The 72,089-nt window shown below is 34.4% G+C and overlaps 1 protein-coding gene across 1 annotated transcript; it reads left to right on the forward strand.

Annotated features, from left to right (window-relative positions):
- The first annotated feature begins 5,048 nt into the window (after positions 1–5,048).
- LOC110993526 (laccase-1-like) lies at positions 5,049–52,202 on the forward strand. The gene is made up of 11 exons (XM_022259821.2): positions 5,049–5,206; positions 18,706–18,771; positions 23,972–24,540; positions 26,211–26,368; positions 26,595–26,738; positions 30,081–30,276; positions 30,981–31,104; positions 37,578–37,689; positions 37,989–38,091; positions 50,145–50,331; positions 50,651–52,202. Exons 2-11 carry the CDS (start codon positions 18,717–18,719, stop codon positions 51,391–51,393), a joined length of 2,391 nt encoding a protein of 796 aa, XP_022115513.2. The 5' UTR covers positions 5,049–5,206; positions 18,706–18,716; the 3' UTR covers positions 51,394–52,202.
- The last annotated feature ends 19,887 nt before the right edge of the window (positions 52,203–72,089 follow it).

The following is a 72,089-nucleotide window of genomic DNA, read 5'->3' on the forward strand; positions in this document are numbered from 1 at the left end:
TTAAAAAGGCTAGTTTCATAATGTTTCTTTTTAGTTTTTAAGGCATTTTAGTGGAATTAAATATCAAAGGTATTAAAATAATATCGTTTTATATCTTGTGTTTAGAGCGTGATTTTTTTTAATATTCATAAATAACAAGTATTTTAAATGTCATACAAATGAAAAGATAAATAAAATATATTTAAATTAAACTTTTTTCAAAATACATGTACTAATTATGAAAAAACTTAAAAATGTTTAAGTTTTTCACATTCCGTATATATGGCTTAAAATTATCACAATTCCTAACAAGAATAGGTCAAATTACTAAATAACATAAATAGTTTTACTTTTAAGTTGTGGTGGCAGATTTATATATCACTTCAGTGACCATTTCTAATAGCCTTCTGTGCCTGACACACGCCATCGATCTTTTTGAGTCTATGGCATGCCGGTTTCAGCGCGTTTCCCTTCATCGTAAGATAGTCTTAAATGTGCACTTAGACATTAGTCCATTGGTGCACAGCTGGTGTTCGAACTTAAAAAGTAATTGTTTATTTAGTTTACTCTTATAAAATTAAGCATATTTTTATAAATATATGGCAACAAGTTCACTATTCTAAAGGCTTAGTTTCATTAAAAAAAACAATTCAATTAAATGCAATGTTTACATCATAACACTTAAAACTGTAAAAGTTGGCGCCAAAACTTGCGCAATCGGGATTTGACATTGGACACGTTTGCGAGATGAGCGACTGATGATTATCTTAATATATATATTTCTTGTGTGCGTGTGTATGTGACTGAACTCCTCCTAAACGAGTGGACCGATTTAGACGAAATTTTTTGTGTGTGTTCAAGGGGATCTGGGAATGGTTTAGATTCACAATTTTGTCCGCTGGACAATGTTTTTTTAATTAATTTTCAATTTATTAGTTGTTTTGATTTTGGAATGTTTTACATTGGATCCGACAGACGGCGCTACCATCGCAGTGTCAAATTTTAAATAATATTCGAATTTTAATTTTAGTCTGTCCCGAAATTTAAAAAAAAGTTTTGTTATCATTGTGTTATATCGTGTGTGACCATGTGCTGGATCGTTAGATATTGTCATAACATTTGAATAATAATTTTCATCAAAATGGCTTATTAAAAATTGAAATTTTGAAATTAAAGACGTGTAGACAGGACAACGTCTGTCGGATCCGCTAGTAATTATCTAAATAAATAAAAATTAAGAATAAAGTCATATTGATACACTTTTATTCAAGTAATCTGTGTATTTAGTATATAAAGAACAAAGAAAAATTTTAAAAAATGTCAATTTCAATTATTTTGATTAATTTTGTGCACAGTGTAAAAATAAGCTATAATCAACTTAATTGATCCAGTTCGTAAATATAATTTTATTAAAAAATATGACATAGGTATTGCTCAGTTTAATAAAATTATTCATTATTTATTCCTATTCCAAATTTAAAAATTTATATTTTCAATTATTATTATTACTATATAGGTTAAGAATATTGTAAACACTCTATGTTTGTGTGTTAATAAATATATTCTTGATGTTACAAATTAAAAAAAATCGTCTATTATTTTTTTAAATGTGGAACTCATTTATCTATAGAATGCTTAATCGACAGCGCCATATTTACAACCCGTAGAAAATATTCTGTAGTATTGATTCGAAATAAATCGTTAATAATATAATGTAAAAAAAAAATTACTTATCAAACAATAAAATCGCTCTCTCAAGAGTCGTTTGATATGAGCGTAAATCTCAACCAGTATTTTAATTATTCGCCCGTTTACTGTGTCATTTAATCCTTATAAATTGTATTTACAACGCCAACTTTTACTTGTCTCATTAATTATTATGAACGGCTTTTGGTAAATAATTTTTACTCTATTTTTGAATGCTCTAGTTAGAAAGGTCTCCTATTAATCCCTGTATCTCAAGTTACTTAAAGAAGCTAGCAACTATTATTTCTAGAAGGTGGTAGAATGATAGAGTAACTTTTTTTGGGAGTATTAGTAGTTAGTACAATATTTTTAGTTATGTGGATTTTTTTAATTACCTACGTTATATTACTCGACTAGTTAGATATATTATAGAAGTAGTTATTTATATAGTATAATTTTTAAAATAAGGTAATAATCATGCTGTAATGATGACGTTTTGATGATTTTAAATATTAAAAAAAAACATCAAATTGTAAAGCTGATTATCGACTCAAAACACATCAACATCGGTCCAGCCGTAGCACATACACACCCATATATATATGAATTTTGTCATAAACTATTTATCGTGAATAAAGTCCTTTACATTTACTTTAAAAAAATATAAACATCGTGTTGGAGTATGTCTTCTATCTGAATACATATAAATATAGTTTGTAAATATATATTTCTATAAAAAATTGAAGTTATACTTTCAGACAGTGATTTCCTTATGAAATAATGTTTATTAGGATAACCCTGGAAATTTTCAGGCGAGGAAGTGACGGGAAACAAATTGTTTGTGTAAGATTAAAGACACTATGTTGCCATAAAATATGATTTAATTTATTTAAATGGGCAAATAACAATAAAGATTAGAACAATGTCAGGCCATCTCAGGAATATTTTAAAGTATTTAGTTACAGTATTTATATTTATTAATTTGCAAATACGTGCTCCGTATTCATTGACGACAATGTATAGACACTTTATTTATTTTTTAACTAACTCATGCCGGCAATTTAGTATGTGAGGTTTAAGTTTAGAACGCATTCGAAAAAAGTGTATCAATCAATTTTAGACGAGAACTTTTTAGTAGCAAATTACTCTTTATTTCTTCTTTGACGTAGTAAGAGCGGCTTAATTTAACTATTAAGAGGAATTTATATATTATGTTATTAAATCTATAGATAAAATAAAATTGCTTTCATAAACTTTTTTTATAAACATTTTTCGGAATTTAATATTATTGATACGCTATAATAAATAAATAAAAGAGATAAACGCGCTTAATGGTGAATATAAACAAATATATTTTTATTCGCGTTGATTGACATGACATAAATGATAAAAACGCTTTGAAAAATTTAAACCGTTTGAATAAGAACTTGTTCGAATTTCAAAAATCGAACAAATCACATGTCAAATTCACCGTTTAAATATTGGCATAGACTGACGTTAAGCGGCTTTGTTTGAACTCGGATAAACTAAATTAAGATAATAAACATAAAGATATAGAGGATAACGTCTATGTAAATGATATTTCACCGTGATGAGGAGTTTTGGGTTTGTAACGCGATAATATTGTAGGTAAGAAACATTTTGACAAACATATCCGGATTCGTCGAAGAGAGAGACATAATAGTAAAAAAAAATTGTGATTGTACTATAAATAACAATATTAAGTTTAATTCAAGTCAAGAAATAAAAGAAAAAATAATGCGTCCATTTAAAACACTGCTTATGATGCACGTAGAAACGAATAATATCATTTTTATCTAGCCTACATATATTAGAAATATATATAGGATAGATCACCAAAAGCACTGAGCCGTTTTTAATGAATTCAGCAGGGACCTATTTATAAACAAAGCAGATATTCAAATATCATTTATTTCCAATATCAAATACGTTGGACGTTAGCCTAAAGTCGATAGACAGTAAGTAACATTAGATATTATATAATATAAAGGCGTTTTAATCCGTTTAAAGAGTTATGAGTTATAATATATTAATATTAGATAATATAAACTTCAGCGTTGTTAAACGGTATATCGTATGAGAAAACGAGAATTCCTAATGTCTAGACCGGAACAAGTAATTGAGGGACCGTTTTATTTCTATGTGACCTATGCGGGTTATATTTTCTTTATGATTCCATTTAAATAACCCTGGAAAGTATTTGTCATTTGAAATAAGAATATTTTATATGGCTACGATCGTTAATCGTCAGTCATCTTTCGTACAAAACGTCAAAAATTGTCATAGACAAAAATTAATCACGTCAATCTTCTGACAATTCAAGTTTTGACGTTCAACAACTAAATTAGTGTGAATAAATCCTTTAATTTTAATACTTTTAACAAGCGCTAACTGACCCAACGAACTTCGTAATACCAGTCACTGAATGAGTAGATTTATGACATATTGTTAACAAACCAAAGACAAAACTTCGTCTGCTGTCTGTTGAGTTTTAAAAAATGATCATCTTTTAACGGTTTTGTAATGATAAATTTTTGTTAATGATTTTTATATTTTAACACTTATTATTACACAAAGCGTTTACACTGCTAAGTCGTTTCTTGGGTCTTTTCTTTACCTCTAGAAATGCAATAAAGCCTTTGTATTACGATTATGGCGAATTGCTGAAATGTTAAGTGAACATCTGTGTGTAAACTGTATTAAAAGAAAAGCGTATTTTTATTTTTAGTTTACGTCAGAATTTAGTTATGCGTTACGAATCGATTTTGACTACTCATTAATATAAATTATTCTTGTGATTAGCAAAATAAGCATAGAAAATGTAGTGTTTTTGTGTTTTTAGGATTTATTAAGTTACAACCGGAGGAATACGAAGATTTGCTTGTTATAGTTAAATGTAATGTATATTTTTCTCGATATGATTGTTAAAAAAGTAAAAGTTACCCATCGAAATAATAATTCTTTCTCGTTATTATTGCAGGCATCAGTATCACATAAACAATAATTTTCCCTCAAAAAAGACAATTATTTACATACTTACATTAATAAATATAATACTTTATTATATTATTATTATTATTATAGTAGAAAATACATAGTATTCTAAAAGCTCATGTGGACCGATACAATAAGAATATAGCTAACGCCTTTAAGGCATCCTTAAGTATGCCCAAGAAAAACCCCTTGTAAATCCCCAACGTACAAAAACATCCAAGGTCGGGCGACGCGAGATACCTTAATGTTAATAACTTCGTGCTGTTATCGTATCTATGACATTGAAATACTGTCGAAATTACTGTGAGTCATTTTGTGTATTCCTTTCACTTATCGAGATGCGTCGGGCAGGTGATACCGCGAATGTATGTAGCAGTATGGTCATTTATCGTCCACAGATCCTATGTAGCGTTCGCGGGCGAGCGCGAAAAATCGAACGCCGGCGTTCGAAATTTGAAATTGTGCAAACATTTTACTTACGTGATTTTTATTGTTATGTTAGCATTTGGATTTAATTATTAAAAATGTAAGTATTTTATTTCTGTTTTTTTAGTTTTTTTACTTACTTATTTATTTAATATATAATACGCAAATGTTTATTTTCAAAAATAACTTATAATAACTTATAACAATAACTTAGTAATATATATATTTTTTTATTTTTTTATTTTATGGCCTCATTATTTATTTTAAATTGTATATTCATAGGAAAAATATATCTAAACAAATTTAAATATTAGTATACAAGTAGATGCTCCTATATTTCACAATGAATTCGTTTAAATTAAATGGTTCATCTATTTCTTCACAGTAATTAAACTAAATTTATTTAATTATTTTATACATAAAATAAAAATCGATCAAAACTTTTGATTAATGCAACTAATGAAACAGTGCCCCAAATAATTTTACTCTCGTTAGATTAAAGCTCACCGATTACATGATAATATATTCAGACAAGTTTAAGTTATTTATATAAATGCTTCATCAGTATATTTTACGTTTAGTTTAATGAAAAAAATAACTCGAGATATAAATGAAAAGGTGCATTTTGCTAATATATTGTATGTGAATGGAGTTGATGTTTGAGTGTTAAATATTATCTTTATAATATATCTTATTGAGGATTGTTCATATTCAAAGATACGAATCTAAAATAATGTGTGTGCATTATAGACACAAAAATTAAGGCAAAAGCGTCAGCGAACATTATGAATGAACACGATTCTCTCGATATTTGAAGTATTGCTATTTCGACTTAACTTCTTCAAGTAAAGAGCGTACCGATTTCGGCCGGCAACACACACGCAAACACACAGCTCGCCCTTTAGCTGCGTGGTTCCATGGCTGTATAAATCGGCCTGTTGAATAAAAACAATAGACTAGGTGGTTTTAGATGATACAGATAGCCCCAAAAAGAGGTTCTCTATTCACCATTGTCCATTGTGGGTTTGAGTTTTGTAACATTTTTGCTATTTTTTAACTATAAATATAATGTTAAATATTAAAAAACTTCATTTTAAGCATTTCTTAAGTTGGCTTTTTATAGCAAGTTTTTATAACCCGGGTATTGGGTATACAAACAAATCTGTACTATACCTGGAGAAACACCTGTACCCGAGGTTAGCTGGTTTTATCGTAGCTAGTGTTCGATCACACTATATTAACATAAATCACATAATATTAGCTTACAACCGGTTTATTAAGCAATGTAATTGAAGTTTTAAAAATCCTTGACCGCACTACTTCTAAGACAAACACTAAACTTAGTTTGTTTAAGGTGTTCACATAAAGTGTGTGATTTTTTTGTCATCCGTATAAATCTAAGCCTCAAATTAAAATTATACATTTATACAGTATCATTTAAAGCTGATTAATTGATTTCATAACAGTTGCGTAACACAAAAGAATAGGCAATCGAATACGCCGAAATGATAATTCATTCATATTTACTGTTAAAAAAAACAGTGGCGCTCATTTTAGGGCTGGGCCTCAGATTAGGTAATCACCTATTTTTAGGCTAATAAGCATAACACACACCGTCGACTCTTTGGGTCTAAGGCAAGCCGGTTTGCTCACGATGTTTTTCATCACCGTTCCAGCGAATATTATATGCACGTAAAGAACGGAAGTCCATTGGTGCACAGCCGGGGATCGAACCTACCACCTCAGGAATTCACTTGGCCATCACTGCTCACAAACTTTTAAGAAAGAAATTTCTAGTGAGGGCTTCTCTGCTTGATTTGTATTTGGTTACCAAAGAAGGGGTTATTCGGATATTCAACTACTAAAAAGATTCTGGAATAGAACTTAATATTTTATATTTAGTTCTATTTTCATTCAGTACACTTTTTGCACACAAATAGTTGAATTTGTTTAATATTTACAATTTTCTCAACCAATGTAGGTTGTATGTAGCAATAATAATAATAATAAACAATTGATAAATCGAATATTAAAACAAATTTAAAAAATATTTAGTACTAAACTTTATTTTAAACTACTAACTCATTTAGTTAAGAACGATTGTAAATAAATTCAAACCAATTGGTTTTAATTTGTCACACTGAAGTTGTGGACTATCAGATATGCCAAATTTTTAAATGAACATGCATTGTCAGTAATTATAACGATTACATTAATCGCAATCAGTTTGTAAAAATAGTTTTTTAATGCGCAAAAATATGTAATAAAGAATTACGTATATAAATTTACGATTAAGGAATAAAAATATTTTTTCCTATACATTAGTATAGATAACTGAGAACAAAGTTCTAATGGTTCAGCCCTTGAACAATTACACAATAGGTTTACGTCTTACAACATAGCACTTAGATCGTAATGTCAGGTTTTCCATGAGGTCAATGAATTTTGTAACTTGTGTAATTAATATGTTTTTGAATCATCCGTGTTATTAATATCAGTGTCGCTACCTATTAGATTTAAGCCTTTTCTGTGTTCCGTGAATATTTCTAAGCAGGTGATGAACCTTCTGTACCTGACACACAGGAATTTTCGACTAAGGAAGATTCCTCACGGTGTTTTCCTTCACCTTACGAGCGAGTGCTAAGTGCGTACATAGACAAAGCCTATTCGTGCACAGCCGGGGATCGAACCTACAAAATTAGTGCAATTATATTAAAAGAAAATTGCTACCCTCTTTAGGTTTGAATTGGATTTTACTTAGATGGCTTTAGTTGGTCAGCGGTTGTGAAAAAAATGTAGATTTTCTGGTAAATTTACAAGTAACTACATTTTTTACTATTTTGTACATTATATAAGAAAATAAAATAACTTTAAATAGTCTATTTACTACATTACGTTTTTACGATAGAATTTTTAAAAATAGAATCATTTTAAATTTCGAATAGGAATAAAGAAAGGGTATAAGAATAAAGTCTTAGGTTAGGTTATTATTATTTTGAGCTAATTAAAAGAGTATGTGCAGTACTTTCACTGTTCAAACTGTTTCCCATAGAGCCGGTTCGCCTTGCCCTTTACTAATAGGAGACCATCATAGTAACCTTTCCAATTCCGAACAGCAGTTTCTAATATGAGATTAAGCCTTACTAAATATATATATATATTTTTGAGACCATACTTAAGAATACACATATTTAGTAGGCTTAATTTAGGGTGACAAATTTTGATTATAAGTATATGTTTAGATAAAGTCTTACTTAAATAACTGCCATAATATACGAAATTATTGTCACCGGGAATCGTAAACGACAATCACAATAAATTAACCACTGATCTACGAAGGTAATAAATTATAAAATAAAAAATATGTTTATTTTGGAATATAAGATCATCAAGGTATCACTTATACCACCTCATTAAATTCCAACCTGAAGGCAACCTTACTCATGGGCAAAGAAGACAGAGAGGGAGAGAGAAAAGGCCGGCGTAAAAGACTCTCGGTACTCTTTGAAAAAGCAAATCATCAAACAATACTACAATATTTAAAACAAATACAGCAAATTAATTAGAAGTAGCCAGCCCAGCATTAGTCCCAGGCCCTTTTATATAATACTAGAAACGGCAATGAAAAGAAAAAAAAATTGGAAACTTATTAGATGCGAAACTACCAATATTTAAATTAAGCAAAGCGATACTTCATTTTAAGTATTGTTAGGTTCATTTACTGGCTAGTAAATAAAGTGAAGTCTAATTTAATTACTGAAAATCACTTTACATAAGTTTAATTTATATACAAATCCAAAGATAATTTTAACAATTGCCGTTTTTCTATAAAGTATATGCTTAAGCAATTAACGCATACAGTTTTCAAGGTTAGTTAATTTACGCCCGGATGTTTTATAATTGTTTTAAATAATTAAAAAACGAAGTAAAATTTAAATAATAATGAGAAAAATAAATATAATTACGTCTTATCGTCTCGACAATTTTATTTTTGGTTTGGGTACATTATTCATTTCAGGGTACGAATTCTCAATAAGATACACATGAAGCAACTTTTTGTCAAGATCGTCTGTTAGCATCATGTTATGGTTAAATTAAAAATGCGTCTGCAGATAGTGTTACAAAGAACACTTGCAAATTTTTATTCTTTCGTAAATGGCCGGATACTCCGTCTTCTATTTTTAAAATTTTAGTTTAATTGGTTATGGCGGTTCATACCGGCTGTATACAGATATTACGAGTAAAATACAATTGTCGCGTTGGTTATACTCTGTTTTATTTCAATTTGAATAGTTATTATCTGTCATGTCTTTATGACAGTAATATTTTTAGTTTATGATTAACACTTCTCAAAGCTGAACTATTATTCTACATATTACGTAAATATGAGCCAAACTTGTAGATTACTGCGGAGGTTTTTGAACTCCCAGATTTATTTTTTAACAAAAACATTTGAAAATATATGAATTATTTCTAAACTTTGAGCGTAATACAAAAAATATTTTTTGATTACTATTCTTTCTACTGAAATGTGAATCGTCCAACGAGTACAAGAAATAATTTTCATAATCAGTTCCATTAGAAATAATCTGAAGTTTAGTAGCGTAACGTTCATATCTTTATTAATTAAAGAAATATACTTATATGTCTTTGATTAAAAGCACCATTAATAGTTTAAGTACCGCTGTAGGCAATAGACGATGAACAGTTTTTCCATGTTTATATGCACCAGGCCAATGCATGTAACAGTGACTGATGTTGTTAATTAGCAAACTGACTTAATAAGCAGTGGGATCAGGCAACATAGTATATAATAATTTCGTTTTGGGGTATTCCGTATGCTTAAGTTATCCTTCCTTATTTACAAAACTTTTAGTGACTAGAAATGTCCTTATGTAGTTCTGTGAAGATGATATCTGATATTTCCTTTTGAGTGTTAATTCGCGGTCAATAGAATTGTCGTCATATGAAATATGGCTTTTGACCACATTTGTTTGTGGGTGCGAGAATGTAAATTGAATCAAGCATTCGATGCCGTCTTCCAAGTTCACGGCCATGTTATTTACACAAGTGTGTGTCAGAAAAATAAGAGCACTTTTTATTTTATAAACCCATATTTACTTTTACGACAAATTAATTAAACCATTGATATTTTGTAGAAAAAAAACCTATGCAAACCTAATGATCCATAATTGAACATGAACTCTAGGCATCGTAAAATTAATTACACGTTAATTAAATATCTAAAATGACGTAGGATTTGTATTAAACATAATATCTTTCTTATTGGCATTGGATGTTTATCTTTACAGGCTACAATATTTTTATCGTAAATGAAAATGATATGGTTATTAAATTTAATAATATTTGATATAAATATTTTTTTATAATAATTGAAAATAGCTCATAAATATAAACAGTACAAGAAAGGCAAGTAGGTTGACAGTTTCCAAATAGCATTTTAATTGCAATAGATAAAGATGACGAACCAAGGATAACGTATGTATGAAATATTTGTTCCCATTTTCGTGGTAAAGAATTTAATCATGGAAATGTTTTTACATCCATTACATAGGAAACAATTATAAATGTGATGTATAAACTTTTAGTTTGTGACGCGTTAAAGTAGTATTTGATGATATTAAATTACGAAAATCAATTTATACAAATGCTTTTATATATTTATATATTTTTTTTATTTATCATTAAAAATTATAGGCATGAAAATAAACACAAACAATCTTGCAATGCTTAGCTAGCATATTCTTTGAATACTTATTAGTTATTTGATTCAACGTTTCGATTTCGATGATCCGTGTTTGAAGGCTTACCATATGACATCACTGCCTAGGCCACCCTGACCTCCTAAGACAGCCTTGAGGCGGTTCCTCTATTCCACGTGATATGTATCCTGCTATTATAATTATACTATCTACTCGAAGGTTAGCCCGTGACACATTGATTGTTACCATGGTAAAAAGTTTAGATCCTTTGCCGGAAATACCGTGAGCAATAGTTTTGATCATTGAATTGTTTTATTAGGCGTTTTCATTTAAGCGGCAGTTAAACAGGTATCTCCTGGACAGGCATATAATCTAATAAGCCGCATCTCCCTTAACATAAGGTGGGATTGTGACGGTCTGTCTAGTTCTATATAAATAAATGGATAATTGACAACCTGTCAATGTCAACACTGAATCATAGAGAACACAGATTACATTAATCAACGCAGCAAATACAATAATTTTAAACTATTCCTTACATAAAATAGAACGACATAATTACAAAAAAGGTTCTAGTTATGAAAGTAAATTCTATTCCGTATTATTATCGTAATTGACATTGAACACAATGACTAAATTCACAAGCCATGGTTAAGCATTAATGAACACAATAAATGAGGTTTAAGTCAAGGTTACGTCTTTATGCACATTATTTTAATTGCTATTCCTTTCTAATAAGTTTTTCCGTATTACAAAAACATTTCCATAAATAAAATGTTTTTGTTGACTTGATTTTAATAATAGCTCTGTGTACGGTTCATAAATAATAGAAGATTTTTGTTTTACTCCATATTAACCACTCGCGTACAATAATAGAATAGAAGCGAAATAATGAAATATTATTAAAAGGCCGGAACGCACTCGCGAGCCCTCTAGCATTGAGAGTGTCCATGGGCGGCGGCATCACTGAACATCAGGTGAGCCTCCAGCCCGTTTGCCCCCTGTTCTATAAAAAAAAATATGTATTAATTTCTATGTAACGAATAAATGCAATCTAACAGTGCGTACGTCTGGCTATACTCTCGGGGCGTAACTGGGACGATTTTTTTTCGTGGGGAAATGCTTTACGCATACCCTCCCGCGGCACTGTTGCCTGGTGGTGAAGGGTTAGACTAGAAGGGTGGGACTTGCTACTGTGCATACCCACTAAAACCCCACACCACCAGCAATCACCCGAGGCAGGATACGGTAACAGCGTAGCCTGATCTGCATCCAGCTACGCGATCAGCCGTTAAAATTCACAAACTTCTGCGGCCACGTATGATGCGGAATGGACCTTTGGCTCAGCAAGGGCCATTCATATCGGCCAATTCATCCAGTTTTATAAAAATAGATAGAAGGAGCAGCGTTAACTTTAGCGTGAGACTCTCAACCATGACATCGTTTGTTTGATCGCAGACAGTGCAATAATGGATTTTTTGTTCATGTGCGCATTTAACTGTAAACTAAACCACCGATAACGTATTTCCTAAACAATTTGAATTAGGGTTCTTCCAGATAAGAGCGTATCCATTCGTAAAAGGTCGGCCACGCATTCGCGAGCACTCTGGCATTTGGTGTCCTTAGGCGGTATCACATAGCGTCGGGTGCAACCCCTGTTCTATAAAAAACGATGTTTACATTGTAAAGAAGCGTACCGACTCCCGTTCAGATGTTTTTCTAATAGAAAAACATCTGATACAGAATGAACATAAGGATAAGATTTTAAGACATACTGACAGATGGAGCTGTCTCGTTTCTAAGCCTTCACTACATAAGGTTGTAGCGTCACTGTTTCATAACAAAGCTTATCTTACAGAGATTTCCAGGTTTATTACCCAAACATCTGGTTTTATTCAAATCTAAATTAGAATCGGTATGCTATGCGTCGCACTCAAAAAATCCCATAACCTTTTATTTCTAAACCAAAAATGTCAGGCAAAATCAAATTGCGATAAGATACACATTAAATGGTTTCAATAACATGTTCGGTTAAAATATTACTTGATGGATGTGGTCATTTTCATTTAAAAAGTTTTGTTTTAAATATAAATGAATTGTCGTTCGATGTTCTCGCTATAACGCGAGAATGGGTAGACCGATTTGAATTATGATCTTAAAATATTTGTGGAAGTTCTGGAAAGGTTTAAACGGTTGGAAACATAGGTAATATGTTAAGTAGATTACTTAAAACTGTACCTAGCTTTTGTCTTATAAGAAAAAAAAAAGTCAGTTGGTTGTCATATATTTATAGATGCCTTAAAAATGTGTTTCACAGCTGTTGTGTGAGCTCTTTGTAAACAAAAAAAAATGTATTAAGTTTTGACAATAATATATGGAGGTGATACGAAGTTTACCGGGTCGTCTAATAAAAATAATGTGACATCCATGTCTACCTTACACCTACAAATTAAGGAGTACAACCTATAATATTAAATAATAAATCGTTTATTTGTCATAAAACGTGTTAAAGACGGTGGTACATTACAGATATATCAAAATTGGCATGCAAAGTCATAACGTGGTAAGAATTCACATATCAATAATACATAGTTATTTATAATTATGGTCTAAATACTCGCCGAACAACTCAAGTATATACTACCAGTAAAGTAGTAGTAGTTGATGTTTGAATGATTAAATTTTGTCAACTGTTCCTAAAAAAATAAGGGCCCATATACAAGAGCGGCACGATATCGACGGCAGAGCAACTGCACACGTCGACGGCAGCCTAAAGCTCGATAAATTTCGCATCTAGGACTGCTTGACCTAAGACTAACAGATTTTTAGCTCTACTCTAAACATACCACTGACCAATACTGAACTAAAACTGATAACAAAGTGGTTAACCCAAACCGTATAATAAACTGTCATTGACATACATAATCATTTGACGTTACAAGCAAAGACTTATTCTGAACATCGACGCTGATTTGACATTTTCCTGTCAAAAAACAATCTAAAGTATTTAAATTATTGAGTCGTTTTGTATCTGCAGTTGTTGTCAGCGACAGTGATAGGGAAAACATGAAATTTGATAATTAACGGTGTTTTACCCCCTCGATGTCCGGCGTTCCACAGCTGAGCGTTTCTTAAGGCACATTGTGTGTCACTGTGAGGAACTAGCTGCCCACAGAATTATTTCCGACCCAAGTTGACTTACGGTCCTTTAAGGTAGGAGTGTATTAATCCTTGTAATAATCATTGAATAAAAAACTGGCAACGCACCTTCTTGCGTTCTGGCAATATGTATCCATGGGGGCAGTATTCCGAACCATCAGATGTGCGCAATTGGCCAGTTCCCAATAAAATCGTCTCATATTGTTAATCGTAACAAGTCCGCTTTTATATCCGCTAAATAAGTTTAAACTAATGTTAATTAATATTTATTACGAGAATATAATTTATTATATATTCTATTGATTATTCATCACGATAAACTTTAATTAATTATTAATTGAATTCTTAGAATCATGTAATGTCATTTTAATATATACAAATAAGCACATTAATATCATTGTCAACTTGAATTCGAAATTTTAAAAAATATGTGCGAATAAGACGCGAGGTCATTCAACGGAGCATGTTGCATCTTAATCATGTGACTTTTGTCTTTACGACATCGTTGATTCATTTACATGTACGACGGACGATAAGTGACAACCCTATTGTGGTTCTAAATAAAACCTGGAAGAGGCTTACCGCCTAACTTCAATTTGTATTTATTACTGAGTATATTGTAAAAACTATTGATTTAAGTCTATAAGGTTTTGAGGTTTGGGTTTTAGATGACGTCATCAGGGTTATATTCAGAAAATGGGACTAGTGCAGAGTTTGACTCTCGTTTGTTACGTTTTACACAGATTTATCATAAGTCTTTTCTGAATCTGTCCTTTAGAGGGTACCTACCAAACATTGTTTACGTAGTAGTTTAGTATATTAACCCGCAAAGCACTTGTGGGTAGACATATTATTATTAAATGCGACAGTCATATTTTTATAAATATCAAAAAAGAAAAGGAACGAAATGGTAAGAACTCTATTTATTTGAAATTAAAATTTCGCCCACTTGCTGCCACTTATTTTCTAAGCAAGAGAACGCACTTACTTTGTATTGACTACACTTAGTCAATACAAATGACAATATGTAAAATATTAGTCGCAAGTCTAAGATAGCATAGAACAGACTACTCTAATATTATTTAAGTAATCTATAAGCTTATAGAAATATAAAGAAAATAGGGGCCGGGTAGAACACGCGGTTTCAGAATAGAGATATGCACACTTTAGGCTAACTCTGTTCTCCAACGTTAGATGGCGCTTTTCTAAACAGCGTATTAGTCGGTGCTCGAAGTTCACATACAATATATGGAAGGTTTCGTCACGCATCGATTCAGTAACAGTTAATTTAATTGGAGCGAATCGTACTGGGTACTACGGGAACTTCGATTTCAATAATAAATAAAAAGTTAACTGCCACTTATAGATGATTCACTGGGTTGATAGTGAATATACAATTAATATAGGTGTTGAACACGAGAAGACAAAATGTTTCGCGATTTGCTGATTTAAATAATTTTTTATGTTCGACTACTTTTGACTGACTTAAAAAAAGCGTAGGACGATAACTTAACGAAGGTTATTAATGTAATTTATTTAGCAATCGCACTCGTAGTCACCGAGACTGAATGCTTTCGCCAAAAGCCAAAGACAATGATTTGCCGATAAGCGAAAGTCAAAAGTATAATTCAAATTTCGAACATTCAGCAACAAATGGAATCGCAAACTTTGGCGTAAGTTGGTAAGAACCTAGCACTCTCATCTCAAATAGACCTTTGATTTTGGGATACCTTAGAATAAAGTATTTAAAAAGTGTCTGAATCTTCATGAGACTCAGATGAAATTTACGATGTGACCGGCTATCGTAATCTAATGTGTATGAAAATGGTCACGGTTGTGTCATATACATAGATTATATGTTTTCGTCCCTGTAAAATTGTGTTTAAGGTTTCAGCCAATTGCGCAACAATTTAAACTGTGTGTTCGAAATAGTAACCCACAACAATACAGCCGAAGAGGCGGTGGTACATGTCCTGACTGTTCAATGTCTGCTAACAAAGATACAATACTGAACAAATCATAGGAATGAACATAACAGAAACCAACTTCCAATAAACAATTTTGGAAAGTTTTGAACACAGCTTTCTAAAATTTGCTGTTAATTTATACAAAAATGTTATGACAGCAATAAAAACATAACATAATATATTATAACATAAGTCATATATTACTTAATAAATGTCGTCATCATAGTCGGGGAATTAGCCAAAGAAAAATTTTAAAAGTACTAAAATCTTTATCAGAACTCAACAAACCAATTATTTAACACAACTGTTATAGTCTATTTTTACAGTACTGAGGCGTTTAACAATTCACAAGCTCTTAAATAAGTTTTGAAATTATTGCAAGGAATTTTATGTACTATATAAATATATTCTACCAATACTGCTACAACTTTTTCATCTCAGATTTCTGTTTGCTCCGAGATAATTTTTAAAAGGCTTCTGTGCCTGACACACGCCGGCATTTTTGTGTAGGCCAGTTACCTCACGATATTTTACTTCACTGAATTTTTCGCTTTCACTTACGAGCGAGTGGTAAATGCGTAAGACGAAGTCCATAAGAAATCCATTTCACAGCCGGGAATCGAACCCACCACCTCAGATGAGAGTCACACGTAGAAGCCGGTAGGCCAACACTGATTGCAAGGAATATCGATTTAAAGTGTGAACTTTATCCATTCGACAGAGATTACGTAACCGTAATTACGCTGAGTTCCGTTTACCAAGCGGATGAAGCGTTAAATCCGATACACAGTTTAAAAACATCAGTAGGGATTTTAAACGTAAGGTTAAATTTATTACTGAGTAATTAATTATACACAACTGTACATGTTTTATCTGCAATTGTAAAGAACTAAGGCATAATTTAGCGCATATTGATTTCATATTTATGATCTATTGTCTCGCAGCTGTCATATTGTAATAAATCCAGGTTTATACCAGCTAAATATGTTTTCATTATTATAAATTTGTATTTATTGCGTCCGTATATATTTTAATGTCGTTTATTGTCTTAATACAATTAAATTATATTAATAAGTACACTCTTGTTTACTTATATCTTGTATTAAAAAAAACTTTTATGGATGGATGACTGGATTACTACTAAAAGAAGAAAGTAAGAGTATTAAAATATTTCTTAATTCAAAATACATTAGTAATCATCTTACCAATAACAGAAACAAATTTAAAAACAATAGATATTAAAAATTAATATCTTGAACGAACGCGTTTTTCAAATGCATACTGTTCAAATAATGGTGTGCTTCGAAACATCTGATTGATTGGGAGTAAAGTGTTGATGATTCCCATTATACAAGGATTATTGGTATTCTCTCTTTATCGATTTTCATGGACACATGCGACATTAATAAGTAAAATATTAAAACGAGCGAGGAACTTTATTTTACTTTTACACAGATATAAAAAATTATGTAAATTTTTTTTTACTAAAAATATTTATGTTAAGCGCTGTAAACAATTAGTCCATTTGCTCATAACTATACACTATACTTAGTCTCTAGGATGAGATTCGGAGACAAATATATTATATGTATTAAATTGTTAAAATTTATTTAACAATTTAATACATAATAAATATATTACATATATTATCTCTTAACTGTCAACATCCACCAAACTTGTTCATAGAGTTTGGTTATTCAGAAAAAATCTAACTGTAAAATTATTCCTATATAAAAAAACTCTTGAAACTTGTTTTGCTTTTTTATAATTTTCTTAATATCCCTTACTATTATGGGGCGGGACTTTATGTCCTAATATAAATACATAGTTTTATGTATATTTTCCGGTTATTATATATTCTCTTGTTCCACTGGCGCCTTTTTGGGTCTAATGCATTTCACCGTACGAGCGATAAAAAATTATTATTAAATTACAATTTAACAATATCACAAAAATGCTGAAAGTTCTTTCTGACAACACTATAATAAAAACATAATAAAATGCGCATATCGAAAATACATTGGTCGAACCGGCCAGAACCGGAAGCCAGGTTCAAACTTAGGAGCGTACGGTCAAATCACTATACGATACTATTGTTCACTGTACTTTCAAAATCCTTTAAAAATACAACATTTAACAGATGTAATAATTAACACTTATTTGAGAAGAAAATAATAATATTAAAACACCATGCCACCATCGTGCGCTATCACCGCATTCGAATACATCTAAAAAAAAACTTCGCAGGCGTTTTCGAAACGAGTTTACAGATATTTCCCGTATCTGCTGCAAGCTGTTGTAAAGAATCGCTCCGAAAAAAAAATTTTTGTGATCATATTCCGTTCTGATTTTAGGTAGATACAGTATATTATGATAAGACGTGTTATGCCGGCTATTTTTGGTTATGGATTTTTATAAACCTTAAAATGTACAGGCTTTGCTTAGTATTCATTTTGTTCCAATTTATAGTTTGTTAGTGGAAATAACAGTAGGATAAGGAAGGAGAATTTTAATAAATTATTTTTTTACTATACGTTTATAAATTGATTTGTGTCTACTCTTGATATGATATGATAATGAAATATATTTGAAAATTTAAATATATATATATATAATATATCTTTTATTTAGTTTTTTCTCTTTGATTATTGTTATTTTGTGTGTTTAAGTATGTGTGTTGTTGTTTGTAATAAATGATATGTCTAAATAAAGCATCTTCTTATACTTATAAAATAAAACTTTTGTTTCAGAATTCAGCAGCATGGCTCATACATTGGCAAGAAACATTGTGCTTTTGGCATTAGCTGCAAGTGTTTGTAAGTATTAAGTCTTTATTTCCAGCTTAATCTCTGAATAAAAATATTATTTATAAATTTACAACATTTATCTCCTTTATAACGCTTTCACATAAAATTATTGTAAAATTAAGCTTTTACGTTGTAAGCTTAACAATTGTGAAATGGGTATCTTAAATAGTAATTAAAATTTAAAGCAATATTTCAAATAGAACGTAGTGTTCATTCAATTAAAAATAAAACAAGAAACATGAACTTCCTATACAGCTTGCGTGAAGTCATGGTCAAATCCAGAAACGAGACTTTGAACTTACTAAGACCCATATGTCAAAATATATCACTTACATATTGTACTGAGATACATAATTGTATTGAGAAACTCTGGAAGAGAAACTAGGGCTAATTTACTCTAAGTAAGAGAAATTGGTGATTTGAGCAAGACTCGGTGAAGACCTCATCAATCCAACAATTACTTAAAAATACAGAATATAAATTTACAACGAATAAAAATATTATTTTTGCGTAAAAAAGAACTGTTAATTACTTTTGAAGTTATTCTCTCCTAACATTTTAGATGACATAAATGTTGAATATTTTTTTTCAATGTATATATTATTACATTTTTGAATGGTTACACAGATTACTAAAAAGCTTTCTCTGTAATCATACCAAAAACAATTAAAATCAGATTTCCTTTAACAAGAACAATGTTTCTGAATACGATTGTGTGAGGCTTGGGCGCGACTACGACCGTCTTACAATAACTCAATCTCCGAAACATAGGGTCGCGGGTACAATTTTCGAGCAAGTTTATAAACAATTATAAGTAATAAATAAACAATTTAGTCCTTAACCTTGGGTATAATATATGAAGCTACATTATTATTCACTTACATTGTTCGTAGCTTAATATGGAATCGAAAGCTGAAACGCCCGAGTAGAATATTTCTTTCGTAATACTGATATAATTTTGACAAATCCTTTCTGGATTGGGTCATACGTCGCGACTTGTATTGCGATAAATATAATTCGACTGTATTTTTTGATACTTGTATCCTGCCCTATAAATGTACATAATAAAGGTTTACTTAGAAATATAATAAGATTATTATAATTTAAAGATTATATTAGTTTTAGTACTTAGGCTAAATTAATTTGCGTCAAACCACTAAGCTGGTTATAGTGAAATAATTTTGTTAATCCTTGTATTGCATACGTCGTGGCATTTGCGTAAACTAACACTTGGCTGTCAAATCTTGATACTTGTAACATTGTGTATATGTTTACGTGTTAAATTTCGGTCACTCTAAATTACGTAAACGTCTGCGTCTGAGGTCAACAACGGGCTAATAAATTTTCAAGTCAAATTCGGCTTCAAATTTTTTATAAGAGGTGTAATAGCTTTGAGAAATACGTGCCTTATCGCCACGTCAAACAAATTAAGGTAAAGCACCGAGATTTTTTATAAATGTATATAAAGAAAATTATATAATATACGACGTAAACCAAAAAATATTTAGTATAATTACTAGCTTTTTATCTGTAAGATAATTCGCATAATTAAAAAAAAGTAGAATATTAACTTCTATAATTAATTTTAATAAAACGTTAAATTAATTCAATTAATTATATTTAATTATTCGAATGGTTAAAACAAATACAAGAGTAAAGGACTCTTAATTAGAAATATTGAATCAAATCAGCGTTCTGGATAATATCTCAGGCAGATAGCTTAAAGGCGGAGTCGCATCTATTTCATTTAACTTATGATGTGACTGTTTTATGTTAGCATTACACTCACATAAGTGTTACCGCCGCCCATGGACACACTCAATGCCAGCAGGCTCGCGAGGGCGTTGCCGGCCTTTTAAGAATTGGTACGCTCTTTTATTGAAAGACCCTAAGTCGAATTGATTCGGAAATACTTATTAAATTTTTCTGTTATATTAATTAAAATAAAGGCGTTGAATTTGTAGGCTTACATCTTAGGGGCATAACAGAACGAACGATTTTAATTAAATATTTTTCTAGCTAAGCCTTCACGCAAAATGAAATGCGCTTAAATGAAATCTATTCAATGTTTGACCTACTTTTAAGTTCAGTGGTGACAAACAGCGCAGGCCAGGAATGAAATTTGTGTAAGTTAGCACAAGTTAAAGACGTACCAAAGTTTCTTGGACCACTTTCAAGCTGTTGGCACTGCAATACAGTAATTTACAATTATAAAAAGCATATAACATTCATATCAGAGCAGTACAGACGGGAACACTAAAAATTTAGTTCTTCAACTGACAGATTATAAAAATCTAATTACAAACTTAAACTTGCATGTAATAATATGCCAGATTTCATAATGCAAAATCTGTGATGTTTTTACTTTTTAATTCTGATTTGACGTCATGTAAAAAGCTTATTTTAAATAACCTACTTATAAGCTTTAGCGAGTTAAGAAAATTTTGTTATATAAAATTTATTATCCGATTTAATGAAATATATCTCTTAACATATAGTATCAAAATGAGTCAATCTCGCTACAAATAAGACGGATGCTGCGATTAAGCTGAACAACTCCCTACAAGCCTGATTGGTAGTGTAGCGACACTCAATGGAAATGCCTATTTGCCTTGGTTGTTTTGCAATTTGTTAGTCTGTGCTTCATCTGAGGCTCTTTGAGTCTATTTAATGTCATTCTTTTTGACAGTTTTATCTATGATTCTATGAAAAGCAATATCGGATTACCATAAATTAAATTATTACTGGTTTAAACTGAAAATATATATAAGCAATATTCTGTTGTTTGAAATAAATGTTGACATTCCGAGTTTAATACATTTACAAAGTCTGTTTAGTAGATCCTGGGTTCGATTTCCAGCAAAACGGAAAGATTTTGTTGAACGTTAGTCCGTTATACATCTATTAAAATCGTTGAATCTTACAAAGATATATAAATCTAACTTTAGCCAGTTTATTTACTCTAATCAATCAATAGATATGTATATCAAATGTATTACATATTTGGAATATACTCTATACGAGTATATTCTAAATATATACTTTCCCTTTTATTCTTAATCGTACTAAGTCTGAAATATCTTAAAACTGTAAGTAAATCAGTCAAAATATTTTTTAACCAGTCTACAGTATAAAAACATAATAAATCAATAGTAAAAAAGTGGTTGCCTGGAAGAAATTGCTCGAAAGCCGCCAGTTGCCCTCCTTTTCATTTAATTATGTTAAATTTTTTTATATTGTAATGCAACGAATTATTAATAAATATATAAAAACGTACTATATACAAAAATACATTAGCTCTCGTGTCTCAAAGCATTTCTAACATTACACAAAGCACTAATCAAAACTTATAGTCATATCATGAAACTAAAGTTAGTTTGCAATCGGAAAAGCCATTATAAGCATTCTCTTTGTTCGATAAACGAAACATTTCGAACGGTGTCGGCTAAATTCAATAATCCTTTCCTATTCCGGCTGAATTGAAACGGTATACGACTGATAGTTACGTCATGCTACACTCTAAGCATTGGTGACTGTTACTAAAACATTTCTTGCTTTGTTTTAACAAATTGCATACACGTGCCGGCAACGCACTCGCGAGCCCTCTAGCATCGAGAGTGTCCATGGGCGTTATCACTTAATGTTAGGTGGGCTTCCTGCCCGTTTGCCGCCAGTTCTATGAAAAAAAAAAATTATTTGCTGATAGCACCTAAGATTTAAATTGATGTGTAGTACAAGCAGTACGCCTAAGTAACACGCCACATTTATTTGTAAAAAAGGCAATTCAAATACCATTTAACATCTCATACTAATAACTCTTTAGATATTAAATTTTGTATTCAAATCGACGGAATTTTAGCCAACGCATAATGAAATACGTTTAATTTTCATTTTCATCCAAAACTATTAATCTTAATAACGGGGCAAGATCCCTTCGGACCTACCTTTTTCAATTTCGGGCAGGTATTTTTGACGGGCCAAATGAATACAGTGTCGGTATCAAACACGCTTCATTCTTCGTTAAAATGCCTATTATGAAAACAATTTCAAGGTACTATAGAATTTTGTGGATATAATTGTGTATGGATTTTATACATCTCTGCAAATATAAAGTTTTATTTGGAGATAGATTGAGTATTTGAAATTTAGTCTGAACAATATGTTTTTTTAATAGAACAGGGGGAAAATTCATATCCGCTCATGGACTCTTAATGCTAGAGGGCTCGATAGTACGTTGCCACTTAATGGTACGTACTTATGATACTCTTTTCTTGAAGGACTACTGTGGACTACGGTGGTTCGGAACTACTATAGTAGTTTTAAAGCTTTAGTTTAAATATGTTTAGGGAAGAAAAAGGAAAAACAACTTCTAAATTGATTAATAAATTTCGAATAAAGATAGGTTTTGTAACTAAAATAAAACAATTTGTGGCTTAATTGTTATTTATAGATTAACTTAATTAAAAAAAGCTGAATATTATAAGTGAGATATATAAAACTAAAGTATGTCTTAACAAATTTGAAACCACAAACAAGTGTATTTTGGTTCTACTATCTGGATGGTGCACCATCCTGTTTCAGAATTTATAAATTAATAGTTAAATATAACCATTTAAACAGTAAGGACTTAAAATGGACCACAATTCGCAAACCGCAAAATTAAAATAAATTTAACACAAACACATAATTCTTAACATAGCACCATCTCATACACGGCAATCGCAGCCCACCACAAATTTTTATTATTAACTCAAAATATTGTAACATTTAGGGTCTGTTTCATAATGTCCGGATAAGTTCCAAATAAGCTATTCATTACTTATTGGTAGGATAAACACTATTGTTGCGTTTCACGACTGTCAGATAACGTTATTCGTCATGAAAAGCGAAGTATCTTATTTGGAACTTTCGAATTATTTATGTGTTGCATAGCTATTTGGTACTTTATCCATACATTGTGAAACAGGCCCTTAGTTTCGAAATTCAAAAATCAGTTATGAATACTAGAAGTTAATACAAAGTGTTTTCAATTCATTAAAATTAAGTTTTGTATCAATTTATTTAATACACAGTACTTTATAGCACTAGTGCTTTATAAATTTACATATAAATATCACTGGGATAGCAATTTAATAGCAGGCTCAAAATTCTATATGTATTCTACGCATATAACATATTTCATGGGAGTTAATATTTAATATTTTTTCAGATTCAAAAGACTTTGTTGTGCAATCTCCAGTTGAAGTAACCACTGAGGCTATAGAAGCTACTACAGATCATGTATTGGATACTAGAAATGAGATGACGGACAAAAGTACCGAAGAACCAAATATAAAAGTATTAGACAATACTCCTAAGCCTCTGGAAAGCGCCTCAAAACTCCTACTACCAATAATTTCAAATGATTCATTCAATGATTTTAAATATCAAGTAAAAAGGCGAAATACTACAATGGTACCCCGAAGGATGGTGGAAGTACCCAAAAAACCTACAAGACATATACTAAAGAATGAGTATAAAACACATGTGCAATATGATGAAGTAACTGGTGAACTGATTAGCGGTGAACATCCTTGTCAAAGGGACTGTGTGGAGGGTGGTGAACCAATGATATGTTACTATCACTTTAGTCTTGAATTATATATGACTATGAGTAAAGCTTGTTTTGATTGTCCATATAATGAAACAGATTGTGATAGAATTGACTGTATACCAGCTGATGGGATCAGTCGACCGTTGACAGTGATAAATAGGAAAATGCCTGGACCTTCTATTGAGGTATTTATGTTGTTATTAATACACCAACTAAATTTACTACTTCACACATTTACACAATTTTTCCGTAGTATGGAGGTTGTTGAATAATAATATCAATCAATCAATCAAAAATAATTTATTTATTTAGGTAACATAATGTACACTTTTGAACGTCAAAAAAGAAATATACGTCTAATGCTTATAACACATTTACTGAGAGTTCTCAAATCAAGGGCGTAGAACGGAAGAGAAGAACTGACAATAAACTCTCCGCCACTCTTTAATGGCCAAGTTTTTTTTACACTGTTATATGTTTGTACTGTCCCAATAAATTATTTAACTACAATACCAATCATCGGGGATTGGAAGAAACTTTTAAAGTTTTAAGGTCATAAATATATTAATATATGTATAGCAATTATAATTGTAAGAACAACGAATGGTAATTTTTTAACCGTCTTCACATAAAATATAGTTATGTGTAACAATCTTTGAAAATTTATCAACAGAATAATAGAACATATTTATCCCATAAAAGTGTATTTTAATTTAGAATACACGAAATTCTTCTAAAATATGTACATGTATGTATCGCGTATTTTTTTACCATACAGAGTGTGTGGCTTCCCTAATAAGCAAAAATTTCATAAATGAATGAATCAAATTTTTTCATAATTGGAATTCCACCGGAATGCTCTGTGGGTTTTATTACATAATTACCAGTGAAAAAAGTCCAACGTCTATCGATGATTTCATGAGCTATTATAACAAAATTAATTATTAAAAGCCGTAATGTTAAAAAAACGTTTAAAACATTATTTGCTATTTACACCAAAATCTACAAAAAATGAAATGTCTGTTTTTATTAAAAATCGTGTTGACAAAATAAACATAACTAATAATATATATATATATATACATATTAAAAAATATAGTAAAAAAGGGTGTGAATTTAATGTTATGACTATTAAAATTACATTAATCTCCGGTTTTAAGTGTTATTACTATTTCAGTTTCTTGCTCATTTCGGTGGCAATTTTGTTTGAATCGTGTTCCTAATTAATACGCTTTTGAAGCTTCATGGTCAAGATATTTTGTAATCGAATTAATGACATCCTTCACATTCCTCTTTCATATTATTTATTATTGCTTACTTGAATAAGCCTGCTCACTATTTGCTCACATACAATTAAATAGTGGTTGCCTGGAAGAAATCGCTCGAAAGCCAGTTGCCCTCCTTTTCATTAAATTATGTTCAGTTTTTTTTGCAACGAGCAACGAGCATTACATTAAAAAATGTAATGTTAATAAATAAATAATAAACATACTATATAATATACATTACACTTTGTGTAAACAAGAGTTCACTATGCACTTTATTTGTATTGTCGAAGTGTAAATATTAAAAATGCATAATAAAAACATAACATACCATAGACAGATATGTCGCGGATATCCACAGCTGTTCCTTGTTAGAACAAGTTCCATTTCTCATTTCTATAAAGAACATACATCGTAGAACATATGTATATCATACAGTTTTCAACATACGGCATTTTAATTTTCTTGAGAGTGCAATACGTATAAGTAGCGAGTTCTAAATATAAATTCAAACGACAACAATATTACCATTTCAAAAATTGAAAAATTATATGTTGTCATTGTGTTAGTTTTATATTGTTTTTTCACAGGTGTGCCAATACGATCGTATAATTGTGGATGTCGAGAACGATCTGATGACCGAAGGCACCACAGTGCATTGGCATGGACAGCATCAGAGGGGCACAAACTACATGGACGGAACACCATACATAACACAGTGCCCTATTGTACCTGAAACAACTTTTAGGTAAGCAAATTTGCGACCTAAAACTAATTTAAAATATAACTGTAAAATATGTTGCAATATAATATACGGCAAGGTTGCATGTATTAGACATGTGCATGTATAAATCAGTTGTGTAAAGTGAAACTTGAAGCTTCTTCTTGAAAATATTTCTTACCTTACATATTTATTTCGTGTAAATATTAAGGCGTTTTACACTGTAATGTTTGACATCGTTGCTTTATTCTAGGTACCAATTTAACGCTACCCAAGCTGGGACCCATTTCTGGCACTCACACTCTGGGATGCAGAGAGCTGATGGGGCTGCAGGCCCCTTCATCATCAGGAAACCCAAATCAGAAGAACCACATGGAGTTCTTTATGATTACGATAGGTAGTGTATACCTTAATTTTTTGATGGATTTAAATCATCGATAATTATCCAATGTTGCATCACGAAATAAATCGCTAAAAATATACTGCATATAGTATTTTTTAACACAACATTACATAATATTTAAATAAATTTCTTAGAATTTATCGCAAATAAAAACTTCCGCGCAGAATTTATGTAGATTTGTGATAAGGTTTTAAGCAGGACATGTCACATGTGCATACTCGTATAAGGTTTTTGCTATAATATATTTTTTAAGTTAATAAGTTACTTTTAAGTCAGTAGATATATAAGTACCACTTTGATTGGTAAGAATCGTACTAAATATTTATTTAACGGGTAATATAGTTTTTACTGGGAAAGTTCTTTAAGCAAACAAACCCTCAAATTGGTGAATCCGACGGGATTATAAACTTTTACCCATATTCTAAATATATTTGGGATATAATGAACTAAATCGCAATTAATAAGTTTTCCATATGCAATACACCTACTGAAATCAAACTAATTTATATTAAAATTGGCTACCGAAAATTCCATATTAGCGTCATTTTAATTAAGGAAATCAGGTTTTCTGTAAAAAGACTCACGTGTTATATATGTCTTGTGATATCGGAAATTCTCCGATGAATCATTAATTAATGGTTCCGTTATACGTAGGTACAAGTAGGTAGAGTGACTATAAAAGAGAAGCTTAATTTTCGGTTGTAACAACTAGTCCTTTGTGAACAACGACCAAGAAACTTAGCCGGGTTTCACTTTATAAGTTTCAGTAAAGGCAACTTAGGAAGATTAGGACTTTCATACCTAGTTTCTTAATGCATCAAACACTAAGGTCGAAATAGTAGTGAATAGCCCTTTAGCTATATAAAACACAGTCTGTTTTGTATTTTTAAGGTTAGAAAAGAACCATAAGGTTTATTGCATAAGGTGTAAAGTTTTAAAGTAATATGTCAGTTTCGTTTGAAGTAATGGTTGTATTAAGTACTTTTAAGGGACTGTTTCACAATGTAGTATATGGTAGTATAAACAGTATTTTTGCGTTTCACGACTGTCAGATAGCGCTATTTGCCATGAAATGCGAAGTATCTTATTCGGAATTTTTATCTTTCGAATAATTTATGTGCTGCATAGCTATTTGGTACTTTATGCATACATTGTAAAAACAGGCAATAGATAAATAAATCCGCTGTCTAGAATTACATTAAGGCTTAATTACGTAACCGTTACATACAGATACAAATAAAACTAAAAATAAATATTTTTTGTTTTTTTTTTTGTTTGGACCAAATCAATTTAAGACAAATGGAAGTAAATAGAAAAATCCTAGAAAATCTGTACTCGTATGGTTCTCTGTTCTTTTCTGTATAAGCTTACAAATTGATCTTACCCTGTTGTATATGTTTCGTGATGCTTCATTACGTCAGGATCCGGTTGGTAACACCATATTTGTCTTAATTGAATTGTAAACAAAAAACAACGATTTAAAGACTGGATTATAAAGAAACCGCAAGCTTTACCAATTTCGGGTTTTATTAGAATTAGTCACTTTCAAATCATTATAATAAAGTGGTTTCTGTAATGAACCTAGATCAAGTTTGGCTGTATGATTATATTTCTAGGGTTATTTTATTGTTACGTATGAAATACAGCTCATAAACGATCCGAAACGTGTTCAGAGGAGTTGTTCGGATTAATTCCTGCAGTTGAGTTTCATCATCGGACGTGGAGGCAGAATACGAAATTCCGCCCGTATCACCTCAACGTCCGCCGTTCCACAACTACGCGTTTTTCGAGGCAGTTTTTGCCGCGCACCACCACTTTGTGGAACCAGTTGCCCACTGAATTATTTCAGAATCAATTCGACATAGGGTCCTTCAAGAAAAGAGCGTACCAATACTTAAAAGACCGACAACGCACTCACGAGCCCTCTGGCATTAAGAGTGTCCATAGGCGGCGGTATCACTTAACATTAGGTGAGCCTCCTGCCCGTTTTCCCCTGTTCTATAAAACTACGACTGAGAATTTTTATAAGACTGTTCAAATGTAATTCAAAACAGGGCTTGTTAATATTTATCTTATTTTATATTATTACATTGTTAATAGATCTTTTATTTGTACTCAACATTTATTGATATTACACAATAATTCGCTGTGTGGGCGAAATGATCACGTGAATATATAACCGGTTTCTGAATATAACTTTACAAATGTGTTATGAGATATATGGACTACATACTTTATTTATAGAACAGTTTATTCACTGGTTAATTTAATAGCTTTAATACCCAAAATCAAGTTATAACTATACTAATTTATTCCTTGGCACCGGTTTGAAAGTCTAATAAGATCAGAGGTACAGGTACAGTTTCGTTATTATTTGCTATTTCAAACGGGCAAGTAGGTGATCTTGATAAGCTTTCTATGCCTGACACACAGAACATTGGGGCACCGCCGGGGTTCAACTTACGGTTAGTATGGTCAGGTATATAAACCTATACCTCAGGGTTGAGAATGGCTCGCTTAATGCCCAGACAAACACATATTCTTTATAGCTTTAATACCTGTATATGTGAGTACTTCTAGTACTTCATTATGAGTTTGACTTAGTATGAACCATACTTAAAATATCGGCGTGAATATTATTGCATCGTTTTAGTTGGTACACAAAATATTAACATTCTTTGAAACATGTTTTGTAATTAATATAGTTTTCGCCTCTAAATACTAAAAGTAAATATATATTATAAAATAAGTAAATCAGTGGCGCTAGAAGCTCTTGAGGCCTGGACAGAATTCTGAATCTGCTTTATGATTATTTTCTAAAACTTATCGGCAAGTAGGTGATAAGCCTCCTATGCCTGATATACGCCATCGACTTTTTGGGACTAAGACATGCCGGTTTCCTTACGATGTTATTCTTCACCGTTTGAGCGAATGTTAATTGCGCACATAGAAGGCAAGTAAAGGTGCAAAGCCGGGGATCGAAGGTACGACCTCAGGGATGAGAGTCGCGCGCTGAAGCAACTAGGCGAACACTGCTTTAAAAATATTTTTATTAGTAAAGAAAATTCACGTCAATACAAAATTTATACAAAGTATTGTCTTTCTTGTCCTTGATATTGACGGTAGGGGATTTACCCACTTCCCACAGATTTTATCATGAGGGCATACTTCTTTTAGAATCATCATGACATCACTCGCAGAGCGGACAAAGACCCCTAATCCGGTAATGGGCATATGGTAGAGATTCATTATATTTTTTAATAGACCTTTAAGATACATCCGCCAGCATTCGAACTACACATTAATTACCAATATTTACGACAATTTTCTTCACAGGTTGGACCACGTGATGCTGATAACAGATTGGATTCATGACCTGTCCTTAGCTATGTTCAGTGACCATCACCACTCTTCCGGAGACAATAAGCCGCCGACTCTATTGGTCAACGGTGTGGGCAGGTTCAAAATATTTAACGACACCAACAGTACTAAGCCAAAGTATATGAAGACGGCAAGATTTAATGTTGAACAGGTAATACACGATTATGATTGGTAATGTTGTGCACGAGCAACTAAGCCATAACATGTATTTTTTCATGTCTAGTAAAAATTTGCTTGTCATTAGAGTAGACTGTATATATTATGTATTAATTTTTGGCTACTACGCTTAGCTGGCGCACTAATCATTGGTTTATGTGTCTGCTTTGTATGTCATAAAAGACCCTCTTTAATTTTTATACAGTTAACGACAAATTATTATTCTTATTAATTTCTTTGTTCTACAACCTATACAATACAAGGCTTCTGACATATTTTATGTGTTTGTTAATAATATGTGTATTATATCAGATTGTGATTTGTAAAAAATCTTTTTAAAGAATACATTTTTTTTCTTCTTAACTATTTAAATTATCTAAATATCACAATGCTTTTATTCTTACTTATTGATTATATTTCTCTCTAGATATAACTAAGTTTCGACACGAACTGTCATTTTCATACAAATTTTGTTTACATGTATTGTATGTAAAGGCCTTATCTTGACTAAGCCCCAAGTTGTGAAAAAGCCAATAAAAATGTATATATCCCGTACTCTGTGAAAACTATTGACAATAGAGCAAAGTGATTTACTACAGATTTATAGAAGAGATGTCTACAATAAAGTCCACGACACAATTTGTCTATAACATATTTCATAAAATAAATATATGTCTCTATAACTTCAATATTTTTTAGGGCTACAAATACCGTTTTCGTGTCATCAACGCGGAGTTCTTGAACTGTCCTATTGAGATGTCAGTTGATGGCCACAATATCACAATCATTGCGTCTGATGGTTACGACCTGGTCCCTATTACTGGTAAGTCTTCTAATTCTTACATGAAAATGATGCATGCATAAAAATGTGTATGAATAATATTCAAACATTTATAAATAGCTTTTAATTATAGCAACAATAAAACGATACTTTTTTAAAATTTCAAACTTACTATCTTAGTAAGTTTTTAACAAAAGTAAAACTTCATATAAAATTAGACCTGTATTAAATTCTGCCGCTGGTTTGATATCGCTAACAGTATTAACAAAAAGGATAATGGTCGCAGGTGCTTACAAACATTCTGCAAACAAACCTTGGGTAAAAGAGAAACAGATAAATGACAGTAAATTTTAGAAGCATAAATTTTTTGTTCGTCCGTTGACGTTAACTTACCTACATAAATAAATTATATGTTTATTTTGGTACTAAACATGATAAGACTTAGCTGGCAAGGTGACTTCGTAAGTTGTATCGCGTCTTAAGACAAGCCTGTCAAAGTCAAACTAACAATTGTCGCCCTATTGAGTGAAAGGAAATTTTAATCAAAAACAAATAAAAATCGACGAAAAAACAAATTGTCGTACATTAAATTGTCAAAGAACCGTAAGCAATATAAATAATTTAAGCATAGACTATGAAACAAATATTTACTACAGATTATATTTAAGATACACAGACACATTTTTAAAGAATTACCTACAGACAGCCATAATAGAGTAATCTTTGTCGTACCTAGTGAGTACTATTTCAATTTCACACGACAACCTCATTCGACTGTCTATTGTTAGCCGTATGCAAATTCTCTGCACATTGTCTGTTTCATCTCTACAATTTCGTTTAACAGTATAATTAAGAGCTTATTTAAATGAAAAAAATTAAATATTTTTTTTGCAGATTTATTTTGAAATATTCTAAAAGGAATCTTAAATAATACCATTAAAATGTTAGAGCCTATATGTTAGTATGCTTTTTTCGCATGTAAATACAACGACGAGTTTGAACAATTATTTTACCTCGTATACAAATTCTTCAGGTGTCGGGTTTTTCTCGCTATTTCATTTCTAAATAACCAGTTTTTTGGCTATTAAATAAGAATCGAATGAAGTCTTATGAGTAATCCTTAATCCATGTATGTTTAAAAAATTGGAACGTTATATGACGCAATGATTTATCCTCAGATTTAATCATAACTTCGAGTTGGAAGCAATTTTTATTTACACAGAAATACGAATTCAAAATTTACATTTTTGATGAAACGATAATGTTTACACGGTTAATTCACGTTGAATTTTTATTGAATTGCGCAGATTTCTTTTTGAGTTCTAAACAGTCGTGGATTTTTCTGATTAATATAAGGTTAGCTTAGAAAATATATACGAAACAAAATAAATAATTTTAGTTTATCTTTAGTCAATGTAAGTAAAATAAAGAAAAAAAGAAATAGAAAGATGTGAGAATAAACAAATCATGAAATATTAAAAAAAAAACATTTTCTTCGTCTCTATCGTAAATGAACCTATATATAAATATAGGTTATAAATTCGTATACTGCACACTTATCGTGATGTGATCTGTATAAAGTAAATGTAAGGAACATTTAAATATTAGAAATAAAATCTGAAATATAAAGCGCCTGCCAAAAATTATGTAGCAAAAATTGTGTAGAGTTACATGTAAATGAGATCGACGTGAATTACACAACTGTAATCATTCCAAAGGCTTAAATGCTTTAAAAATGTTTATAAAACCAATGTATGCTTTCATCTGAATAAATTACCTCGGCCTTGTTTAGGAGAACTTGAATATATGAAATATTTAAATGACCTTATAATATGCAATACTACGCGATTTTTACTGCACAATATTAACAAAAAGTTCACTTTTTATTCATCACGATTTGAGACCCTTTACTTACTTGACTTTTCTTCTCTGCAAGGGTCATGGAAGCATGCAAATTATTACGCTGACCTGTTTTTAATTAGTCCATATGCAAAGTTTTAATTAGTTTAATAATTATAGAATTTAACTGACCAACTCTTACACGTTATTGCCTCTGAACGAATAAGCAATGAATAGAATCTAAAGAAAACAGTTTTAACCGGATTAAAGCTATGTATTATTAAACGTATAATTAATTAAGATAATTTTAAATTTATCCGACGTTTCGCGTACTTTACAGTCACCGTGACCACGCACATAGCTTCAATCCGTTTAAAAGGGTTTTCTTTAAATGTGTAAAAGCTATTTTTATAAAAGACAATACAAAATGAATAGTATCGTTAAATATATTGTTATGTTCAGATTAAGTATTTATATTTATTAAGAATTAAAATGATTCCTTTTAATGTTAATACCGGATGAAAGCGAACTATTTAATACATTCAGTTCCTTTAAAGGGAATTAGTGATTCTCATTGTGCTTTGTAAATGTTCAAGTATCGAGTGAAAAAAGCATGAAGGTTAATTGAAAACCCGGGGGATGCAAAATAGGTCTCATTGGTGTGGAAAATCCGTTTCTATGCTTTATCTACCAACTGATGTACTTTCTACAGTTCTGTTCTTATATGAGGAATTGGCAGTCGTTTTATTCCGATAATGTCTAGAATTGATTATTAGCGAGAACCTATTTCTCAAGTGTAAATTCCGCCTTCTGAGTCAATCTTAATCAAAGAGTCGTCTTCAGTGATCAATTGTACAGTGGGACGGTTCCACTGATTTGGTGCAAAAGATTTGCCTCCACCGATTTCTGTTTCATGTTTATATTTCCTTCTTTTCTTGTAGACGAGGAGTCTTTCACCTGATCTCGCTGGCGAAATTCCAAACAATCTCTTGCGTATTGAGTTACCATCATGATAAGCTTATCTAGGTTCCCGCCTCTACGTAGTTTGCTGTTGTTGTTACGATTAGAATTAATGGCCTTTATAAAACTCTATGAATTAATTATAACACATACTTTAGGCCGTGTTTCTCAGTAAAAATCCACGAAAGCTCATTAATAATATAAATAAGGTACTTAGTAAGGTAGGTAATTAGACGTGACTTGACTATGAATAAAATAAAAATATATAATATATGAAGCAGAGATGAAATCAAAAATTACTGAAATGTAGTTTGTTTGAATTGACTTATGCTGTACAATTTGTTAAAAACCTTGTCTGTCCTATATGCTCAGTTTTTCAATGCAACAATAATTTACTAATAATTAATTAATAAAAAAGTCTTAGAAGATAACAAAATGGAACTAAATAGCGTAAGATGGTCATGCTTAAGATGCGAGGTCAAAGGAAATCTGTCAAAGGATATGTTTCATACTCAGTTCGTAACCATTCACTTGTAGCAAATCTGCTTACGTGAAAATTAAGATCAAGGATTCATTTATTATAAATACCAGTGTTTTATATTGATAAAATTAACTTAATAAAATTGAAAAAAGGAGGTTATCTATTTTAGTTTTATGATAGTATTATCATAAAAATTGTAATTAATTAATGGAATATATGGGATTTATGGAAGCGGGTTAAGTTTGGAGAAGTTTGGAAAGTTTTTTTAGATTAGCAATGTGTGTGTAACGAGGTGAGACTTTTGATAACGACTTTAAGCAAATGGAGAGGCAGTAAAGGAGAGAAAAATATTATTAATCTATGTACCAGCGTTCTTTATATAATTACATGAAATTATTAAGAAGTTGTTTGTCCGCTATGGGCTGCTAAACTACTAACCGATTTCAATCAAATTTGCACACCGTATGCAGTTTGATCTAATTACAATATAGAATAGTATATATATATATATATATATCGAGGGCTTCACCCAAACGCATACAAAAACTCATTCAAATCGGTCCAGCCGTCGAAGAGGAGTTCAGACGCACGTATAGTAGAATAATATATATATATATACCGATTTGAATGAGTTTTTGTATGCGTTTGGGTGAAGCCCTCGATGGTTTAGATTCACAAATCAGTATCCTAATCACTTGAAATATGATGCAGGGAAACGTCTGTCGGCTCTGATAGTATAAATATGTATTTATATTTTCCAACCTCACCTCTGCTCAGTTCCGTCTTTATTGTTATTATTAATAATGCGTGAAAGATCGCTTGTTAGCGGCAAACCCTATAGTTAGTTTACGGAGAGATTTTTTACTAAAACGTAGGTGGTAAAGAAATAATACAAGGAAGGTTTTACTGCGTAGAGCTAAACTTATTTCTGGGAGCCCTTATGAAAACACACTAAACGAATATGCATCAGACCCGTTAGCATTTTCGTACCGTCGGCAAACTCTTTGATCTGAATATTCAAATTGAGCCCGACATCCCCGGCTACTGGCGTTTTACGAATTTGCTAACCTTACATAACTTTGGATTTTTGGTCGAGTAAATCCCTAATATATGAAGTTTTCGATAGTTCAATAGCCGAGTATTTTTATATCCATAATTTTAAATATATTTTCATAAATTTTTTTAACAAGTTGTCGAATAGTGCTAACGAAAACTTCACACGATATTTATAAGCTGCGTTCACAATAATGGTGTGGCGATGCAATCTTCATGTGTGACTGTTATTATTTTTTTAAACACAAATTTTCTGTTTTTATCCAATCTGTGTCTTTTTAACATTAATTTATTTTCTTCTAAGTCCTTAGTTTTAAAGATATTGAGTATGTATTGTGATGTAACGCTCCAGAGATCAAACTGAAATCCCTTAGGAGTTTTATGATGTACCCTTACTTCAGGTATGGGCAACCTTTGACATGTTGAGGGCCGAACTTTAGCGTGCAAATACTTTCACGAGCTGCTTTTAAAAATATCTTTTGCATACATAATAGTCATGAAATAATAACAAAATGGAATTAAAAACGAATGGTACTTTATAATTAAATCGTTAATTTGCGTAACAATTACAAACTAAAAAATTTAAAAACACCAAATCCTTTGATATTTATATTCAATTCACTGATACAAATACGTAAAGAATTTTCCAAATTAGTCCTATGGTGGTAAGAAACATTTGGTAAGTCAATAAACTTGGGGCCGCTAATTAAGTGTATAAAATATGTCGTTTTAAGGTACTTTAGTTCAGTCCTAATTGATTAAAACCTTTTATCGAATTAAACAGGATTAGCTCTACACATTAGAATATAATTTTATCAATTAATATTAATGAACCATATTCAAATTAAGTTTCCAGATACAATCGCTTCTGACTAACCATTCGTGAATTACTAAGTTATGTTATTAATAATAAATGGATGGATCGTTTTACATGTTAATAGAAACAATGGTTCGAATAGGGAATTAAACCTAGAACAGATAATAATAGGTCAGGGTTATAGACATGTACAATTCTGGCTGTCAGACGTTATAGTATATATCTTAAAAAAACAATAATTAATTTGTTGGTGTTTATATTATATTTATAATGATCCATAAAACCAATGAACAAATTGCAAAAAGATAACTAGAATACTGAAAATATTGGCAATGAATACGGTATTAATATACGATATTTCATAAGAGAAATGAATCAAGAACTAGGCCAATACTAATTATTACAAATTAACAATTATAATCAATGTTGTGTTCTAAGACTATGAAAAAAAGCGTTCGTCTTCATTATATCTATTTATTTTTATTGTAAGTTATATTCGACGCTTTGCGCACACAGCAGCATATATAGGTTGATTTACCAAAGTACTTACTGTGTAAAGTACCCGTGTAAATAAATCGCCTAACAGTTTTGAAATATATTCAAATTATTTCTACGCACGGAGTAATACACCCCTTTGTTGTCCTAAAAACATTGTGCCTATTTCAATATTTGCCAGAATCTTTCATGGGCTCTGTCATACAGTATTAAATTAGGTATTATATAAAGACTGATGGAATCACACCTTACATGCGGAGAGGTGGCGGCAGTTGTTTCAAAAAATTATTATCAATAACGTAATATATATTTCTATCATCGTTTTGTTTCTATGTTCGCTACTGCTTAAAAAAATGTGTTATTAAAAAGGATTTTTGGCGATTATATATGTTATTTTTTAATAAGGCCAACGGCGTTACATGTGCACTAACGAGCCTGTAAACGTGCAAATATTTAATTCGAGAACTTTCTGATTACGATATATATGTTATTTTATACTTTACAGAAGTATATACAATGAAGTACTAATAGAACCGCCGCCTTGGCTTAGTGATTACGTTATACTGGTCTCGATTTCCGTGGAAATTTAAAAATTTCATAAGTATGATCAATTTCTGACTTCTATATTGTATTTCCTCCTGCATTTTGTAATGTCATTGGCGTTAAAATACAGACGCTGAAATGTTATGCAGTCGTTAAACAACTTTTTTTATTTTTTTTATTTATTGGACCACAAAATTAGGACAAACACATGTCAACATCAACTTACATACGAAAATATAAAAAAGCGGTGTCGTCCCTAGAACATGTCCACAGTACACGACCAGCGAAACTTAAAGTACGAATGATCCAAAATTTCTATTTTTACAGCTACATCTCTCGTGACGTACGCCGGGGAGCGTTTTGATTTTGTACTGGAGGCCAACAATGAAATCGATAATTACTGGATTCGTTTCCGTGGATTGATGGACTGCGATGAAAGGTATTTGACAAATTGTTATGATTATAATACGTTGCTAACGTAACTCGCGAATTAGTTTACGTTTACGTTACGTTATCTAATCAATACTATTTTGTGCAAAGCAAAAACTCTTGTAACGGACCCTAATCCCGACATTGAAGCTTTAAGATGAATAATAATTAAATGTCTAAACTTCAAAAAATATATATGTTACTACGACATTTATTATTCCTTCGCTGTCTGTATTTAATATATTTCAAACATTTTAATTTATTGAGCTAATTGTCAAGTAACATACATAACTGAATATCTATGTTTAGATTCACTAAGGCAAAGCAAGTGGCTGTATTGCATTACGAGGGGGCGATGGAGGTGGAACCAAGTGGAGATCCCACCTGGGAGGAGCTACATAATGAGGGACTTGTAAGTATTTTGTAAATCTTCATAAAATGTATTGTGTCATTATGGCACATAAGTATTGTTAATGAGGATGCTTAACAAAATTATTTGTGTAAGTTTCATAATGTTGTGTGGTCTTATGGCCGTAATATTTTCTACTGAAGCTTCATTAGATAAAGGCCTAAATTGTTTGACTCTATTTTCCCTAAAAATGTAAGGAAATATAAAATGGTTACCCCATCTCCACTTTTGTTGTTCGTTTATAAAAATAGTATAAAACGAATTGCATAAAAATTCAAGTGTATAAAGTGTTACAAGTACACAGCTGACAAGATGTATCTTAAAGATTGTAGGTATTAGAAGTTTTCTCATGTAAGCGATACTTGGATGAGAAATAAAAATTAAACCGTAGAGGTTGTAGTAGGTTTTCATTAATATTAATGAATTTTACGAGGACTCGCTTTTTATTAGAAGCCCTGGTTAATTTTACACTCCTAACAGGAAGTTTCAAAGAAATTTTCACATAAAGGAAATAAGCCCTTGTTAAAATCTAAGCCAATGCAAGCTGGCTGTAAGCCAGGGAGTCGTTACACCAATAATATGGATGAAAAGATAATTTGCTTTCAACAGAAATCTGCTAATTCTTAAGAAGAGTGTTATTGTTATGCGTGCCAATCACCACCGTCGACACCACAGATATACTAAGGCCCGCACGGTATAGTACGTTTAAATCGTGTTCGTTTGATAACACCCGTGCGGTAACCTAAGTAACCTCGGTGCGGCTTTGTATACCGGTGGGGTTTGACTTCGTACTCGTTTGTCAAGACGGCTCGTCGTAACGCTGGTACCGCCTCGACCCACGCACCCCTGCTAGTGCGTAATTGTAGGTGTTGTTTTGAAATGAAACTGCGGCTTGTTCTTGTTTCTTGCTTCGCCGATTATTCGTGGATCACAGCTCGTTGTCACGGGATAGAGGAAAGAGCCCGAGTCTCTACGCGCGTCTGCACCGTGTCAAGTCTGAACCGTGACTGCCCGTGTGCACCGTGTCAAGTCTGAACCGAGACTGCCCGTGTGCACCGTATCAAGTCTGAACCGCGACTGCCTCGAGACTCGCCCGCGCCGAGCTTAAGTACTCCACGAGTATACCGCGACAAGAGCTACGCTTATATACATTTGCGCCGGTATACCGCGTCGAGAGCTGTGACCCTTTTATTCGGCGAAGTATTCTATTTATTTATTTAATATATTTATATTCATAAATGAACCATATTTCTCACTTAAATCTGTATACATATTTTGTCTAACTTATAACTCTTAACACTCGCACATAATTGCTATCTATAGAGTTACAATTTTCAAACCTAACTTATAATATATTTCTATTTCTATTTATGAGTCGCCAACATTCTCCCCCTCGTGCGCAGCACCGTCGTTTCTGCATGGCGACTCCGCAGGCATCAAGATCAGGATCCTTGACGATGGTCTTCGTAACACTCCCCCTGTGGTTGCGACGTCCACGATTCTGATTATTCCGTCGGGCCCGGGGTATGTAGTTTCGATGATTCCCCTCGGCCAAGTGCATCGTGGTAGCGTGCGTTTTACGATAAAAACCACGTCGCCTGGTTGCAGCTGCTTGCCTTTCTGTAGTCTAGTCGTTTTCCTGGGCAGTAGTATGGGCAAGTACCCCCGTAGCAATCTCTTCCGAAAGTGATCAGAGAGTCGTTGGACGGCCTTCAAATCTTTTCTGCCCACCAGCTTTGCATCAGGAAAATGTAGTATGCGCGCAGCTCCACTGGATCGTCCAATGAGAATGTAGTTTGGTTTTAGGTCTCCTTTTTCGAATTGTCAGCTAGGTTCGTGATTGGTCTAGAATTGTCTATGTGTTCTGTTTCCAACAAGGCTTCCTGCAGTTTAAGTCTCGGTCTAGATATTGATTTCCGAGACTTTACTCTCGACTTGGCATCAACAAGGTTTACTAAGTATTTTCCATTGCCTCCAGTTGCGGCTGCATACGCTGTCTCACTCACGTCTGCGACAGTATGCAGCTCCCCCTCAGTGCAGAATAGTGACATACATCGCGGCAGCCGATTATCTTTTATTCTACCGATATGCTTTAGGTAGCTTTTCCGTACTTCGGTTTCGTCTTCAACGATCACTCTTTTGTTCGACGGCCATCCTCGTAACTTAAAGTGCGCTTTCATGTGGATCAAGTTCACTGGCTGTATAACTCGTTGGTAATCGTCAACACAGTGAAAACTTTGCAAATAGTCATCCATATAGCGATATTGCTCTATTGATTGCGCTGCTTCTGGATATTTATGTACGAAGGCCTTTGCCTTTTTGTTTTTTATATAAATCATGGCACAAGGTGACGCAGCTCCTAAAATCACTGATAACATTCTGTTATCCTTCACTAGCGCTTTCTTGTCTTTCTGCCAAAGGAACCTGAGACTATTTCTGTCTTCTTCACATATATTCACCCGCAGTAACATTTCGTTTTTATCGGCCGCTATCGGTACGAGTCCTTGACGTACTCGCAGTAACACTCCTAATATTGACTGTAGACCGGTCCTGAAGTCCGGTCCGGACAGCAGAATGTCGTTGAGGCTCACTACGTTGTGATTGGCTGCACCGTCGAAGACAATTCTTAGCTTTTTCTTCACAGGCAGATACCACTTTTTGTTCGATGTGCAGTCGGCTGTTACTTCTTCAGCGTAGTTGCTTTTCAACAGATCTACTTGCGTGCTATATTCATCTTTAAACTTAGCGTCCTCACGCAGATTTTTTTCTATTCCTTGAAATCTGTTGAAGGCCGCTGAGAAATTGTTTGGAAGTTGTACGTCTTTCCTTTTCCACAACAGTCCGACCTCGGATCTGTCATCTTCCAATTGTTGACTATTTATTTCCAATATTTCTAGTGATTTCTGTTCTATAGCCGTTGAAGGCTTCTTCGGTTGAACCCACAAAGACTCAATATTAAGATGTTCCCTCACCGGCTGATTTATTTTGTCTTCGACGACTCTTGCATGTGCACATGTGTTTACATAATTGATCGGAGACACGCCGTTGCTATCGTAGCCATGGATAACCCATCCTAACTTTGTTCTTGATGCCACCGGCTGCCCTGGCTTTCCACGTCGTATCTGTAACGAGACAATATATTTCCAATTGTCTTGGCCAATGAGCAGCTTCGGCGCCTCAGCTTCGTAGCACACGTCTTGCAATAAACCCCGCAAGTGCTGACACTTCTTATGTCGGGTTTTATCAATGATTTGTGGGGTTAATTTCAGCTCTTTGATAGTCCTTGCCCGCTTAAGTGTGCTCTTCTCGCATTGTCTTATCCCTTTCACTTTGATATCTACAATCATTGATTCGTGATTTTTCATTTGTCCTCCGCCGATAGTTTCTATATTGAAGGTTTCGCGGGGACCCTTAATGCCGATGCTTGCAGCCACATTTTCATCGAGCAGTGTCACCGTTGAGCCTTCATCTAGCAGCGCCAGTACTTGTTTGCTCCCAGTCGGTCCATAGATCTCCACCTTAAGCATCTTTAAAATAGCTTTTGGTGTACTAATAGTATTGACCGTCGCTGTCTTGGTCGCTGCCTCTTCATGACATTGTTCGCTCTCCGATGTCACATGTAACAAGCTATGATGCCATCTTCGACACAACTTGCACGGTGGTCTTCGGCATGTTTCTTTCCGATGCTTTCCAATGAGGCACTTGAAGCAAACCTTAAGCTTCTTAACCGTTTCCCATCTATCGTTGACTGCCGCATTCAGAAATCTTTGGCAGTCTTTGAGCTTATGGTTGCCTTCACAAACTGGGCACTTGATTTCTTCTGGTCTACTCCTTTCAGCAATATTAAAAGTAGCCTGCTTCACCGGTCTTCTTATCGTTGCGCTCGGTCGTACACTTTTGCTCTCTTCAAGTACCGCAAATGCGCCGCATTTATCCGCTTCTAAATTGAGGAAGTCGCTTATTGTTTGAATATCTGAGAACGATTCCTCTTCCCTCGCAGCCGTGTAGTCGTACCATCTGAACCTCAGAATTGCAGGCATCTTCTCTATGATAATTTTCATGATTTCCGGTGAGTACAGGTATTGCGGTTTCTTCAATCCTTTTATGGCGGCCACACTGTTGTTTATTTGGCTTGCGAAAACGCATATGTCGCTGGGATTTTCCGTTGTTCTGTGAAGCGCTTTTAATTTCTCAAGTTCGGCTAACACCAATGCGTCGGGTCTACCAAATCTTCGGCGTAAAGCGTTAATTACTTCTTCTGGCTTCGCTTCTGAGTATAAGAGGCTCTTAATACTCTCTCTCGCCGTGCCTTTTATCGCTTTACGTAGCCGCGCCATGTTCTGAATGTCCGAGAACATTGGAGATGTATCTTCGTATACGACCCTGAACGCTGTCCATTCGGAGCTGTCCCCTTCAAATATTGGCAGCTCTTGAATGTATTTCGGTTGCGGCATTACATGGTTCGTCATAACTTCCTTTATAGCGTCGGCAATTGCTCGAATGTCGCTCTTTGTTTCTATTTCTTCTGGCTTTTGTTCCGATGCGCGCATCCAGTTTGCTACCTTTTCTTCATGGTCATCGTTGACGTCTTCTATAACGGAGTCGTCCTCTTCCGTTTCTGTTTCTAATCGTAATCTGGCCAGGTGTGCTGCAGCCTGCGCTTCCCGCAGCTCGCAGCGAGCCAACTCTTCTCTGGCCTCGGCTAGTCTTCTTGAGCTGGCTTTTGATACGGTTCTCGATGCGGCCCGCCGGGTATAACCCGCTGGTATCAGAGTCAATGCTTGCTCTGATTGGCTGGCTGCGCTCGTCGACGTGGACTGCTCGATCGTTTTCTCTTCGCCTGTGGTCTGAACTTCGGACCTAGTGGCAGAGGTAACAGTCAACGTCGATTCTCCTCGCTGCATCCCATTCTGTGATCTTGTGACTGGCATTTTCTTCTCGCAATATTCACTTCTTGATGACAACCGTTGCAGGATCCGGCTCGAAGGACCACTATTGGATGGTGAGCCAATCACCCACCACGGCACCACAGATATACTAAGGCCCGCACGGTATAGTACGTTTAAATCGTGTTCGTTTGATAACACCCGTGCGGTAACCTAAGTAACCTCGGTGCGGCTTTGTATACCGGTGGGGTTTGACTTCGTACTCGTTTGTCAAGACGGCTCGTCGTAACGCTGGTACCGCCTCGACCCACGCACCCCTGCTAGTGCGTAATTGTAGGTGTTGTTTTGAAATGAAACTGCGGCTTGTTCTTGTTTCTTGCTTCGCCGATTATTCGTGGATCACAGCTCGTTGTCACGGGATAGAGGAAAGAGCCCGAGTCTCTACGCGCGTCTGCACCGTGTCAAGTCTGAACCGTGACTGCCCGTGTGCACCGTGTCAAGTCTGAACCGAGACTGCCCGTGTGCACCGTATCAAGTCTGAACCGCGACTGCCTCGAGTTTTTTTTTTTTTTTTTTTTTTTTTTTGAATGGAATCTCGCTGCTGGCCTTAAGGGCCTTTACAGCTCAGCACGGGCTGTTTGGCGAGCTTAGCTCAGCCGGAAAGGGGGGGTTTCCCGCGACTCGCGCAAGGGCGTCTCCTGTGAGACTCGAACCTCGGCTTGGGCCGTCGCGGGGGGGTCAATCGCCTGAAGGGCAGGACGGAAGCTCACTGGAGTGAGCGAAGTGCGAAGTAAAGGTCCTCGCCTTCCCCGGTGAAGGCGGTTTTTTACCCTAATCTGTCTATTGCTACTGCTATTATTATTGGCCGCGCGGGCGGCTTTTAATTTATCGTTAGCTACTGTGATTGGATCATCCGGATCCGTTAGTACGTGTCGGGGCCTCCTACGAGCCTTTTTAGTCGGGAAGGGGTAGTAATTGATGCTTTTACGCACCAGTGGGTTGGGATGGTGTTTAGCCTTGTCGAAGTGGCGTTTGGACGCCAACTTCATCCATTGGGCTATGGTAGGGAGCTCCAGGTCATAGTGGAGATCGACGTTTCTCACGTAGAAGGGTGCGCCGGTCGCGATTCTCATGAAACGCGACTGTAGCACCTGTAACCGGTGGATGTACGAGGGGGCACAGTGCGCGAAGACTACGCTAGCGTAAGTCATGCACGGTCGGACGCAGGCCTTGTACAAGGTTACCTTGTGTCTAAGGGACATGTGACTCCTTTTATTTAGGAGGTAATGGAGGCGAGAGAGGACAAAAGCGGCCTTCTTGCGAACGGCGGCTACATGCTTACGAAAATACATGCCGCTGTCGAGCGTGACTCCTAGATATTTGACGGACTTTTGCCATGGAATGGCTTGTCCGTAAAGGGTGACCTCTTTTTTGAGGAGAAATTTTTCCCGAGTATTAGCGTTAGCACCGGGGTTGCCCCTGGCAAAGAGAACTGCAACGCTTTTCTCGGGATTTAATTGGAAGCCCCATTTCCGGAACCATTCGCCTAGCGACGTGGTTGCGGTCTGGAGTCTATCCACGATGACACCTCTGTCTTTATGAGTGGTATAGAGAGCGGTGTCGTCGGCATAGAGGGCTAGCTCCACATTCGGAGCCCTAGGGATGTCGCCGGTATACAGCGTGAAGAGAAGGGGCGAAAGGACCGAGCCTTGCGGTACTCCGGCCCTGATTGGACGAGGAGACGATAACGTTCCTTCCACGCGATAGCGAATTGAACGGTCGGACAAGAAGTCGTGTACGATACGCACGAGTCTCAGTGGCACTTGAAGGTGGTAGAGCTTGTAAATCAAGCCGTTGTGCCACACCTTGTCGAACGCCTTCGCTATGTCGAAGAAGAGCGCACCCGTGGCTCTCGGTTTCAGTGAGCTGTTCATCCCTGAAAGGATGTGCTCCGTGATCCGATGGACTTGATGGACGCACGAGTGGGCCGGCCTAAAGCCAAACTGCTCATCGGGGATGAGCCCCTTCTCTAGGGCATAGTCTAGGAGGCGCTTTTTCACTACCTTCTCGTACAGCTTGCTCAGCGTGTTGAGAAGGCTGATAGGGCGGTAACTGGTGGGATTGTTACGAGGCTTGCCCGGCTTGTGAATACCTATGACAATGGCCTCTTTCCACTGCGCCGGGAAGGTGCAGTTTTCGAGTAGGCAATTGAATATGGCCACTAGCAAGCATATCAGATGGGGCGGGAGGCACCGGAGGACCTTATTCGAGATGGCGTCGAGACCTGGAGATTTACGAGGCAGTGAACTCTTGATTAGAGTTTTGACCTCGGCGATCGACGTAGGCGGGAGCGGCTCGGGAGAGAGGGGCAGTGCGACTATGCGTTCGACTTCGCGGTTCACGTGTTCGACGTGCGCCGGGTCGCTATGGTCGAGATACGGCGTGCACTGCTCCACTAGGTTGACGGCTAAGCACTCGGCTTTTTCGTCGTCATCGAAGGCGTCAGGCAGATTTGGACGCTTGAGAGGGGGCATAGAAGCCACCGTGTCGGTTTTAAGGGAACGCGCGAGAGACCAATAGGCCGTATGCGAAGGTGACAATTCGCTGGTAAGACGGTCCCAGCGTTCGTTTCTTATTTCACGCATGCGCTCTTTGACTCGGCGCTGCGAGGCGCGGAGTGCTCTGCGGTTATCGTCGGTCGGCGCTCTGGCGAAGGCGCGAGTCGCCGCGTTCTTCTCGGTCAACAGACGCCTCGCGTCCGGGGGAAGCTCCCAGCGTTGAGCGAACTCATCTGGGACCTTCCGGGACGATTCGGCGACCTTGGTCTGAATGTAATTTGTGACCGAGGAGATCGCGTCTAACGCGTGAGCGGACGAGACTAAATCGTCGGGGATGTTAGAGAGGTCAGAAGTTTCGACGGGCTTGAGGGCCTCGTCTAGCTTCTGCCAGTCGACAATGGACTTGTACCTCTTCTCTTGGGTATTAGGTGGGCCGAATTCAAATTGAACCGGGAAATGATCTGAGTCTAATTCGTGTAGCACTTCTACGCTACGCGGCTGTAGTGCTACGTTTCGTAGAACCGCTACGTCTAAGACGTCCGTTGAGAGAAGGCCGTTACAAGTTATGCCGCGACGAGTCGGTTGAATGGGGGCTATGACATTGAAATTGAGCACGTCAATAAGCCTACTGAGGGCTCGCCCGTTAGGGTTTTCTTTTGAGCTATTCCAGTCCCCGTGCTTGCTATTGAGATCCCCGACCAATAAGACCGAGGGGCCCAGCGCAAACAGAGTCCTAAGATCGCTCTCTAGGATGTCCTTAGATGGAGGGAGATACACCGACACGATAATAATCGGCTGATGACCGGTCATAGCCACGCGTAACACAGAGCACTCTATGTTTGTTAGCGACGGCGGGTCTAGCGGCGAGCAGTGAAGCGCACGTCTATAGTAGATGAGCGTTCCGCCTTTCGCCGTAGGTCGGTCGTTTCTAACCGCGACGTAATTCGCGAATCTAGGTGCGCGGACGCTGGGTTTAAGAAACGTTTCCTGTACGAGGAAAATATCTATTTGGTGGCGAACGAGGAAATCTCGGACCAAATCTGCCTGCGGCTTGAAACCGTTTGCGTTAAATGTCACTACGGACAGCGATCGAGCCTTGACCCTAGACGTGGTCGTAGCTATTTCGGTGTGTTAAATTGTACAAATTGCCGCACGGATTGTAGTAGCAGGGCATGCTGAGAAACGACGTCAACCTTAGCGTTCACACCTTTAGCTGACGTATAGGCTTCGTGGAATGCAACCAGGGCATCCAAGTCTAACGCGCCTACAACGCTAAGCGCAAGATTAAATGCGCTGTGAACTTTTGCGGACTCCGCAGATGCCTCCGCGGGAGGGCGGGGGGCTTGAGGAGGAGGGCTCGCCTTAGGGGTGGTCCTCTCCGTTATGGCGGGTGTTGGCGCTGGCGCCTGGGAAGGCGCCGCAGGTGCCACTTTGGTTGGTAGAGGCGGGAAGGCCTCTGACGTGAGCTGGGGAGGGCCCTCCGTTGCCGGGGGCTTGACCCAGGGGCTATTTTCGGGCTGCGGGGCCGGCACGTAAGTGGGCTTTGCTCCCAGGCCACGGCGGGCCGCGTCACGCCCCGCCGCGCGCCTAGACGCCGGCTTATGCGCCTTGGGGGCTCGAGGACAACCGCGATAATTCGCTGGGTGCCCCCGTTGCCCGCAAAGCACGCACGCCGGCGGCTCGGCGCACGGAAGTGTGCGCTTGCAGTCCGCGGTGCCATGGTCGCCTAAGCACTTAACGCAACGCGCCCTGGCGAAACAGTTACGGGCTGCGTGCCCGTAGAGTTGACAGCGATGACACTGTCGTGTAAATGAATGTTTGAGGGGAGTTTCGACCCTCAGTCCGGAGAGCTTGCAACACTCTCTGAGACCGAATATCTTTTTCCCGCTCGGAGTGAGATCTAGCACTACGAGTACCATATCGTACTCTTCTTTGGTAGTGCGTTGGAGCATTCTGAATACCTCCCTAACGGGGTACCCTTGCTCAACTAAGTCGGTTTGGACTATCCCGGAGTCTATTTCCTTCGGAATGCCCTTGACAACTACCCTGAGGACGCGCTCCTCGGGTAGGGGGAAAGTATGTCCTCCGATACCTTCAGAGCGAAGGTGGGAGGTTAAAAAGCGGTGGTGATCCGATGAAAACACCTGTACGCATAAATTATCCCGCAGCGTACGGGCTTTGTAATTTATCGACTTAGTGTCGAGGAGCTTAGAGAGGGCGGGCCATACACCCTTGTCCCTAATGTAAACGGGCGGCGGTGTTTTAATACGGTCCGCGGGAGCGGACGGCGCGGGTTTTCCCGATAAAAGGGAGCTAAGATCCCTCTTAGGAGGGCTTGAGGGCTGAGTTGGCCTCTTGGCCGGAGGACCGCCTTTAGCCGAGCGCTTTTTCTTGCGCCCTACCGTTTCGAAGCCGTCTGACTCGTTCGACGACGTTTCGTTTAATGATTCCGCCCGGGCGGATTGAGTCGACATGCGCGACGAAGGCCGTGATTGGCTTATTAACTCATCGCTTACGCTTTCCGCACGGAGCGGTGAGCGCGAGCGCGAGCGAGACCCTGATTGGTCGGTGCGCGAGGTGGTACCGCATTCATCGATGCGCGTGCGAGAACCGGATTGGTCGATAATTAATCGCGATGCCTTCGCGGAGGCATTTTTATTATACACCTTACGCGGCGGCGGTGACGGCGAACGCGGCGAGTCAGCGACAACGGACTCATTAAAGGCCCGAATAACGTCTGGATAACGATTGTTTAAAAAGAGCATTAAACTGCTCATGTCAGGTGGGTCCTCGGACGCCATTCTGAAGGCGGGAAGCCAACAGTTTGACGACGAGTGTGTACCTAAGCCTACTGGTAGTGAGTACCTAAGCTAGTGATTTGCCCTAACGTGTATGCGTCTCCGCTGGTGATAGCGGAGGTGTGGTTTGTCACCGACCTAACCAGCCCGTAGGAGTTTGGGTAAATAGAGCCCCTACGGATGTGACAGGACCCGTCCAACAGTGGACCTGTTTTTAGCCGGTTGCTAGGAAAGTAGTTGGAGTACCTACTCCCTATCGCGTGCCTACTAAGAGGCCCGGCCGCCAACAGGACTTGGAGGAAGCGGAGGGGCTGTTACGCGCCTTGAAAAAGGCACGGTGATTGCACCCCGGACAAAACACTCCCGCACAAGGCGTTAACCGACAGATAACCGTTTGGCACCGTTAGGTGGCTATCTGAGCGGCCGCAGGTAAACCCGCGATCATAAATTGCAGCCTTCAAAGCCCGTTGTCCACCGAAGGCGCGAAGCGACCAATGAGAGCGCAGCAGGCGGCAAAGGCAGCAGTCGGAGAGCGCGTGCGCACTGTACACAGTGGCAAGCGGCGATGACTCACACGGAGCGAGCGAGAGAGCACTGGAGCAGACGTCCGCACGGGACGACGGTCGGTTGCAGAGTCCACTGCCTCGAGACTCGCCCGCGCCGAGCTTAAGTACTCCACGAGTATACCGCGACAAGAGCTACGCTTATATACATTTGCGCCGGTATACCGCGTCGAGAGCTGTGACCCTTTTATTCGGCGAAGTATTCTATTTATTTATTTAATATATTTACATTCATAAATGAACCATATTTCTCACTTAAATCTGTATACATATTTTGTCTAACTTATAACTCTTAACACTCGCACATAATTGCTATCTATAGAGTTACAATTTTCAAACCTAACTTATAATATATTTCTATTTCTATTTATGAGTCGCCAACAAGTGTTTTTGCGAGTTTATTTTCATATGAAATTTTATTTGGTGCGCTTTTGTTTTTGGCATGTCTTTCTTTTTGATGATTTGATGGAATTGTGTACTTTTATGGCTCATCGTTCCTTATATTATACTTTTCCTACTTTAATGGATAAAATTCTAGTTTTACGTTAAGTTGTGATACTTGACTCAAATAATTTATTTATAGAGCCTGGGTAAAGTGGGACGAATTCAGCAGATCTATCACGACAATGACCTTAAAGTTGAAGTGTGTAATACGATGTGGACATACAATAAGTTAAAATTATAGTTATGATACTTTAACGTTTCTAACATTAAAAAACAAGTCCTAACAGCGAGAACAAATGTTATTCTACCCTGATTCTTTTCATTATCCAGTTCGGAAATCGGCACAACATATTTTTTAAAGATGTCTACTTCTTTGAAGCATAGTATAAGCATCTAAAGTATAGTGTGTACAGTGTAAGTACAGTGTATAGTTGCCTGAAGCGTGATTCTTCAAACACTAATAAATAACTTTATTTTCTGCACTGTGGTGAAAAGTAAAACTGTTTGAGAAAACAAAGTTGTATCTGTACTTTGTTGTTTAGAAATAAACATTTCTATCACGTTTTGCCTTAAGACCAATATTTCTTTATTTTTGTTTTTTTTTCATAATGATGATGTTTAACGCAAAGATTAATCTATAAACAAGAACGTATTTAAGTAATCTATGGGTTTAATATTAAATACTCTTAGTTTCATTTCTTTTATATAAATGTTATTAGGTTTCTAAAGAATTTACTATTAATTTAATTTACCATGGCTTTACAAAAATGTATACCTACAATTAATCCCACATTTGTTTTGTTTTAGCAACTAAACGCTCTTAATAAAGGCGAGGAAGATGAAGAAACAATAAGTGTGGCTGAAATGAGGTCCCTCGAAGGATACGATGATAGTTTGAAGGAGGTCGCAGACTATCAGTTTTACATTGCGTATGATTTCTATCCAAAGAACAATTCTCATTACCACAGATCACCATATTATGGATATTATCAAGGTAATTGCTTATCTGAGGGCTTTTTATCAGTTTAGTGTGTGTACAATCATTTTTCGGATATATTTTTTTCTTTTTAAATCATCTCGTTGAAGTAGTTCTATGCAATATTTGCCTTCAGTAACAGTTGTTAGAAGGTCAATTGTCAATTCGCGTACATTCTCGGTTTATTCGGTTTCTCGGTCTATTTCGCGGAGCTTGTCTTTTTTTTTATATAGAACAGGGGGCAAACGGGCAAGAGGCTCACCTGATGTTAAGTGATACCGCCGCCCATGGACACTCTCAATTATACTGTCTCTATAAATATACTGTTTTGTTTTAGTTCCAAATCCCGACAATCGTCTTTACACACCACAACTCAACCACATAAGCATGAAGATGCCATCGAGTCCCCTTATGATATCTCGTCCATCTGCCGATAACTTCTGCAACGCATCAAGCATAGACGAATCATGTAAAGAAGGCTATTGTGAGTGTTCTCACGTTTTATCAGTCAAAAAGAACGCGGTAGTAGAACTAATTATAGTAGACGAGGGTGTCACGTTTGATGCTAACCATCCTTTCCATTTACATGGCTATTACTTCAGAGTAGTTGGTATGAGACGGCTAGCTGAAGAAATCACTGTAGATGAAATCAAAGCATATGACAAAGCTGGCCACATGAAACGAAATCTGAAAAATGCTCCACTCAAAGATACAGTGACGGTGCCGGATGGTGGCTACACAATTCTAAGGTTCAAAGCTGATAATCCTGGATATTGGTTATTCCATTGTCATATTGAATTTCATGTAGAAGTAGGCATGGCGCTGGTATTCAAAGTGGGTGAAGAAAAAGATTTCCCTCCTATACCACGAGATTTTCCAACGTGTGGTAATTATATGCCTGATAATATGGTGGAACACGAAACTACACCAAAACCTAGTAATGATAATCAATTTATTTCTATAACACATTGGTGGCCAGTGGTTTATGTTAATAATACGTCAGGAGCTGTTAAAGTTACGTCATCAGTTTATGCTATTTTATGTATCTGGACATTGAGAATATTACTAAGACATCTCTAGCTTTGATAAAAAGAAAAATTTAAACTACGAAGTATTTTTTAGAATAATTTGAATTCGAAATTCAAATTGTTATTTGAAAAAAGAAATGTAGACTGAGTTTTTGAGAGATTACCAGTAGTTTCATCTCATTCTCATTGTTTTGTCACGTTGTGACTGCCAACATTAAGTGCTTTCCTGAATTTTCAATTACAAGTAGGAAATCAGTTCTTTTTTTGAAAAATAGAATTTTCATTTTTATTCTAAATAATACTTCGAAGTATCAATATTTTGTTATCTACTGTTGTGTCAGTAGGATTTATTTTGTACTTATATAAAACGTTATTTCTTATATTTAAACCACCATCAATTTATTTATTGGACAGTACTTATATTATATTTATTGAAGATCGCCACTTTTCGTTAGTTAACACGCGTTGACCAATGATATTGTAAATATTTTCCAACTGTGATCTATCTAGTAGCCTTGCCAAATACCAAAACATTTAAGAAATGTTTTACTTTGGGTGTCAGTTATTTAAGATAATAAAATTAATTTTCTCAGCATTCACTTTATCCATTGTTAAATTAGTGGAGGTATAATCTTTATACATCTTGATATATAAAGTAATAAAATATAAAATTATACGCCTTTCTCCAACTTATCTAAGGTTTTTATAAATTCAAATAGAATAAATGTGTTCTTTTAAATTACTCCGAATGTGTCTTCTAATTAACTGATGCTCAACATTTAAGATGGATGTCGCTGATGATATGTGATATTTAATAGTTATTAACTAGCCCTAAGATTTGTGTTATAATATTTAATGATTATGATTAAAATCCATTTAAAAAATGCTTGTTTTATTCCGTATATGGTACCACTCCAAAATTACTGAAAATAACATCGAGCAGTATTCAAAAGAGACGTTCATAAGTTTACGTTTTCTTGTAATTAATTGAAATCATTTCCAGAGAAAATTTTCTTCATTGAAAATTCCAAGCACGAAAATGTTATATGTTTCTGTTTCAAATCATTTCGAAATTACGTGTTATATTTTCGCAATTTGGCACTAAATTAGAGCTTTCGATGCGATGAGATTTTCGCACAAGTTTAGAATATCTACCGAAACTTTGTTTTAACAACATTTAAAATTCTGCACCACACAAATCTTTCAAATCCATTTTAACATTAAATGTAATCATTTGAGTTGTAATAACGATGTGATTGCGTAATCCTGACCAGTTACTTTGTGAGGCTGACACTAACATTTGTTTGTTGTATCCTTAAGAACCGAACTCGTAAAGTACCATATTTTAGCCCTCGTTTCAATCACTATTTCACTTACCACGTCAAAGTGGTGTGTACGAACCTAGAAGCTCTGAATTTGTTGAATAATGCGAGCGCGTGTTAACTGAAAGACAGATGTAAAAATATTAGAATGTTAACATACCTACCATCCTACCCCTTTCCATTTGTTGGCCTAATTTATTAATTTCATAAAGAATATATAATATTGTGAATGTATAAAACTTCATTACTTATAAAGAAGAAAAAAGAAATTCAGAGATGTCTAAAAAGTGGTGCTAGGCTTATTATTTTCATTTAGTTAGAAAATTGCGTCACTGTCACTGTTAACGAAGATATACCTATATAACACTGGAAATGTTTTAAAAAATGAAAATATTTTATAGTTTCTCGAAGTAATATCCGTTCCTCTCTGACATAGTCGCATTCGATGGAAATACTGAGAAAAGCAGTGGACCCATTTTTCCTTAGGAGTCACCTCTATGGCATTTTCGTACGCTCTCACCGCATCTTCAGGGCTCGTAAAGCCAATACCTCAATTTTTATGTTTCGTTCTAAAGAATAAATGAAATTCGCAGGGCGTCAGGTCAGGACTGTATGGCGGATGACTGATTATTTCGACACCTGCCACAGTCAAATATTCAACAGTCCGTTTTGCGGAGTGCGTTGAAGCATTGTCGTGTCTGTCGATTTTTTTCCAAGACAACAAGCAAACAGCGATTGTATAGTGGCACGAGATGGGGCTTTATTGAGAAATCCTAATCGCAGCTTTGTTGTTGAGTAAGCCCACAACGAAAATCATAATAAATCGTTGACCGAAAATTTTCTCGCGTTAGGTGCATTTTCACGTGTAACAAGAGTTTTAGATTTGCCGCCAATTCGTAGAAAAAATGACACGTGAATCCAATTTACTTAATTATGTTACAAAAGAGTTCTAAAATTGAAATTCATAAAAGTTTTCAATAGCAATGTTTCTAACTGGCCAGTTCTTAATATTTTCAGTGTTAGCAACGTATCTGTCATTCACCGGAATAAATTTAGTTATAATTGTTTCATCGATAAGCAAATCTATAAGACTGCTAAACTTAAGCAATTAAGATAGCGTGAACGTAAATCAAGTCACAAAGGGCCGGTAATAAATATCGTTAAAAGACGGGTGAGAAAAATACCTCAACCTCTTATGGGAAACGAAATGTTTGACTTACCTTAAATACGGCCTCTCAAAAGGAAAAGATCCCTGGAACACCTAATAAATTCGAAGCAGTGGTTAATTTTCATTTACTTAAGTCTTTGAGTAAGGTTGACAAGACGAGACTTTACAGACGACATTTTGTCCTGAAACCTGCCACGCTTGCATCGCTTTATATTGACATTAGTTGTACCTTTGAATGGTATGCATTATTTTTTCGTTAATTATAAATCGTTACTGTTACAGCTGGTTATATATATATATATATATATATATAAAATACGTTTATTTTGGAACATAAGATCATCAAGGTATCACTTATTCCACGTCATTAAATTCGAACCTGTTTATTGTTGTTTCAGTTGGGAGTCACACTGGCAGACAGCTTTAAATTTTGCTTTTTCTAACAAAAGTTCTGATACCAAAAATAACTGATACACTTTATATTAATTAATAAATACAAACGTAAACTTTATTACATAGTATTTAATTTGCAACATAAAGTATGTATACGTAATTTATTCCCTAGTATGAAGTAACCCAATAGCGATGCAGCGCTCATAAATATTATAGTTCCCGTGATGAGCACACAGTTTGCTTTATCAACCTTCAATATTTGGGTACACCCGTATAATGAAGCACTAAAAACACAAATGAATTTTCAGATAATTATTTGCAAACTAAAACACAAACTTTATATAATTAAATACATAGACTATACTAGCCTCAGACATATTATAGGAATATATTTGAATATTTAAGTTATCTCCTTAAAAATCTTAATACAAGTGGTCTTATGATTAAATTATCTATAAATCATAAATACACTATATATGTATCTGATAATTTTATAACATTTAATACATACTGTATAAACAGGTGTGGTGTCCAAAGCATCACTCAAGAATAGCAAGGCGATTTTTAAATATCCAATAATAAGTACATATGTATGATTTGATTGGTGCTAGAGCTACATTTTTAAGATGATAGATATTCTTGACTTGCATTGTTTTCAAGTCAACTCTATCAAGCTCCTAATTAGCGTGCTGCTTTAACTGATAGCTTAAAGAAAATACCAGTGTATAATAATAACAGTCTCGTACACTTCTAATCACGTAGGCTTCGTTTGCAAGCTATATATCACTATACACTGTGACACTATATGTCTACTTCTTTAATATACTCACTGTATACTGGTTTGGGTAGCGATTATGAAGGTTTTAACTACTTCCATTTGTACTTTTATTAAGTACCTTATTCTTACATTGTAATAATTATTTGTCCCTTCATTGTGGGCCACACGGAAGTGGTATTTTCACGGAATTTCGAAGATTACAACTTTTCCAATGATTCTTAAACCAATAAGTAAAAATCACACCCCTAAAGGAGGCCCCAAAACCTATAAGTGCAGGCCTTGGAGCTTATGACACCATTAGAAAAACTGACATTTCGTACATATAAAATGGATACAGTCATACTCGTAGACTGTTTACTTATACAGTAATTTAACTCCTAAAATATATTGTCACTACGAGGAATAATGTTAGCAATTTATGTATGGTAACCCCCGAGTGCTGCAAGTACTAAGATTTGCCATTGTGCCTGTTAACTGAACCGAAATACAGTCGTTATAATAATTGTAGACAATTACAGTCTGTCGCAGTGACCAGCGTTATCGCTGAAATAATACTGAGCAGACCTCGGTCAAACTTAGGAAGTTAGAGAGCTTTGTTAGGAACAGTTGTTGTTTCAGTTTTTATATAATATATTTGTGCAGTATGGAAAATTGAACAATAAAAATTTAATGGATACTTTATAGATTTTTAAGAGCAGTGTTGGCCTGCGACAGCGTGCGACTCTCATACCTGAGGTCGTTGGTTAGATCCCCGGCTGTGCACCAATGGAATTTCTTTCTATGTGCGCATTTAACATTTGCTCGATTTGAAGGAAAACATCGTGAGGAAACTGACATGTCTTAGATCCAAAGTCGACGGCGTGTGTCAGGCACTGGAGGCGGATCACCTACTTGCCTATTAGATTTAAAAATGATCATGAAACATATTCAAAATCTGAGGCCAAGACCTAAAGAGGTTGTAGCGCCACTGATTTACTGTAATATATTTTTACCATTTTTATTTAAAATTCACCTTGTAATCATTAACTAGTTAGGTTCTGTCATAATTATTCTGTTGCAGTCGAGAGAGTGGGTGGGTTGACGTGCTGCTTAGAAGAAAATATTATATAATATTATGTACCCTGAGCGTGCGTGACTGTAACTGTAAATATGTACTTATAAATCTTGAATCTTCTATAAATGGGTATCGTTTTTCAAGTTGAACATATTAGTATTTGTTTTAAAATACGAATTGTTTGATTATTTGTTTTTTTAAAACAGTAGGTACCGAGAGTTTTTTACGCCGGGTTTTTCTCTGAGCCTACACCCTCTGTCTTCTTTGCCGATGAGTAGGGATGCTTACAGGTTCAAATTTAATGACGTGGAATAAGTGATATTTTGATGATGTTATGTTCCAAAATAAACGTATTATTAAAACATTTACATTGCTCCACTTAATAGTATAAAGTTTATATTTATCAGAAATAATACCACAAGGTTTTAATATTATGTGTTGGAGTTAATTTGACTTATGTTTTAAAATATATTTATTAGGAAATTCTACTAAAACTATTCTATTCTGATCAATCATGACTTGTTTAATTCTTCGTCTTCTTTTGTATTACATCGCTAATCGCTATTCATGAATCCTTTAAGATTAGCTCTTTAGTTTTTAGTTATTAATATTCTATTTTTTGTTTTTCTCTAGATTTGTATATTTTTTATATTAAACTGTTGGTTATGCACTGTTTGCTTTCATTATTCTTATCATTTTTCTTTTCTTTCTAGGGTTGCCTGGAAGAGATCGCTTATGAGCGAAAAGGCCGCCCGTTGCATCCCTTGTTGCATTGTTTTAAGAACACAAAGGTACGTTAATATAAATAAGTATAACTCGCCCAATTATGTTACGTAATTAAGACAAAGTAATTAAATTTAGGGACCGCTTATACAAAAAAGTAACAATCTAATAACGTCTTTGAGTGCTTTTGTAAAACGATAAAATGCAAAGTTCATTTCGAGTTAATTTTCATTAGCTACGTAATCAGGACATGGTTTAAGTATCACAAAGTTTGTATGGACCGTAATTAAGTTCGGAGCGATAAAACGTATGGTTATAATTCACTTCAAGCCTAATATGATTTGGTTTTATGAGTTTATGACTTTGAATTCGTACTTATTCAAAGTTATCGCATAGCTTATACCCTTTTCTTAAAAGGGCGGTAACGCACTTGCAAACCTTATTACAATGTGAGTGTCCATGGGTGTCACTTAGCATCATGTAAACCTCCTGCTCGATTGCTTCTGTTATATTAAAAATTAAAAATAAAAATTACACTACATCTCTTTAAATATTTAGCACGGTCTGTATGTAAAATTTGACCAATGTTCAGATATTTTGAAAGGTAAATGTGATTACAATATTTTACGTTTTCCTGCATTCGTCATTTGTTTTTGAATATCGTCATCATAAAGAGCAATGTTGGCCTAGTGGCTTCAGCGTGCGACTCTTATCTCTGAGGTCTTAGGTTCAATGTGCGCAGTTGAAGTAAAGGAAAACATCGTAAGAAAACGGGCTTACCTTCTACACTATTAGATAGATAAATGATTATGAAATAGATAGCCCAATACCTAAAAAGGTGTGCTACAAAATTTTCTATTTTATTTATTCATCATATTGAGCGTTCATTATTGAAAGCTTACGAACTAATTCCTAAAGTATAGACAAACCTAAATTAATTAAAACTCACACACACAATAAATGAAAACCTATTAAACAAACAGGAGAAAGCTGAGATTGGCTTGCTAGTACAAATTAGTCTAGACGTAATGAATCCGTTTCAGCGATTCTTTAGTTTTCGCATTACACTTGTTAAATAATTACATTTTTAATCATTTTCAGGCATTCGGAATTTAAAATAGTTTCGTGTAGAACTTTTACAATATAAGAAAGTTTTTTTTTTGTTTAAAACTTCTTCCAAGGATGGTAAAAGAAGCAAAAACGTAGTACACTCGAATTTCAAATAGTTGGGAGTCGATTCCACTGTTCGCTTCTTAGCAAAAGAAAATGCCTTATGAAACGGATTGTGGAAGACTTTCAGCCATCAAGGTGATGTTGATGACATTTTGAATTTATACGGTTCGTATAGTCTTAATTTGAGGCGAGCTTAATCCTAACCCAATAGAACACTCACCGTAGTAAACAGAAAACGCAAAGAGACGCAATGTCTCTGCGTGGTTACAAATAATCAAGCCGATCAGTAAAACATTTCAGATTGACAATTCGACAAGCCCTTCGCTGAATTTTGTCAAAAGAAGCTAGTATTTGGAAGCACCATCCCAAGGATATGAGTTGTTTGTAGTGCTTCATTCGTTGTACCTCAGTGAAATTCTTAGTCCTTTGCAAAACAACCAGCTATTTGGAAGCCAATTTGGCTTTTCCTTCCAGGTGATTGCGGAATTATACGTCTTTGGAAATACCAACCCCAAGCATACTGAGGTTGAATAGGAAAAAGGAGCAGACAGCAACAATGATTGTCTGTCAGCTGTCAGTGATACAACAATCGTTTGAGTGACAGCTGCCACTTCCACAGAAGTTATATAAACACAAAAGAAAAATATGAACAAAATTAATTCTTGTTATAAATATGTAATTGCATATATAATATATTCGACATAAAGCCAAACTATCAATAAGTACTTGAATATGACACACAACACTTAAGTCTATTATAGTCTGTGAGCAGGTAAGTGAAAACATTATTTCGGTAAAAGGGGCTATTGAGTCACAGATAAATTGCAGACAATTGCCGGTGCCCACTCAGCACTTAGGATATTTTCGAATGGACGGACAGCAGCGGTTACGTCTGACCTTTTGATGTGTGGTACAAGAATAACTTCTGTATCTCACAGTGTTACCAGAATATGTTTTCTCTAATCACCTTACTAGAGCGTGCCCGAGATAGCCCCATCATGGCGCACAAGTTATTAAGGCGGGAAAGTTGAAATAAATTTAGCTTATTACTGCTTTTATATCTATTTAATTCGTACCATTAATTAACAATAACTTATTTTCAACTATTGTTACTGATTGTTGCTGTAAAAGTTCTTTTTTTCTGCAAAAAAATGATTTGGTAATTAAAATTCTAAAAAAAAATATTACCAAATCGGCTACCTGTTAGCCAGCGGCCAGCGGATAATATAATAACGCCTCTCGGTAAGAGAGATAGCCCCATTGGCGCTAAATAGCCTCATCTAGCAACACTGGTATCTCAAAAACGGGTTAAGTTTTAAGAAATGAATGTATATATTGTGAGAATAAATTATAATACAAAACGACCGCACGTTCCGTTTGAATGTGATTGGTTAACAGGATCAAGTGTCAAATACGTGATTTGATGCACATTTTTAATCTTTTACCCGGCATTAATCATATTGAAAGACTAACAGAATATAAAGTAGAATTGTAAAGAATATTATCCATTATAAAGGTGTTCCATTTTTTTTGTTAATTAGACGAAAAAGAAGATGATATTTCTAAACCCTGACGTATAAAAATATGTATTTTCTGTGTATTATAAGTGTCCCTAAGAATTATACGTGTACAATGGAGCGGTTAACTCAGACATTTCATTTATTTTTACATTTATATATTATATTTATAGGCTTGATACATTTCTGGCCAACTTCAGAAATTTTAAACACTAGGCTTAAACTAAATAATAGAACACAAAGATTTTTTCTATTCAAATCTCAAATATCTTATAACTTAGTGCTTCTAAATGCAAGTCATGTCTTTCTCCCCTGTGGTGAGCTTCTGAGTGTAAGGCCTCGCTTTGTGTATCGGTTTCTGATGTGTAAATTCAACTTAAAGTTTGTACTAGGTTATAATAATCTGGGACTAGTATAAAAACTAGTGAAAAGTCTGACTCAAGCGCTCCATTGTATAATTACTGGGTATGATGCAGGCTCTTTCAAATAATACAAATATTTTATTTGTCAGAATTTTATAAACAAATGTTCATTTTTGTATAGTTTAATAATAAAGAACGAATTTTCATTTGAAAGTCTTAAATACATATACAATGTAAAAATATTTGTTTTACATGAAATAAATCAGGTGAGCCTCCTGCCTGTCTGCCTAGTGTAAAATAAGAAAAGACGCATAAAACCCTTCATGGGAAATATAAATATGTAATACTGTTCAGGGAATTAACCCTAGAAAGATAATCATATTTTGTAATACGGAAAAGATAATCATGCGTAAAATTTACGCATGAATTTGAATTAGTTGTAGGTTTAGGTTTAATAGTTTATTTTAATGAATTCTATGTTATTATATATACTCATATATTAAATTAATTAATAATGCAGATAATTTGTTAAACTTCTTTATTTGTATTTAAAAAATAAACAAAACTTTAAACGTCTTCTATAAGTCAATAAAATAGTATAACACTTACTGTTCCTAATGAAAACTTATTTTTTATTCTAATAATCAGACTCATTTTAAGTAGAAAATCAACAGTAAGCTTTTCTTATAATTTAGGAACATACATTTACATAAAAGTAAGTTACAAACAGCTTTGGCACATATCAGTATTATGCTCACAACATATAACTTTTTTACATTTTTTGCAGGACGCATTTGCCTTTCTCCTTTTTTTAGAAGGGCAAAAAGAACAATAAATCCTTTTTTTTGCTACTGGCTCATTGCTATAGTCTTCGGATGTAACAGGCACTTTAATTGGCAACATATCAGAGATTTTGTCTCGCAAATATCTCTTCAAAGTAGGTACTTCTAAACGTCTACGCATAAACATAGAAGACAGTCCCAAGCTAATTTTTCATAAATATTTTGCGACTCAGAGGCTTTTCTCCTTTACGATTAACATTATGGCTGTAACTTACTTTTGCATTAATGCAGGCAATGTTAAGGCAGGCAAATTCCATAGAATAAAGCCATAGGCCATCTATTTGTCTTTCTATTACAGGACATCAGAGAACACATTTGGTCTAGCGTGTCAACGCCACCTTTTGTTTGATTATAATATATTATCATTTCTGGTTTGCCAGTAGCTTCGTTGATAGTAACACTAGTGTCTCCTCACAAGATAATAACAAATAAACCATTTTTGCCGGTTTCGGTTTGTAGGAGACGAGAGTAAGGGGTCCGTCAAAACAAAACATCCATGTCCCTACTAGCCTGGAGCGACTGTTTTGTAGCTCTTCCGGTATCTCACGTTTGTTTGATCGTATGGTTCCCACAATGGTTAACTTATAAGGTTCTTGGAGCAAGCTTGTTGCCAAAGGGATTGAGGTAAACCAATTGTCCTCTGTTGCAAGGCTACGATCCTACGAAAGGCCGATGTGGAGACTGGTTGCTCAGTACTGCTTTGCTTTTCTAAGATATTACTTCCGCTTGGCGTCGGCTGTTCTTCTTGTATCTCGTCTACAAACTCTTCCTCTGTGTCACTCTGCACTTCATCTTCACTGTCGTGGTCCGCTACTTTACTGTCGGTGTCCTCACACGGAAGCTTCATCACTTTGCATAAGAGCGGCCAGGATTTCGTATTCGTTTAAATTGGTACTCCCCATTGTGTTATATATTTGCCTCAATATCTTTAAAAATGAAATAACAATATTAGTTATGATATAAAGTATTAAAAGTTACGAAACACAATAAAATTGTCATATAAGCCAAAATCATAAAAGTCACGATAAAGATAATCATGCGTAATTTTGACGCGGTCGTTATATTTCAAAATCGGTGGCACTTACCTCATTGACACTTACGGCACGTGGCAGCTCCCAACGACAAATGAAATGTCCTAAACGCACAGCTATGGATTCGCGCTAATTAGAAAGTGAGAGCAATTTTTCGAAAACGCATGCGTAAATTTTACGCAGACTATCTTTCTAGGGTTAATTTTGAAGGCAATTTTTTGTAGAATCCAAGACATTAGATATCAAATAACGATGATGTCAATAGACAAAAAAGATCAATGTAATTTTGCCAAACGTCAATTTGTTAATATGAAAATCAAAGGTTCTCCAACAATGACTTTGAGCTTTAAATATTTGAAATATTTTCATAATTCAATTGAGCGTTGAAAACTACAATATTTTTCTAAATCTCAAAGAAAGCAAACAAGTCCGGAACTCCGTGCTATAAATAGAAAAGTAGAACTGAAATCAATGAAACTTGGTAGATCTTGCGAAGCGTGGAGTGACGAAGCCTTTGCCCAGTTTAGGCTAAGAGTTGCTTAATCGATTGATATTGCCTTGTAAATAGATACTATTAATTCTACTAATTTATTGTTTATATAGTTTCCAAAACTTAACAAAGTTTAATAAACTATTTTTTATTGCTATTAAAATACAATGTATGTTTTCCCTTTTTTGTTATGCCTTAAGATACATTTGAATAATTCTCATAGTGTAATATAAATTTTTGTTTGTTAGTTGTTTCCTTTTAGGTTTTAATTAAAATAAAAACTAAACCGCTGATTAAGTTTCCTGGGCCTTTTACGTCACGGGCAGACGGATTGTTAAAATATAAATTGATTATCAAAAATCACAGCATATTAGAGTTTAGTAATTATTTATGTATTTCCTATTTTTCAGTTAGTTAATAAGAGTACAACAGAAAACTTATAATTTAACTAATACCTATATAAAAAAATATAAACAAAACAAGTAAACAGATAACCTAAACCCTAAACACTAATTATAAATAATTAATTTATCAAAATTCAGACGGTGTGACATTGAGAGTATCCATGGGCTGCGGTATCACTTAACATCAGGTATGCCTCCTGCCCGTTTGCCCCTGTTCTATAAAAAAACTAGATGTATCCGTCTTCCGGTAATAATATACCGAGTGCGCAAGATACGCGAAAATGGCGCTTCCCTTAGTAAATTTATACGCTCTCGAGACACTGCAAACAATTGCGATCGCTTACCAGCCTAAGTTTCTTCAACACTTCTAATGTGAAAGTTAGGTCCCCTCTTACCTCTAATTTGTTGTACCATGCCCAAGAAAACTCCAAGTTGGATATATAACTGGGTCAAATGGGTACATTCCATACAATCTGAACTTGCTCCCCTGTGCAACGCCAAACCAAGTATAATATTGTTTAGATTGAATGTCAGCAATTTAATATACTACTCCTTATCTGTCATCTGACTTATTTATTATCATAAATATAAACAAATTTCTGCTAATTTCTGCAAGTGCACATCATTGTAACAACCATTTAAAATGTGTTTTGCATATCAAAGTAGTCTGCATCAACTTGTCTTTCATTATCCACAACTTATTATCTACTACAACACACCCGAAACTTAATAAGTAACTCTTACTATACTGGTACTTCTTGCTGCTTGAAATCCACGTTGCGAGTCAGAAAGTTGAGAGCTACCTTGTCGAGAATGCACTTTTGAAGCGCTCAATACCTTCGCTGGTGTTGACAGAATTGAAATATTTATAAAATAACAATGTATATATTAACTAAATTTAAAATTATAAAGCCATCTTGACGTTTCAATAAGAAGGATCGTCATGGGCGAGTCAACCCGTCGGTGAGGATGTAAAAGGAATGACGAAATCGTGCGTTTATTAAGACAACAGAAACATTAAAATGATTAAAAACTAAATATAATTTTCATTAAAACGGTTTTTGTATTTTACGTTCTTTTAAGCGGAATTTTCGTGTATAAAAGACCATTCCAATTAATAAAAAAATGATCACTAACTCCGAAACTATTTCTAGATCTGCATTGCAGAGTTCAATCTTCGTAACGATGCGTTTGTTGGAATTAGCAAAAGGATGAGTTAGTACTATCTCGACTGCAATAATATCGTGGACGCTTAAATATGTCCGCTTAAGTCGCAAACTCAATTACACGATTCAAATGCAATTTTATTAATTATGAAACTACAATATAAATCATAGAACATATAACAATGCGTTCGTATTTGAGTTAATTGTCTTTGGTTTACTAAAGCTCGTTTAAAAGCTTTTAAAGTGCTTACAATAATAATTATCTGTATTTTGTTTCTTTTTTATTACTTGAGGAATTTCGATATTTTCTACCAACATATTTTACGGTTAAAAATAAGATTTCATTTAATTTATTATTAGCATAATATTAGTCTTAATATATCATATATATTAAATCAGTTATTATAAACCTAAAGTTTATAATTTATACATATAATAGGGATTTTGGAACTGTAAGTAATCTGAAAAGAATATATTTCTTTATAGTTTCAATCCGAAACATTTAAGGTTCATTTACTTCAGAATCACTGTTATTGACTAATTTTACATATATTTTCATTGGTTGTATAATATAATAATCACGAAAAGTTTGACGAAAAATATTTCTTGAGACATATTTTTTTTTCTAACGTTACAATATACAGATAACACAATATTCAAATGAAGATGACGATCGTAATGGAATTTACACATTTCAGTGTTCGAAAGAGGTTCTAAAACAACGCATATTTTTTGATATCATATAAAAAACATTGGCTTATACATTTTATCACGGGTCATAACTTCTGGGTATAAAATTTATAAGGTCAAACAGGCATAAGGTAACAAATGTCTACCTTAATAAATTATTAAAGTCCCTTACACTGAGCTTTTATTGCTTTCTTTGTTACATTTTTCACATTGAAGTTAATATCGATCCCTGTATACTCTTGTTTGGATCTTTTTTCACTTGAATGTTTTTTTTTACGTTTACCTATTTTTCATTCAAATAATAGTCAATTTCTAATAGGCTTCATTTTTGTGTAAACATTTAATTTAAGTATTTATATTATTTCAAATGATTACATGCCCGAGGCATGAAGGCTTACATTTTTGTACACATACAAGAATTTGACAAATACTTAAATGATTCTTATCCTTGGGATTGATTTGCTCCAGTTCAAACAATTTGTATGACTCAAAACTTAGCGATTAAAAAGTGGCGGAAACTTTCTTGCCAGTTCTTCTTGCCCGCTCTACGCCCTTGACTTGCGAACTAGTAGTAAATGTAAATTTACAATTCATTTAATTTTTTTTCACGATCATAAGTGTACTTGTTTACCTATATGAATAAAGGTATTTTGAGTTTGAGTTTTCAATAGATAAAGCCATTAGCTAGACTTAAAAAAAGCTAATGGATTATCATGCTTTTCAGTGTTCAGGGAGAAATCAAAATGACAAAAAAATTATGTCTTCAAGAAAAGTGTAAGTTTACATTTAACATGAGGTGAGGCTACCTAATTTCATTTGAACAACAAAATTTCAACCGCCATAATTACATTTTGGCATTGAAACCTTAATTTGGACCCTAAATTGGCTTTGTAAACTTGTTGGCACTAACGTCCCAAACAAATAAAGTCCGTAATTCTAGAGTGAAAAATGTGGATTTTCAACCCTTTGAATAAAGTTTGCTGGATAGTTGGAGATAAAAATTATGACTGGGTTCAATGCGGGTCTGTAATCTATTTTTAATGTTATGAGGATTCATGTATTTTGACATTTTACTAAGTAGGCAAAGTCGAGAACTATGTGAAATGGATTTAATCTTGTTTAATAACATAATACATAAAAATATACCTAATATATAACTCTAAAATTTAATTATTAAAAAATATTATTAAAAGGAGTGCCTTTAGGCAAGGTTCCGAAGATACTGGCGGCGTTCCCCTTTGAATAGCTAGACTAATGTGATGTCGACTAACCTTTTTGACAATTTCCTAAAAAGCCTAGTTGTGACGGGCAAACCGTGCACTCAAAATCGAGCGTAACTTCCTTCCAACTTTTCTTTTTTATTAAAATTAAACTTCCAACAAGACGGATTGGTGATATCGAACTTTTTCTTGTCAAACAATCACATTATTATTAAATTTTTTGTTTTCATGGTTTTCCTTGGTTTAAACGTTGAAAGGTGGCCTCCCGTAGATGTGTTTATGAGCTAATTCAACTTCCTTCCTTCAAGATATTACGCTCTTTATACATAAAAATTTATAATGTTAAAGAATTAATAATAAAAGAGAGTGTCCATTATCATTACTTAACATCCCATGAGCCTCTTGTCCGACTGCCCTCTATTTTATAAAAAAATACTGAAGACCTTTATATTTCACAATAGATTTTATTTTAATTGGTAGCCTCAATCTATTTTCCCAGAGATGAAGGATTAAACAAAATTGAGTCGAATTCCAAGAAACTTGTGCGAAGATTTCAATCTTACAAAACGAAATGACTTCCCTAGAGGCTTGAAATGATGGAAAGCTAGCCGTTTACAGGATTTTGTTGAGTTATTTAAAGTATTATTTATTTTATAATTACACGAAAGGGTTGACTAAGTTAGAGATACGACGTATTCCTATTATACCTTTAGCCTGAAGAAAATAATCTTTGATATGACCTCAATATCTTGTACATGATGAATATTCGTATATGTCTAAACGCTACTGCATTGTATGACTTAAAAGTCAACTTTTTGACTATTATGGTAAATGAAATACAAAAGGATTGTGTGGTTTTATGAAACCACGGTAAAAGTGAAACGTTTGTTCACATTACACACATTTAACTAAACAAATTTGGAATAATATTCCATTAAGGGTATAAAAATTGCTATACCGATCCTAATATTATACTTGGAAAATTGGAATGATAATGGGAAATAAAACAGTTTCACTTTAATAAATAACAACATTTACATTAAACACTGACAGTAACAGTAAACAAACCAATATAGCGTGGAGCACTGGCACAAATGAACTGTCAGCTGCTGCGAACTATAGGCGGTGGCGCCTATAGTTCACAGCAGCTGATATTGACCTTGTCTATGACGAGCGCTTTTCACTTTATCCCTACTCCGCGGCCGACCGTCACGCGACATGCAGCACAGACGAAAGAGTTTGAGACGATGTAATAAAAGTTTCACTTTAAAAAACTCAATGTGTAGTTACAGTATCTACGAAGCAGAGTATAAAGTACGGTATAAGAAACGCTGGAATTATTGTGTCGAAGACTTACTTCTCTTATAGGGACATAAAATTTATAATTTTAACGTAGCAAGTATGCTGCAATCGTCGAGTTTCAAGTTTTTAATTGTTGTTTTAAAGTTTTATATCAATTCTTTAAAAATAAAAGTTTGTAGGATTTGCACGAGAAAATTATTTTCATAATGCAATCGTGTTTTTTACGTAAATGATTTTTGTATCAAAATAGCACGTCAGTTTTATGAAGAATTTGGACTAAAGTGTCTTAAGATTCTTATCTGAATAAAACTATTTTTGTCGTCAAACCTACACAAACAGTTTTATGATTGTATGTTGTTATATCACATGCTTAATGGCAACTTAAATACATTAAAGCAAATTTTGATCCTAAATTTTTGATGTGAAACATCTATAGCCGCACGTAAAACCGATTACCGGCGTGGCGACGCATGCCGTGGCGACGCGTCGCCACGCTATATGATATACAGTCTAAATGCAGTAGTAAATTTCACATTAAAAATATTTAATGAAAATAATGTTTATTCAATAAATAGTCATCGTTATCTGGAAAAAAATCGTAATATTTGATTTTATCATTATGACATATTTAGTTTCTATCACAATCTGTTCTTTTCTGCATATTACTTTTACAAAATAATGTCGATGTTTCACATCTGCCAGGCGTCCCGTGTCAGCTCTAATTTTTTTAGGTGTCTGCGCCGACATGTTTCTTTGTAGGGCAATCTTTGCGTCATACTGGGAGAGATTCGTGAGAGAGAGTATATATACTCAAGTTACAACTTAAAACAAAGATGTAAAGTCCTTTTGAAATCCACGCGGATGAAGTCACAGGCTCGATCTAGCAAATTTATGTATCTGACAATGCATTGTTTAATATTAAATAATCGTTAATTGCAATACGGTTTCGATTTTGTGTCGGTGGTCACAACCACAACGCGGGCGGAATACTGAAATATTGAACCGCGATAATTGTTTTAAATCATTGTATCCTCAAAAACATGTATACTAGTAGACTCCTGTGACTTTTAAGGTATAGATTAACTTGAAGAAACCTACTTTGATTGTTTTGTTATCGAATTTATTAATTTTTAGGACCGATTGTATGTTAGTTTATTAAAAAAATAAGTCAACATGGATTCAGTTGTAAGTAGGCTTTGTCTAAGGTTATTCAATTTAAATTAATTGGTATGTAAAACTTCCGAAACATTGCATCGTTAAAATAATATCCTTGGGAAATGATTCTCATTATTATATCAAAATACACGGCTAAATAATAAAACGAAAGTTTTCCGGAAAAATCTCGTGGGATAGAAAAATTCGTTTTTATAGAAAACATCTCTTTGCAGATTGTATAAAGCTGCAGTCAGACAATGATTAAATATTTTCAATTTAAAAATGCCCTACAAAGTATACATTTATGGTATAATATAAAATGGTTTTTTTTTATCTTAGAAATCGACATATAGAGAATAAAGTTGCATTCTATATTTTATTACCGCACGAAATAGAAAGGGTGTTATGATATTCATGGATCGCTTACATTCATGGTGCATAATTTATATAAATAAATATCAATTGCAAGATATGTTGCTAAGCACAAAACTAACGGCTGTACCAACAACATTTTTTTCAAATTATTCCTTGAAATGTTAGCGTCCTCCGTAAAAAAATCATAGAAACATTTAATTTTTATTTAATATTTAGAATTTTTTCGAAGAATCGATAACAGTCTCTTTGGAGTAATTAGTTATTTACAAAGTAGGCTAAGTAAAAAAAATAAGGTGAAATGAAGTTCGCAGGGGCTGCTAGTTCATTATATTTGCAATATATTTATCTGAACAATAGAAATTGTGTATAGCCAGCCTAAAGGCAAAAATCTATTAAGGCTGGCTAATACAATGATAACTAAAACAATATATCAGTCATAAAGTTAAATGTTAGCTCGCAGTAGCTTTAGTTTTCTATTTGACTGTATATTAAGCTGTATGGAAATGTAGGTAACTAGCATATTATTATCATAACGAGCGATCTGCCACATTCTCACATTGTCTGCAATCCAGATTGTGTATACGGTATAGGGTTATTCTATTTAATTGTAACTTTATATCGCATTTTTATACGAGAGATTGGGAATTTTTAAAACAGAATTCTTTTATAGATATAATGTCGTCGTACGTATCGCGTTTACACACTCGTCCTGCCAACTTCCCTGCTCACTATGGCTGAATAAGTATTTCTATGACGCCGTTCCACAAGGGGATTCCAGATTTGAGAAGTCACTTTGGCTGGCATCTTCACTGTTTTTAATGACACGCTATCAATTCAACTCACAATAGATGTTTCTTATATTAGCTTAAAAGCTTTGATATTTAAAGCTCATTCTTTTTTGAAATTTTTACAGACGCTGGATCTTGTTCCTGTTTTATGGGTGATCAGAGTCTTCTAATAAAGGAACAAAAAATCTTATTATGATAATTAGTACAAGAAAACAGTGAATATAAAAGTTACAAAAAATTGAGTGTTCATGACATGTATGCGTGTGCGTGCGGTTATATATTTTTATATATAACCGGTGGTCGTCTCCGTTGACTGTCTTACTTTAAACCCCCACCAGTAGATTTTTTTTGTAGCTCCATACTCCGTTTTGATTGCTAATGCTATAGTATAATCAGTATTGATAGGTTATCATAACAATCTCTTGCAAAATAGGCTTCTCATTAAAGCATCACGGACTTGTAGTTTAAATGACTATAGATTTATTGTGATAGGATCATGATGATAGAATGTTTGAAAGTGATTTGACGCAATTGCCTGCAATCCTAAGTCCATTAGAGTGGGTGTACAATGGCTATAAGTTTCATCTGGCGAACAGCCAAATGCCTCGAAATTGTCAGAAAATGCTCTGACTCGCAACTGTTGTGTTGCAAGATGTTGACAATATTACATATTTGCAAATAATAAAATTTGAATAGTCGAGTGGTTTCAGTGTACACTCATCCCGAAGGATTGAGGATAGATTCTCGGCTGTGCATTAATAGACTAGATAGTTCTACTATCTATGTGCACATTTAACATTCGCTCGTAGGAAGGAAATCATCATCACCGATATTCCGTACCCCCATAAAATTCGACGTCGTGTATCGGGCACAGAAAGCTGATAAATACTTGCCTATGAAAAAAAAATGATGCTGATAAAGAAATCTAAAAGAAAAGTACCTACTGTGAAGGTTCTGTAACTTTGAAAAAGTACCTCTTATTGAAAAAGTCTCTCTTGCCTTGGGAAGTCTTATTTATAGCCAGCGTATTTGTGATTGAAGTAGTTCAAATATGAAATACTCTCAATTAAAAAGTATTTCACTAAGACTTATTTCTATTTTTAAAAAGCACTAAGTATATTATGTGAAAAAGATCTACTGAATTAATAATAATGGATAGACACTACGAAATGTTCTAGTGATAAATATACTGAAGGTGCTCAAAGAAATACAATAGAGGTAATCATTTTTATTAAAATTATGAAATTCGTAAGATAAATAGCAGCGGTTAAAGTGCTTTATAATGTGTCCTAAAACCTCAAAGAAATGTTGGTGAAAATATTGGCTCTTAGCTTGGAGATATGAATTTTTTGCTAAACGTACTTTACCGGTATCTCAAACTGAAGGCCTCTCACCATAAGAGCCTTCCCTACTAGACCTAGAACACGAAATGCACCTTAAAATGCTTCAAGAGTTTTGACGTTAACAAAATGAAATAAGAATGAGAATTGCACATTTTAATTTTGGTTACATTTTGCATTCGGTATGTCATAGGTTGGTACTTTTTATGCTCTCTGCTCTAACTCTATCTCTCTCTTAATATTGTAATTTATTTCTTTATATTTTGTATATTTTATAATATGGTTATCTCCTTATGAATGTAGTTGCTTGATAAATTAATTTCGGAATTGTTCTCTTGAAACAAATGTCATTATAGATAACTTTCTAGACACAATAAATCATTATATAAAATGTAAAAGCCACAATCATTGTGTTATGAGGTTCGGTAAACTCTGTATAAATAAGATAATAATTACCATTAAACAGAGTGATTACATAGGTTTAACATATTAAAATTAAACGAAATAATGTAAGGTACTTGCATTGTATGTGAAAAATAGGGGAGAAAACTTAACTTAGATAAAAATATGAAATCTAATCTAAGTAAGGTGAAGCAACATTGAACTTATTTAAATATGTATTTGCTAAGCGACTGAAGCGCAAACATTTAATAAATGACTCTGGCTAAGATTAAATTTAGCTAATTTTGGCTAAACTTACCAAAATTGTATCTATATGAGTATAAGAAAAACCTCTCAACATTCTGTAAAGAAATTTTTTCTCAATACATATTTTCATACATCTATATCAACATACATATTTATGCGTTTTAATAAAATGTCAATCGGGTACGCTATGAGATATACAAAATCATGGAAAAGGTTCTCGCCTTTGAGAATAATAAAATATTCATCAAAGGACCTCAAATAAATAGATGTAAATGATATTCAATACACATTTAATGACATTCCCCTCGGAAAATGACGTGATAATTTTCTATATTCCGAATTTCACATTATGAAGAATTTATTAAACGATGAATAACCTTTTGAGCTACCGTCTTTGATATTTATTGGTAATGAAGTAGGGTTCACAAATCTTTTTTTTATTCGATTTTTAAATATTGCTTCTAGAGCTCACAGCTTTGTTGCCTGCTAATTCTATTTCTTTTTAAAGATATTTCGTATGTATGACTCGTATTGTTGATATAGAAATCTAAGTCTGTTAATTACTTCTGATCTGAAGCAACACATATCTTTTGAATTTATGAAATCACTGGTAATATAACTGGTAATGGCCTAACCAAATTTGTGTTATTTATGAAATTATAGTAATTTGCAAAACATGCAGTTTTACAAATTTTATTATTTAAAGCATATACACACTCATTTCAGGATTTCATTTACAGATCTTCAATGGTTTACGAACAGATTACTAAATTACATTGTTGCATAGCCTTTAAATTATAATGTTTA

The sequence above is a fragment of the Pieris rapae genome, chromosome 7, assembly GCF_905147795.1.
Source record: "Pieris rapae chromosome 7, ilPieRapa1.1, whole genome shotgun sequence".
Lineage (NCBI taxonomy): Eukaryota > Metazoa > Arthropoda > Insecta > Lepidoptera > Pieridae > Pieris > Pieris rapae.

What these genes read in the sequence shown, in the direction of transcription:
- LOC110993526 (XM_022259821.2), top strand. Translation starts at nt 18,717, where the DNA reads ATGGCTCATACATTGGCAAGAAACATTGTGCTTTTGGCATTAGCTGCA. An exon ending in CAAGATTTAATGTTGAACAG is followed by an intron (nt 30,277 to 30,980) that starts GTAATACACGAT and finishes AATATTTTTTAG; the next exon opens with GGCTACAAATACCGTTTTCG. An exon ending in AGCTACATAATGAGGGACTT is followed by an intron (nt 38,092 to 50,144) that starts GTAAGTATTTTG and finishes GTTTTGTTTTAG; the next exon opens with CAACTAAACGCTCTTAATAA.